The following is a 65289-nucleotide window of genomic DNA, read 5'->3' as shown; positions in this document are numbered from 1 at the left end:
GTGGGTTCCCATGGTCTTGGGAACTCTGTCCTTGTGGCTTTGCAGGGTTAAGCCCCCCTTCCGGCTGCTTCCCTGGGCCGGCTTTGACTGACTGCAGCTTTTCCAGGAGCACAGTGCAAGCTGTCAGTGGATCTACCATTCTGGGGTCTGGAGGACAGTGGCCCTCTTCTCACAGCTCCACTAGGCAGTGCCTCAGTGGGGATGCTGCGTGGGGGCTCCCACCCCACATTTCCCTTCCACACTGCCCTAGCAGTGAGGGCTCCACTCTCGCAGCAAACTTCTACCTCAACATCCAGGCATTTATATACATCCTGTGAAATCTAAATGGAGGTTCCCAAACCTCAATTCTTGACTTTCATGCACCTGCAGGCCTAACATTGCATGTAAGCCACCACGACTTAGGGCTTGCACACTCTGAAGCAACGGCCTGAGCTCTACATCGGCCCCTTTTAGCCACAGCTGGGATGCAGGGAACGAAGTCCTGAGATTGCATAAAACAACAAGGCCCTGGACCGGCCTATGGAAACCATTTTTTCATCCTAGGTCCCCAGTTTGTAATGGGAAAGGCTGCTGTGAAGACCTCTGTACTGCCCTGTGGACATTTTTCCCATTGTCTTGGTGATTAACATTTGGCTCCTTGTTACGTATGAGAATTTCTGCAGCTGGCTTGAATTTCTCGTCAGAACATGAGTATTTGTTTTCTATCACATTGTCAGGCTGCAAATGTTCTGAACTTTTATGCTCTGCTTCTTTTTTCAACATAAGTTTCAATTACGAGCCATATCTTTGTGAATGCATAAAACCAAATGCTTTTAACAGTACTCAAGTCACCTCTTTAACACCTTGCTGCTTAGAAATTTCTTCTACCAGATGGCCTAAATCATTTCTCTCAAGTTCAAAGTTCCACAGATCTCTAGGGCAGGAGCAAATGCCACCAGTCTCTTTGCTAAAACATAGCGAGAGTCACCTTTGCTCCAGTTCCAACAAGTTTCTCATCTCCATCTGAGACCACATCAACCTGGACCTTATTGCCCATATCACTATCACCATTTTGGTCAAAGCCATTTGACAAGTCTCTAGGAGGTTCCAAACTTTCCCACATTTTTGTGTCTTCTTTGGAGTCTTCCAAACTGTTCCAATCCTTTCTTGTTATCCAGTTCCAAAGTCACTTCCACATTTTTGGGTATCTTTACAGCAACACCTCACTACCCTGTGCCAATTTACTGTATCAGTCTATTCTGATGCTGCTAATAAAGACATACCTGAGACTGGTATAAAGGAAATTTATAAAGGAAAGAGGTTTGATGGACTCACAGTTCCACATGATTGGGGAGGCCTCACAAATCATGGCAGAAGATTAAAGAAGAGCAAAGGGACATCTTACATGGTGGCAGGAAAGAAAGCTTGTGCAGGGGTACTTCTACTTATAAAACCATCACATTTCATGAGACTTATTCACTACCAGAAGAACAATATGAGGGAAACTGACCCCATTTTTCAGTTATCTCCACCTGGCTCCACCCTTGACACATGAAAATTATTACATTTCAAGGTAAAATTTGAGTGGGGACACAGCCAAACCAAATCAATTATTGACACATGCAATGCAATAGCCACCCCTATGTTATGGATATAACATATATATTTTTGTCAGTTCATCTTGGTAAACATCTGGCTTTCTAGGCAGTTACCTGAGCTTGTAGTTACGTAAAACTCCTGTTTGTTTGTTTGTTCATTTTACATGGATGGTTGTGATGGAAGATTGACATACTCTCCATTTTGAAATTTCAATGATGAATATTAGTCAAGTCTTAGCTATTACAAGTATCTGCTTAAATTTTCATCTGTTCTACAATAAGACAATTGATCTTTATGGAAATTAATTATATCCAAAGCACAGTGTTCTTGACACCATGGGGAACAGACAGGAAAATGGTTCTGAGTCAAATCCTGCCCAGAACAAGCTCACAGTCTAATAAAGAAAGTGCATCAGGGACAGAAAGTAAATAGCTGTAATACACAGTAGAATATGGTAATTTCATAATAAACTTATCATTGCATTTTTTTTTTTTTTTTTGCATGAAGTGAATGGAGAAAGTAACACACACTGGAAAAAAATTAGAGAACAATTTTGAGGCAGAAACTATGTTGACGTTAAAAGATAAAGTGAATCAGGCATAGTGGCTCATGCCTGTTCAGTATTTCACGAAGCTTGGTGAGAATAGGTTGAGGATAGGAGTTTGAGACTAGCCTGAGCAAGATACTGAGATCCCATTTCTCCAAACAAACAAACAACCAACCAACCAAAAACACAACAACAACAAAAAATTAGCCAGGCATCCTGGCATGTGTCTATGGTCTCAGCTATTCAAGGAGGATGAGGTGGGAAGATTTCTTAAGCCCAGAAGTCAGGGCTGCAATAAGCTGTAATCACACAACTGCCCTCCAGCATGGGTGACAGAGTGAGACCCTGCCTCAAAAATAAAAACAAAAACTAAATATGAAGAGTATTTGGACCAGTAGAAAAATAGAAAAAAAAATGTACTAAGGGAGATGGAAAAGCATAAATGAATGCAGGGAAATCAGAGTGCCTCAAGCATAGTTAAATTTGAATAAAGTTAGTCAGGCTGAGATTTAAAATTAAGATGTCATTCTTTTTGCTTCAGAATTAAATTTGAAAGGTGTTATACTGATATTTCAACTTTTTAACCTTGAGGTTTCACTGCCTCCCTCTCTTGTAGGCTAATACATGTGCAGGTTTGTTTTTGTTTTCTTGTTTTTGTAATTGTACATAAATGTGTGAAGGGCAGGAATTAAAATCTGCATCCTGTGTGGTGATTTTTGATAATTCCTCAGCCCTCACAGCTGTTCAATTTGCAGTTTGAATAACTGAAACATTCCATCTTGCAAAGAGATTTACATTTTGGTATTCTCTGGAAGATACAACCAGGCATAAACACAGTGAGTGATGTGCCTATATAAATGTCTGTTGCAGTCATAAATGCACATGGTGGACCCTATTTTATGAGAACAAAGGGATAGAATTACAACTTGAATATCAAGAGTTGAAATATGTTTTACCTCCCACAATGAGAAAGAATCATAAGTCATAGCAAAGACTTTACTTTAAGGGTCAGTCACTGTAAATCATTTTATAATTATTGAATACATGTTTTTAAAAATCCATTCTACTTTACTTATAATATTTATTTTTGCAAAATCTATGTTATTTATAATACAAAGCAATACAATAATGTTTCCGTACATTCAATCTCATGGAAAAGGTGAATAGTTCACTCATAGTGGTTATTAAAGACTGTGGGTAAGAAGGAGATAACATTAATTTCCTGTAGCTGAAAATGTTTTATAATATATATATGACAGAATTTTATATTTGCTTCAGAAAAGTAATACTAATATCTAAGAAAACAACTAACAGTTTGTCAATTACTTGTGACAGTTTGTGAATCACTCATGTGGATTATACATTTACAATTTTCCTTTTCTTTCTTTTATAGTATTATGAAATAAAGCAAAAAATTAAGATTCTGTTTTATTTTCTTTTAATAATACACAAATCTGGCTCCTAATTCTTGTGCCAAAGTGCAGAGTGACTGGTGCATTTATTAAGCATATGTAAGCAAAACAGTCAGCAACTGATTATACATTTGTTTATGTGAAATCTACATGTTTTGATTACTTTTTCTTGTTTTGGTTAGTGATGTCTTTATTGCTGATACTTACCTTTATTTGAGAATGAAAAGACATAATATTTATAATTTGTAGATTATGCTTCTTACCAACACTTATGTTAAAATATTTCCTGGAAAGGGAGTGAAAACTCTTAATTCAAATAGAAAATAAAAATTTTCTTTGGATTATACTAAATCATAGCTGTTCCAGGAACATAGTAATATGTTTATATTGCATGTGTAATTTACATTTCCTTTTATTTATTTTTCAGACCCTTTTTTTCTTCCTTAATGGATGTATTAATTCTTCAAATTCCTCAAAATACAGTAAAACTTTGTTTTTAAAGTTTTTTTATGTTTTTTGATTTACATTTGTTTCTTCATTGGTCAGCTATGTTTTGGTTATCTTGGTTTTCTATGCTTCATATATGTAGTGGTTCTTAGTTCACTTATATTTAAGAATGGAAGACTGGTGACTCTTGTTATTTTTCTCCGTTGTATATACTGTTGTCCATTTTTCTACTAGATCTCTCCCACTAGTAGGACTAGGATTGGGAACCAAGGTAGAGACTGTGCTTATCGCAACTAGGGTGAGCAGATGAGGAAATCACTCTTTGGATGCTAAAATGAGGAGAACTTCTTCCTTTGGCGTGGGAAGCCATTCCAGAAACTTCAAAATCTTGGTTCTCCCTGTGCAATTAATTAAGATTCAATAAGAGTACTAATTTGTATTCCTGAAAGTATAATGCTGGGCTGCTTAGGCTTAGCGTTCATTGAGACAAGGAAGAGGCTAGCAGTGAGGTTGGTGTGGGACACCTGACTAGCGTATTTCATTAGACAGACTTTCAATTAACTCTGTTTTTAGTTGTTCTTCGTACTCCCACCTTGCATGGTATTGCTGTCTTTGAGCCAGGTAGCTCCCTGGGATAAGGACTTTTCTCCATCATAAACTGTTCGCATGTACACATTTAATCTGACTGATAGGTTCACATATTCCTCGATCCATCAGTGTTCCAATATGACTTGGAATTTCAGCCTAGAATTTATGAGTATCTTTTAAAAAATATCCTGTGCTTGCTTTGGCAGCACATATACCAAAATTGGAACGATACAGAGAAGATTAGCATGGCCCCTGCACAAGGATGACACACAAATTTGTGATGCAAATTTGAGAGGTTGTTTTGTCTATCATCATTTGCATTTGCTATAATTGTATTGGGGACTTAGGAGAGAGGAGAGACAAGTTATTTTCATTGCGCCATTTTGAACTTTAAAAGGCACTTTCAGACACTTAGTTTTAAAAGATCAGTCTACACCAGGTGTGGTGGCTAGTGCCTGTAATTCCAGCACTTTGGGAAGCTGAGGAGGGCGGGTCACCAGGTCAGGAGATCGAGACCATCCTGGCCAACATGGTGAAACCCCATCTCTACTAAAATACCGAAAAAAACAAAAACAAAACAAAACAAAAATCCCAACAACAACAAAAAAACAAAACTGTAGTCCCAGCAACTCGGGAGGCTGAGGCAGGAGAATCACTTGAACCCGGGAGGTAGAGGTGGCAATGAGCCGAGATCACGCCACTGCACTCCCGCCTGGAGACAGAGGAGACTCCATCTCAAAAAAAAAAAAAGAAAAAAAAAAAAAGATTAATCTAGCAATTATATGGAGAATGGATTGTAGGATAGACTGGATGGTGTCAGGGAGAATAAGCAGGTTTAGGAATAAGATAATGACAGTTGTGAATACACAAGAAGAAATAATTTCTTCCCTTAGAATAACAGATACAATTTTAAGGTAAATACAATATGTGAATATCCAGACTACATTCTGCTCTAAATTATTTTCTAATTCTATAATTAGGTTCTACTGCTAACTTTAATTGATAAATTATATTTTCTAAAATCTAATATGGAACCATGACATCTGGGTTTGCATGCAACCCATACAGAGGAATTTATTCAAAGTTAGAAGCTCTAATTCTTTATCTAATTCTTTATTTTTCTTTGTGTTTTTTCTATAACCCCAGAAAAATTATATCTGAGCTTAATCTTTTAACTCATGATTAACAGAATGTGCAGGCTTTTGATTCTGGAATAAGTACCTCACTCTTACTAGAATAACAGGTTTATTGAGCTGATTTTATATTATTATTCTCTGGACTTTGTTTATATTTCTGGTAATTCCTCTGCAGCAAAATAAAATAGTCCCGGCTTCATTACGACCTGGCAGTGTTACCCTCTCCCAGATCATCGTGATTGTTATTAACTTTTTATGTTAATTCTAAGTTATTTTTCTTGTATTTTTAAAAGTCACCTAGTTTATCTGCTTTCTTGCTTTTCATTTTGCCCAGATGCATTAAATTAGGACCCTCAACAAAATAAATTTAAACTGCCTTCTCCAAGGCCGAAAAATATTCTAAGATCTAAATCCAAAGGAAATAACTAAATCCTATCTTTTTTGTTAACTTGCTGTAGCATTTAGCCTGGTTAATCACCGCCCACTTTATAGAAATCTCTCCTCTCTTAATTTCTAAAGCATCAGACTTTTGTTTTTCCTGCTATTCTCTAGGCAGTTTTGCTCTGTCCCTTGTGGACTCTTCTATTCTTGAAAGTATGGTGTCCTAGGGCTTTCTTCCACTTTTGACACTTATCTTTTCCTGCTATATAGCTTCAAGGTTTTACGTCATGCACTCACGGTTTAAATTTCTAAGTTCAAAACTTTAAGCTAGAGCATTCTCCTGGCAGGTACTTGCAAATTTTCTGGACTTTGATGTTCCATAAGCACCTCAAGACCAGTACATTAAGAAATGAATTCCACCTTCTCAACTTCTCTTCTTACTGCACTTACGTGCTGTAAAATAAACTAGTAATGAAAGTATTACAGTATGCATTGATGGTAAATTAGATACCAACTAATTTCAGAGTATATATTTTGTCCTATTTATTATTTTGATGAAAGGACACATACATCCTCATAAATTATACACCTACAATGCACCCATAAATATAACAATTTAAAACACTTTTTAAAAAGGGTGAATATATCTTTCCCACCTTGAGTTCTCATGTTGGATTGATGCCATATCAAATCAAATAACCACTGAATTTTGTGAAATAAAATACTAACAGCTGAGATTCTAATATGTTGGGTAGTATGATAAATCCCAGGAAAACTTATCCATCTTTATGAGTTAGACATTCTGACAAATAAATCAATGAAAAAATGAAATAGATATGTACCAAAGATGGATTTAGTTAGAAACAACTGAAAAGAAAGGTTGACAGTAGTCATATAGAAAAGAAACATTATTTTTAAAAATTTTATTCTTAACTTTTTTTCCTATGAATTCAAATGTCACAAGGTTTTCCTTATGAGGCAAATCTGAATAATTATTTTGAAAAATAGTTGTACTTTAACGATTGTGTGTGTATGAGCCATGTGTGTGCTTATATGTATTTTTATATCTATATATTAAATGGGTTTATTGTTCAAAAATTTAAAAACACAGAATTATTTAAGGTAGTATTTAATTTCCCCCATTATGCCTGACCCTACATTGAAATATTTACTGTCAAAATTTTGGTATGTATTCTAGATTTTTGAATTTTAGAATGCTCTATTTAGTGTACATGTAATTATTTTTGTTTATTAACATTTTAAATGTATTATTTCATCTCATTCAATTTCATTTCAGTATTCACATGCTCTGAGAAGGGCTTGGTTTTCCTTTACCAACAATATTACAGATACTTTTCATCCCTGCTTCCTTCCCTTCCACTCCCATCTACTTGGCTACCAATCTATTTCATTGTTAAGAGGAGATGATTCCATTATATGTTTGAACAATAATTTATTAACTAAGTCACCATTGGTGAACATTAGTATGTCTTCATTTATTTTACTGAGAATATTAAAACAATGTTGCAGCAAGCACCCTGACACATCTTTGAAAGCTTTTGTGATTACTTAGCAAATCTACAGGCAAAATTGCTTACTCGACTAAAATATACATTTAGAATGAATGCACTTGAAGCAAATTTTCTCTCCTGATTAGTTGTATCAATTTACCTTACTGCCAAGTATATATACTTTCTTGAATCTTTGATAACAATGGATAATTCAGATTTTTGAATCTTCTATTCTGATTCATTTCTTTAATAGATACTTTGAACATAATTTTATTTTTACTGGCCATTAATACTGTCTTTTAGTGATTTTTATGTTCCTGTGCTTTTCCTATTTTCTTTCAGTATATTTGTCTCATATATTTGCAGAAGCTCTTTCCTCATTATGGATAAGCACTGTGTCGTCTTTTATATTGCAAGCTTTTTTTTCAATTGTCTTAGTTTTCATTTGCCGTAGTTGTTTTTTAATTTATTGCATAAAAGGAACGTTAATGTTGAATTCTACTTCTCTATTTTTATATCTAGATTTATATTTGTATGTGGCCTAAAATCATATTTTAATTTTTCTAAATGGTCGTATTAGATAACAATCTTTTCAGCTTCATGTTACAGTGTACCTGAACACTTGTGACTTAAGCAATAACACCTTAATGGTCTCAGCTAAGAATTTTGGAGGTAGGTAGTCCAGGACAGGGAAAACAATTTCATCGTATCATCAAAGACCTGTGTTCCTTCTGTGGTTTTTAGTTTACACCTTTAGAGTATTGGCTTGTTGACTTGTTCACACAAGATCAATGCTCTGTTTTCAGGTATCACATTGTGTTCCCTGGAGGAAGAAGTAATCAGAAAAATAGAACCGGCAACATCTTCCCCTTTTTACAGAAAAGTAAATGCTTTACTAAAAGTCCTAATACAGTTATGGTTATGTTTCATTGACAATACCTGACTACATGGGGCCCCTAGATACAAGGAAGCTGAGAAAGTAATAGACGTAGGGCTGTAGAGTAGAACTATAATCTAGCTATCATGCTTTTAAACATATATCAAAAACATCTTACATGGCTTTTAGATGATTGTGTACCTGTTCTTCTGCTGTAGCAAGTAAGGAACATAACATTTTCATATTCCTTTTTCTCTTTCTTTCTCTCTCTATCACACACACAGACCACACATTTAGCCTCTGAGATTGATATGGACAAAAGGGAGTCTGGAAATGCACTAGCTAAACAAAAGTGGCTCCATGTTGGCTAAGGTTTTCCTTACCAGAGTTTATTGAATGATTATTCAATGAAAAATAGTCATTTATTTATTGACTTATTCCTTTGAAAACATCCTTTTATCATAAATTAACTTTCCATATAGAGTAAGCATCATTATATTTCTGGACTATGTATGGCTTTTTTTTTTTTTTTTTAAATTTCTACTAAGAACCAAACTGTCTTAGTTCCTGTAATTCTTCTTATTTGTACTGAGAGGCTGTGAGAGCCAGTAACTGTGTTTCTGGAACTTGGCTGCCAAGAATCAGGAAGACACATTCCTATTTATGATTGCATGTCTATTTCTCCCAGCTGTGTTTTGTGGGCCAGAATAACCTCACTCATTAAGATTGTCTGACTAAGTTAAATTTACGAACAACCCTCAGGAAGAACTTACTTTCCACAAAAAAATATGTGTTGTTCTGAATTTGATCACAATCATACGGGTTCCCCAGAGTTAGATCTAGGAGCTTAATACTTCTCTCAAATCTTCACAATATTTCCGTTGATCAAAAAAGTTATCTCATGGTTTTGAAAGCTGAGCCACTAATTTGAAATACCTTAGAGCAGATCTATGTCCGGGCTGGCATTCTTTTAAATGTATATCTTAAATAAATCAATATAGCTTTTACGTGATTTGCATACCTGTGCTTCTGCTGTAGCAATTAAGAAATTTAACCTTTTCCACTTCTCTCTCTCTCTCTCTCTCTCATACACACACACACACACACATTATATGTAATTATTTTTTAATTTTACAAGAATTGAATCATAGTTCTGCACACATGCAAAGTAAATGCTTTTCCTTTACCACCTATATTATAATTTCCATCCTGTCTATCTCTTTATGTATTTTATCATCTAAAAATCTCATTTTTAGAGAACTCCATTCTATGTATGAACCATAATTTATTAAACAATTTACCATGGTGAGCATTTTATATATTTATGTATAGTCTTTTTATACATACTCTTATATAGCAGAAAGACTTGTGGGCACAAAGTAAAACAAAGTAATTTAGTTTTTATATTTCTCATTTTCTAAGTCTTCAGTGTACAGAGGTTGTACCTGGTCATCTCTGATGGTATGTACAACTGAAACCCTCTGTTTTCTTGTGAGGTCCAATGCAGGCCAGTCATATGTGTGGAAGTGCTTTGAAATATTCTAAAGAATTCTAAAAAATAAGATGATATCATTGTTATTATTGCTTAAAGATAATAGGGTAGAGATCTATAATGGGATTCCAGAGGGGCATTATAGTACTATAATATAAAGTCTCAGGCTAAAAGAAAGTCTATGTAAGTAAGCCAGACACTGATTACTAAAGCATTTGAAAGCCAAATTTTGGATCTGGACTTAAAAATAGAAGTTATACTATTTTGTCAGCATTAGAAAAGAAGGTGTTTATGACACTGGTTGTATGTTAGAATTACTAGTCATTTAAAAAAAAAGAATTAAGTGCCTTAAAAGATACTCTTGGAGATTTTGACTTAATTGATACAGAATGAGGTCTGGGTATGGATATTTTTTAAAAATAGCTATGCTATTTAAACGTTTAACCTGGGTTAAAAGTCAACATAGAATAAGTTGACTTTTCTACATTTATATTGCTTTTCCTTGCTTCTGACCCAGACCCTAACTCTAGATAGAATATTTATTATGGTTTTGTGTTCGTATCACCTTGCTATCTTAAAAGCCTATTTAAAATGGTGGGGCATTCGTATCCATTGTTAGACCTACTCACACTTGCTCGATGACCTTGAGTCCCCAAACTGGGACTTGACTCTATGGATGTGTCTTGGCTTGGCCTACAAATTTCCTCTGAAGGTGATCAAGATGCAACATACAAATGATCAAAAATGAGTAGATTTTCTGCATAACTTTAAATAATTTTAGATTTTGTATACTGATGATTTAACTCTTAAGTGACAAATAGAAAATCAGAGTTGGGACTCTACTTTCAATTACATGCTTGATTTTATGGTGCTTTTATTTAACTATGATAAGCCAATGTCACTCAGTTTCCTTAGAAAAATAGGAATATATGCATTCACTAAATTGATGGAAATTGTCCATCAATTCAGTCTGCTCATTAAAAATAATAATTACTAAACTCTCATCATGTGCATAATCCATCAACAAATACAGTGTTTCTCAGTTTATTAAAAACATAACATCAAATTTCACCCTTCTACATACAAAATTGATGTGTTTTATTTCCCAGATTACAGAAAGAACAAAATGAATGCTCAATAGAAATTTGTATTTTCAAGATTCTGCTGGTGTAGCTAAGCAATGTCATCACAATGTGAAGTGTTGCTGCCATCTGCAGCATGAAAGACTTATTAAACGTGTATATTACCTAGGCATATGTAACTGGATTTAAAAAGTAAGAACTGTTTAATTTCAATTTCTCTATTAATCTTTCTGTGTATTTTCTACAGCTAGCCTTCAACGTAATTAAAAATATGGTATAGTTTAAAACATTCGATGTACTTAAGTATATAATACAGGTGCAAAAATGAATACTGACATTTTATTTTCTTTTATTATTTGGTTAAGCTACAATTAATACTGAAGAGGCAATGAAATGGTAGACCAAAACCACATTTATGATTTATTGATATTGGAAAATATTTTCCAAATCTTTTATGTTTAATAAAGTTTTTTAAATTAAATAATCCAATATAATGTAAACTTTTTCTCAAAGGTATTTTTTCAGGCTTACACATTAGCTACTTCATCAATTATATGGAATAATAACCAAAAAGATATCCACAGAATAACACCACAGATATACGATCAGTGGATGAAAGATTTAAAGTTGTTTATATGTTACCTTTCTAAATAGAGACAGCACATAATATTGATGAGAATATTATTAATTCAGGTCTTAAAGGAATAAAAGCACCTCTCCCCTAGTTTTTTGGATTCTCATTTTATTTTATTTTAGCAGTTATTTCATCATGCCATTTCCTGCCCACTCATATTCTTCATTCTGGAAGGTCGACAAAAAGCTAACAGTTTTGTAAAATCTGGCAAGTTACTTAATCTTCCTGAGCATTGATTTTTTTCATCTATACCTTTGGGCTTATAATGTGTGGCACTGGAATCAGATGAGAAATGTATGTAAGAAGTCTAGCCCAGTGTCTCATAATGCTCATTAATGCTAGGCTTTATGTATTTGTGAAACAAATAGTCTTATTGCATTTTAATTTTGTTTCAGGCAAAATATCAGATTTTAATATTTGAAATCTCTTATAGTTCTATTGTAATTGTTTTTAAAAATACAATATATTTATAATTAAATCAAAAATGCCTTGAAATGCATTTTCAATAATGCTGATAATAATATTTGGCAGGCAGTCATAAAATAGAGGCTCAGTTAGTTAAAACTAGTTAGTTTTTTCTATTTCTTTAACAAGATTTTTAATGAAAATTTTTTTCTTTTTAAGATATATTATAGATCACTTAAATTATTCAATTCAAATTATTTAAATAAGTGATGCCTAAGTTTAACACCTAGACAGTTGGAATGAACCACAATACATGTCACTAAGTACAATTTCCACCTATTTTTAATGGCAAAAATTTCACAGCATAAGAAATAGACAAAATCCATTTACATTTATTTAGAGAAATTTTATTAAAAAGAAAAAAAGAAATTTTTCTTCTAAGATGAGCAAAACACAATGTAAGGAGAAATGATAAAAATCAAAGTGTAGAGCAAGGAAAAAATGCTTAATTTGAAAAGTCAAAATATGATAAACAATAATTTCATTTCACCTTATTTTAGCAATTAAAGAAACAATAATATAAAACTTACAAAACAGGAATGAGAGTAAATTATGAAGTAGTAAATGTTTATGCTATTTCTTCAGTTCGTTTTCGTTTTGAAAATAAAATATAACAAATCTAAAAATAATAGGTCTGTAAACCTCTAATTAAGGCTCAAATGAATTAGAATTTCAGTGTGCAACCTGTCTAGGCTATAACCTGAATTCTTCAGATCATCTATCCAAATCTCTCTTTTGTAGGGAAGTCTAATTTATTTAACAAGTTTTATCTTCCTTCCTTCAAGATATTATGGCTTCGGAAAAATACTGTTTTGTTCCCCCTTAATTGTTGTCTATTCGCTCAGATTCAGTTTCTGAGTTTCACTACCGTTTCTAAACAATTGCCAAAGCCCCTAGAGGATGCTTTGGCCAAATACAGACAAAGTACATAAATTCAGAAGAAAATATTATTTGAATCATGATCTAGCACCATTACTTGGAGGATACCTGGGGCACAGCTGAGTGGGAAGATGTGGCCTAGCCCAAGAGTGTCTGACCTCATTAAGCACATTCTGATCTTATGCATCCTCTTCATTCTTCATTTTGACTACTATATTTCTATCTCTTCTGTGCCTTTGTTTGTGCTGCGCTCTTGGCTTGGAATGTTCTCCCAGCCAAACACTTCCTAGCTTTGACCCCACCTAGCATGGAAGACACATATTCAACTCATGGGTTATTTGTTAGCTACTCTCTAGGGGTACTAACCTTCCACCTTAAATGATATTGGATGCTTCCTTTTTTTGTGCCTTTGTGGTAAATTCTCTTTATTGTAGCACCTGTAACACTGAATTGAACCTGTTCTTATGAGTGTCATGGCCATACCTTCAGTTTCTAATGACAAAAATTGGAATGAACTGATTTTTTATACTAGAATTCTTAAAATCCTTTACATTCCATATCTAACGAAATGCCAAGTTTTGTCATTTCCTCTTCCTAACCTTGCCTTGCAAGACTGTATGTGATTTAACCCCTGGCTACTTTTCCTACAGCTGTTCATTTCTCTCTCTCTCGTTTACTGTACTCCATACCGGCTTCCTGTGCTTCTCACACTTGCCCAGTTGCTCTCGACTCAGAGCGTTTGAATTTGCCTTTTTTTTTTTTTTTTCTTTTTTTCTTTTTTAATTGAGACGGAGTCTTGCTCTGTCACCCAGGCTGGAGTGCAGTGGCGCGATCTCAGCTTACTGCAATCTCGGCCTCCCAGGTTCAAGAAATTGTTCTACCTCAGCCTCCTGAGTAGCTGGGACTACAGGCGCACGCTGCCACGCCCAGTTAATTTTTTGTATTTTAGTGGAGATGGAGTTTCACCATGTTGCCCAGGCTGGTTGAGAACCCCAGAGCTCAGGCAAGCCACTCACCTTGGCCTGCCAAAGTGCTGGGATTACAGGCGTGAACCACTGCACCTGCCCTGCATTTGCTTTTATATCTGTCTGATACACTCTTTTCCTAAATATTCTTAAGTCTTGCTTTCTTCTTTCTCGTCTATGCTAAAATGTAACAGCAGTTCTATTTCTATTTTGTTACTCTGAATTACTTTTTTTCACGGGTTTGAGGGTGTAAAATTCTCATCCTCCTAGGAAAGAATTGATTGTTCACTCCTTGCATTAACAATCAAACGAGTAACAATCAAAACTAGTATTAAACCTGTTTAATCAATCAATGATTGATTACAAAAGTACACACGCTTCTGAAAGATAATCGGAAACATCTTCTTCACATAATTTCTGAAAATCAGATAATCAGTAATAACTTTAGTCCAGTGAACAGATTCCTAAGGGTCAGCCAGTCAGCAATTAGTATAGTGAACATATTTACATAGCTAAAATCATACTCCATCATTTAAACTCCACACTTTCCCAAAACCCTATATAATTTACCTTCTTTGCTTATAAATTGTGTCTTGCAAAACCAGTTCTCCCTTGCCTGAATACATAATAAGTTTAGCTTTTTGTTTTAGATATTGAGTGGTAGATTCCTTGTCAATATTTGTGATTATCTATGGTAACCTTATCATGTTGGTTTACTATCAACTCTATTCTACGTAAGCTCCACAAAGGCAGGCACCTTGTTGCTTTTGTTTACTGCTATAACTTAATGCTGGCATTGATGCCTAGTACAGTGTATGCATTCCAAAAATATTTGTTGAAGAGAGTTTACAGCAGGGACAATGTACCATTGAGTATAACATCCCCATTGCCTAATATGGAGCCTAGTACATAGAAGTGGTTTCAAAAACATTAGCTAAATAAGTGAATGAATAAGAAAAAGTTCAGGAGTGACTCTAGAATACAATGTTTTGTATTCTTGAAAATTGCTAAGAGCAGATTTTAAGTGTTCCCAGCACAAAAAAAAAAGTGAGATAATGCCTATGTTAATTAGCTCAACTTAGCCATTCTGCAATGTATAGATATATTTCAATACATCATGTTGTACATGATAAATATTATATTTTTATTGGTCAATTATAAAATAAATAAAAATGAAAAAAAAGATTGTGTATTATTTAAAACATTTTTAGGAACATCCTTGAAGTAAACCAGAAAGTATTCAGATCTTAATGGGTCCATATAGTTCTCATAAACTCACTTCTCTTTTTAGAAATATTCTAGTTGAAAAGATACCCACTTTCCTTTTTGACATCTCTTTTTGAAAGACTTAAAGGCATTGCAATTTCCATGACTAAAACTGAACGCATGCTCTTTGCACTAAACCAGATCCTCTTTTAATATTTCCTCTGTCAGTAAACGGCAAAGGCCTGAAATCCTTTCTTGCTCACAGAGAGTAGGTAGGGAGAAACTGGTCAGGCAGTCAGTTAGTGTGGGTCCTTGGTTGAGTTCTTTCAACCAAAGAACAGTCTGCAAGCATAAATAAGGGAACTTGCACAGGAGAGCTTGTCTAAGACATGGCCACACTACATAAATAAGACAGGCCACACGACTGACTTGCCCAGACATGTCTGCAATGGAAAATTCCATCCCCTGACACATGTGCAGTAAGGGGAACAAAGCAATATGGAGTAACTCAAGGTAAGGGCCTGCATGCACACTAGGAGGACAGGGTGGAGCTACCAGAAATTTGCACTTTATGCAAATTAGATGCCCGGCCCTCATTGGTTTCTTATAAAAGCCTCTGTATTCAACTGTAAAATGACAACCCTTTTCTGGGACCCCTCTCTGAGGCAGAGAGCTTTCTCTCTTTCTTTTGCTTATTAAACTGTTGTTCTAACCTCACCCTTGGCATGTCGCATTCTTGATTTTCTTGGCTATGGGACAAAGAACTTTGGAAAAATTTAGTTTGTAGTTTAAAAGAGAATAGCCCTTCCCAGAACAAAACTGCCTCTATAAATCTAATGAAAGGCCACCAGGTTAAAAGGATGAGAGGGGCCTGAATTCTGCTAAGATGCAGGTGTAATTAAAAGATTACCAGCCATTATACTGCAGGTCACAAGATTTACAACTTTCCCAGTTACTCCTGTAAGTACCATTACTATCACAGAAACTAAGTTTGGCTTTTTGAAATGTCTTGTCAGGCTTTTGCATTTCAAATAACCAAATGGTCCTGCCTACACCAGCAATTCCTCTGTGGCTTCCACCGAGAAGTGGACTCAGTGCACGGAGACCATTTTCCACACGCCTATGTTTGTATCCCCAGCCAATCAGCAGCACCCATTCCCTAGCCACTTGCTTGACAAATGATTCTTGAAAAACCCTAGCCTTCAAATTTTCAGGGAGACTGATTTGAGTAATAATTAAATCCAGCATCACTCCCTCCTTCTCTGACCATGTCAAATTGCCATACCTTAGCATCTTGTCCATCTCCATTAAACACTTCTCATATCTGAAATGTAATATGTATTCTTGTCATTATTGGATTAAAAGCTATCTCTTCAACTAAACTGTTACCACTATAAGAGAAGGGTCTAGATATTTGGCATGTAAGAGCAAGTAAATAAATATTTATTTCAATGAATGAATGAATGAGAGGTGTGTGGATCTGGTCAAGTCTTTCCCAGTAAACACAGTAAACAGAGTTGGAGTAAACAGAGTTGGAGCCTGTGTTCTGGGGTTGTTCTGGGGACAAGAAGCAGTAGTGCACTAGGAAACACTGTTGTACAAGTATCAGTCCTGTTCTAGACCTGCATGCTTTTCACTAAAAATCATAAGGTCTTGCTAGTCTCTCATGGACTTACGTTTGGTGGAAAAGGGAAAAGTAGAGCATAGAAGAGATAAGAAGATCAATTTTACCTTTAATAAGAAAGGAGAGACAGGATGGGTCTCAGTTTATTGTACTATGCCAACTTGGAATCAAAGCAGTACATCAGGTTTTTATTTAAATGCAGCCAATTTAAAAATGAGTGATATATTCTAAGAAGGATTTTAATCTTTAGTGAGTCTTCCTTAGGTGTAAGTGTTGAATCTCTGTCCAATAGTTTTAGGGTTCATTTAATATTAAAAAAACCTCCAAAGCAGTTTATCATGGTAAAATGCAGCACTTACAAATGATATTTTCTTTTTCCCATTTTTGCCCCATGGTGAAAATCTCAGCTGTTGCTGTTGTGACATCAGTTATAAAAATCTTATATTTTAGAAATCAAAAGTAAACGACAAGAGAAGATAGGAAAACAAGATTATCTTTAGGAAGAAAATTTGGGACATGAAGCAGGGGTGCTGGGTGGGAAGGGGGGAAGACGATTTCCCAGGCAGTCATCCTCATACTGTCTGATTTTCCTTTGCTGTCATTTTATTTTGTTACCCTACCAGAAATTTATATAAAGCAAGGTGCCTGGCATATTATTTGTCCTCCATTTTATTAGTTAATAAGCATCAGTTTTAAAAGTGTAATTTACTTTAGCTGATTATAAGAAAGCCATAAATCCCATATACTTGAGCTGCAATAGATTAAGAGGAAAGGGAAGGAATGCTGAGCTCTCCTTCATCATCACCAGAGTTCTTCAAGGTAATACAAGAGTCTCAAGGAGATCCCCAAAGATCAGAGTTTAACTTTGCAGCACTGGCAAAGAGCGAAACTAGATTCCAGGTTATGTCTATTGCACACAAGACCTTTGTTCCCTTCTATGACTGCATTGCTTCCAGCATGTAGGTGATACCAGTTACACTGAAAAAATGAATGGTATGACTGGGAGAAAGCTTGCATGTGATTTTAAAATACAGTTATTTTTTGGTAGTTAATACCTAAACCACTCTGCCTCAGGTACAAGATATGTTATGGTCGATTGAGGCAATATATAGTCTTTACATGCCAAAGGTCGGAGGAGGGGGTTGTCAGAAAAGGTTCAGGTGTAAATAAGGACAAATTAACTGAAGAATACTGAACCAGAATATGGGGGAAAGAAGTTTTTCATTTTTATGTTATACAGCATGAAGCCCTTACTCCAGAATCTAGAACTGAATTGCTATTTGTGCGCTCTTTGGGGAATTTAACTACCACCCATAATGTTATTTCTAGGAAATGATCATCTCCTAATTTCAAATGACTCTAACTTGACTAACTTAGTAACAGATGTTCAGCATGCATTCCCTTTTTCTAAGTGAAGAATTGCCTGGAGTTTCTCAAAACACCATTATATGTACATAAATCTGTAGGTAGTATTTGTGTAAGTCTAAAACAGAGCCTACATGGCTACATGGTGCCTTGCTTAAAAGAAATCTGTTCCATTTGGAAAAGGGAGAGAATAATTATTGTCGTTCATAACAAATTTTCCTTTTGTGTAGGTTTTGGAAATATGTTGATAACTCGTGGATAATAATCAGGAAAACTCCATAAATGTTGAAGTGAAAGATACTAATTTAATTGAATGTACTGTACTCTTTTACTTCTGCATTTGACTCATGGATTAAGATTTTATTTATTTGGTTTCCATTGCTTGTTTTTAAGTCCTTGAGTTGTCTATTTTTCAGAGCCTTAGATCCCTTAACTGACTGAATTTTCTCTGCAAATAGATAAAATTCCTGCTAGACAACACTGTAGAACTTAGAGGTCTGTTTATATGCTTATTTAAATCTCTGGCATGAGTAGGTATATAAAGCATTCTTTGGTTTGTAAATACTAGTTTCTTTATGGAATGTAACTGTGCCTCTTACCACTAGAATGAATTGATACCATCTATCTTCCTCTTCATCTTTAGATGTATTATTTACCCAGCTTTTAACTTTTCCAGTGTAAAGTAGTAATATCTCACTACAATAAGAAAATTAATAAACAAAGTATAAAGGGACTACTTTTGAAAAAATGTTTTAGAAACTCAGTCCTTTTGATTAGTAACCAGCCTTAGTACCAGAAAAACTTCAAAGTGTTCTCTAAACATTGAATTTTCATCAGTGATGCTGCAAGCCTTAGTTCTCATCTTTCATGCTTACCATTGCAATAACTTCAAAAGGATAAAAAGAAAGAATGGTAATCTCTCAAAGCAACCTTGTGCTCAGGCCAGTAATCACATATTTAGCTATCATGCATTCACAACTAGATAATTGCCTCATTAAACTGTTTTAATACATATAGTAATTAACTTTTTTTTTTTACAGAAAAGCAAACACTCAAATCATTCAGAAATGAAATCCAGAGCCCAAGGGATTTCTAGAAGAAAATGAAAAAGAATTAGATAGCGTCAAATATAGACATCTTCAAAGGGAAAGAGATCATTTAAACTTGCTTTTTACTTACTGAAATACGCTCTGCATATTTTATTGTTTTCATTATCTTGGTTATTATAATCCAGCCAGTGAATGTTCAAAGAACATAAAATCCTACAAATAAATAAACTGAATATAAGTGAATTTACAAAAAGAAAACAAGATCAAAAGTTTGACATGCAAGCTTTGATTCTGTAAAGCAATTATATTTCCAACGGTGTTCCAGTATTATGATTTATCAGAAGAAGAAAACTTTAAAAGGTTTAAGCTTTACAACATTTTATTTTCATGCTGAATTTTCAGAGTATAAGTAACTTGCAAACCTTATCTGAATCTTCATAGTATTGTCAAAGTGTTCCAGTATTATATGATTTATCAGGAGATAAAAATTTAAAAGTTTTAAGCTTCATGACATTTTATTTTCATGTTGAATTTTCAGAGTATAGGTAACTTGGAAACTTTATCTAACTCTGCATAGTGTTGTCAAAGTTTTGGGTGATAAATCCTTTCCAGAATTAGACAGTAGGCATTCTGGGTCAGTGTAGGAAGTTATAATGGATACCAATATTTGAACAAAAATTAGATTTATTATCACAGATAATGTGGTCAGCAAATAGGTGGTTGAGGGAGTACTAAAAACTATACCAGAGAGAACTTAAACAGTGATTGGTGAGTTGGAGGAGTGGTGGGTTGTGAAGTGGTAGCCTGGAACTAGAGGAGACCAAAAATTAGATTTCATATGTGAATTTAGATTTGTATTTAAATCAGGAAATACCCTTATACCAGCAGCTTTCTAAAGCTTTCACCTGAATAAAATAGAAACAGCATTTAAAAAATAACAACATAATTCTTTCTATAAAATTATATATAGAACAAAGTAATTTACCTAGGTAATACACGTAAGAAATAGTTTTAAAAGCTATATTGGCTGGCAAGAAAAGGCAAGTATTTTACAATACGATGGTAAAAAGAAATAAAGAGAAATGAATGGGAGTCATTAACTATTCTCAGTGAACATATTTCTCCCTTAAATGCTGGAGTTTAAAAGTTATCCTTTTAGATGATTAGGGTATTATCTAGATCAGTGCTTCTTAAATTTATAGTGCGTAGAGGAAGCACCTGGGCATCTTTTTCAAGTGCAAGTCCTGATGCATCTGGCGTGGGATCTGAGATTCTTTGCTTTGAGCAAGCTTCTAGGTAGTGCAGATGCTTACACTTTGTACCACACTTTGAGTATGACCTAGATCAACCTTTATGGAACCTACATCTCATCAATCTCTCAAAGCATATGGACTAAGAAATACGTGCTTTTTCAAGAAGAACGTATGTTTAGAGGGTTCTGAAACAATAAGAAAAACTGGTAAGGTTTAAAATACAGAGAATTGTAGTTCCAATTTCGGCAGTACATTTTAACCATCAGCTTGTTATGTAAAATAGATGAATAGGGCAGATTAAAAATGATTGGTTTCTAAATATCAATGTTAAGTGAGGGGCTTAATCAGAAAGGCCTAATGAAGATCTTGGGGAAAGGGTGTGTGTGTGTGGATGGGTTGGTGTTGAAGTCAGAATGATCAAAGATGGGAAAACAAGCAAAGGAAGGGTGACAAGTTAAAAGCACTGTCCAGTGGATAGAGGAGAATACGGAAGAGATGACATTAGGCGACAGGCAAGATAGACTGAACTGGTTAGATTTGCAGATGAAAATGGGAGTTGAGAGTGACAACTTAGTCAGTTTAAAAACCTAGCACTATATAGATGTTAGTTCCACCTTCTACCAATAATAGGAGACAGGTAAGTTAAAACAATTCCTCCGAAATCCTGGAGAAATAATCATAATATACATACATGTATATGTATGTGTATATGTATATGTATATATGCATATGTATATGTATATATGCATATGTATATCTACGTATGTATTAAATTCTGAGTTTCCATCAGTGAAGTCATTGGGAATAATTTTTAGTTCATATATTTTTCAAATATCATTAGAAGAGACTCAGTAAGTAGGGCATTAATGTAAATAATCAGATTTAGCATTCTGAAACCCCAGAAAACAATAAAACATGAGAAAGACTTTAAGCTTTATAAAAATTTCTTGCTTACCTAAAGTGCATAACCTGAATCTAAACATGACACAAACTGAAATTAGACCACAGTTTACAAAATAATTGGCTTATGCACTTAAAAAATGCCAATGTCGGCTGGACAAGGTGGCTTACACCTGTAATCCCAGCACTTTGGGAGGCCAAGGCAGGCAGATCACGAGGCCAGAAGATCAAGACCATCCTGGCTAACACAGTGAAACCCCACCCGTACTAAAAATACAAAAAAAATTAACTGGGTGTGGTGGCACATGCCTGTAATCCCAGCTACTCGGGAGGCTGAGGCAGGAGAATCACTTGAACCTGGGAAGCGGAGGTTGCAGTGAGCCAAGATTGCGCCACTGCACTCCAGCCTGGGCGACAGAGCGAGACTCTATCTCCAAAAATAAAACAAAAACAAAAATGCCAGTGTCATGAGACTCAGGAAAATGCACACGAGTGTGCACATGTTCATGCACACACACACCCCCCTTAAGAACTGTTCCAGGTGAAAGGAAGCTAATGAGATGTGACAAAATGGACATACTTCATGATCTTGGATTTTCTATTGTTAGAAAGGACATCATTATGGGAAATCGGTGCAACCCGAATAAAGTCTGTAGATTAGATAATAGCACTGAATCAGTGTTTAGTGCCTGATTTTGACAATAGTACTGTGATGTGTAAAAAAATTCCTTGTTTTTAGCAAATGCACATTAATATAATTAGGGGAAAAGGCATAATGTCTGCAACCTACTCTCAACTCTTATGCTGTTTTAATCACTTATGTGTGTGCCTGTGTATACACATATTTTTCATGTATTTATAAAAAATACATGTCAAAAATACATGTCATTTATATATCAAAAAATAAAAACTCCATAAGTCTTTATGGCTGCATTGAAAGCAGTAGGAAATTAGATAAATATTAGAGGGAAAACTAAGAACAGGATATAGGTCAAGTATTTTGACACAGTTATTAGTTGACTTCTTTTCTTCTATCATCAATCTCCATACACCAAAGAAGAAAAGGTTTTCAATATAATTGTAAGTTGGAAAGTAATAACAGGAACATAATATCTTAGAAATAATGACAACTGGTACCTATTAACTCATCAAATCATTTCATGTATCTATGTTCATATTGAGAAGGCAACATCCTTAATATCATCTAGCTCACTATCATTTAATGAACCAGTCTGGAACTTCACCCAAGATAAATCATGTGATATTTATGTTTGCATATTTTTTAGTTAAAGTGAAAATAAGCCAAAAATCTAAATTGAACATAAAAGCAAGGGGAAACTCGGTTTTTAGGGAAATGATGAAGAGGATGGGATAGCGTATCAGTTTTTGAGAAAGGGGATATGAGATCACTGGAGAGGGGCTGCCTAACAGAAATGCAGGGTTCTAAATTCAAATTCTGAAGAACATTGGTCCTAAGCTATCCTTCTATGAATAAAATATACTCTTTGGGGGTAAAAACTGTGTAAATGGAATAGGCTATATTGTAATTAACAAGCAAGAAGGAGAATAACAAATCACTCATGCTCTCGAAGCCTATACTTACAAAGAGAAAACAGGCACCGATCATGGCTGCTTTGACTGTTACATCTAGATCTGCAGGAACATGAATTCCAAAATTGTCAGCATTTGTGAAGACATCATTTACAAATCCTGACCAGTACTTTGAAATCTTCCCAATTGTAAGCTTTTCATTAATGGTTTTCACCTTTAGAAAGAAAATAAGGAGTATTAAATTTGAAAGTGAAAAAAGTTGGTTTTGTACTTCCGAGGGTGTTTACTTCATGAGAGATTTGAATTATTTTATTTGTCATCTCCAAATGACACTTCCATGTTAGTCATTCCATCATATAAGCATAGGTTTGTAAATTTAGCTTTTCAGTTTACTTTTTAGAAACTTTGCTTTTCTGACAGTTTTCTAGTCCATCATAATTCTTTTTCTTTTTTTGTATGCAGGATAAATAATTAAGGCTCAGCCACCACAAGATGGCAGCAGGTACATAGTTCAATTGTATTATCTAAGCATGAAGGCAATTTCTTTACCTGAGGTCCAGATTTTAAACCTGAATTCTGTATCTTAAAAATATAAAAGAAGATATGTTTGAAAAATATTTCAGAAGGAATTAAATTAATTTCTAGGCATAATTTGTAAACTTTCAAATTTCAGTTGCTAAAATTTTATAATTATTAAAACATTTAAATATTATTGGCCATTGGTAAATCACATTTTTATATTATACTCAGACATTTATTAGGTCAATCCTTTGTAACAAATCCTAAATCCAATTTTACATTAAAAAAGTCCTCCTGGCTAATGTGCCACATAGGAAGTTAAGACCAACTGGACATCAAAGTCTACCAGTCCTTCTCAGCTAGAAGGAGTTCACAAATCAACTTTATCAGTTATTCGTTTGTTTACTCTGCTTGCCATCCTGATGCTGAAAATAATTCAAGAGAAACTATCACTTTTTTCAGGGTAGTGAAAGATAGAGAATAGAGAGAGTTACTTAGGACATTTCTATAGCATGAATGCTAAAACTCATGTTTAATATCTTTCTCAATCATATTACTCTTAGGAAAGTCATGCCAAATCCTTTGGGAACAGGGTGAAGTTAGAACAGCTCAGTTTGCAAAATTTGCATGGTATTTTATGTGCATAGTGTTTCCTGAAATCCTGAGAACTGAATGCCCTTGCTGAGATATTTATGTATGAATGCATGAAAAATAAATATACACTTTCAATTAAGCTGTCTCCTCTACCTAAGATGTATGTCCAGGACAACCTGTTAAGATAGTTTATATGGCTGCAGATCAAATTTGCAACTTTCTGTTTTTTAAATATTCAATTCATACACATATAAGAATAAGGTTTTTTTGTTTTGTTTTGTTTGTTTGGTTGGTTGGTTGGTTTTTTTTTACAAAACTAACTTAGCAGGTCTTGGGAACACAACTTTTGAGTTACTGCTGTTTTAATGCAACATGCTGCCGAAATGAGACCTAAACTGGGATATGTGATCACAAGGGCCATAGGAAAGAAGATACATAATTTAGGTGATTCTAAACTATATTTATTGGCTTTATGCCATGTGTCCTGTGATTCTACATAAATAAAATATACTGAAAAGAGAATGAAGTGCTAATTTTCAAAATCACAAAATATTGGTTATCTTAAAAAAGCAAAGCTATATGTCCAAAAATTTTTGAGGTTCAAAGTCTTGGACACATTAAAATAGCAACACATTTACTATTCTAATCAAAGAGATACAGTAGCTTTTTTCATAAAACACATAGAATTATATTTAGCTAAATATGCTTTTGTTATATTAAATTTATTAAAATTATTTTGAATAATACTTACACTGGTCTATGACATATGATACGATGGCCAAGGTGATAAATTTTGTATTATTATTTTTTTAAAATCCTTCGACTTTATATCTCTGGATTTACATATTCCTATTCTTAGCATGTACAATATGGGCTGATTACATTATATAACAAATATGTTATTTTTCTGAACTTATCTGAGATGAAATTAATTTGAACATATAAAAAATTGAATTATATTGCAAAAAAAAAAAAATCAGGACCTAAATGAAAACTTCTTTCATTTTGTCAATTGTACCTCAAAATTCACATCGCCAAAACAGCCACATGTCGCACAAGGACCAACAATTTTCAAAATGTCTTCTTTGTTTGCATTTTGGATTGTGAATTTAGGCAGAAAGGGGTCCCACTTCTGTGCAACGTAACCAACTGTAGTACCAGGAGGGACTTGGATTTCTAACTGCAAGAAGAGATAATGACAAAATAAGATTTTCTTAGGTTATCATATTTTAATTTTACTATAATGTCAATTTACCTGTAAACAACATATTGTTATAAAATTATTTTGATATCCTATAAATCATTCTAAATATCTGCTTTTAAGGATACAGATTTTATAAAATATTTTACAGAGAACAAAGAAATTCACTGTATAAACATATGTTTAGCACAGTGCACTATAAGTCTTTGTCTTATTTCCCTAAAGAGAATCTACCCAACGACTATCTTCTGACCCTGGGACAGTGGCTTCTTTGTCATTTTATCCCAAGTACAACAGTTGTTCAACCACTGAAGCTGTTCCTATGCGGTAACTCACATCTACTCCTTCTAATTGTAGCCACAACACTCATCTCTTTTATCAGTTATTGAGTATTCATACTTTTTTCAGTCAGATTATAAACTCCCAGATTATCTGCATTTAATTGAAAACAAAGGCTTCTTGCAGAGTTGTAGTCATTAAGCACCAGTTTGATTGCTGGTTCGTGGCTTCCACAGTGTTGGAGACTAGTAGTTGGATTTTTGCATTATCAGGCGTTACTTTAGTATTTGACTCCATTACCGTTACGTATTTATGTAATCAAATCAAATATTTTGTAAAATAAATTGGGGGCGGGTACAAATTTTTAAAATGTTTGCATTTAAACCAAGCCATCTCTCCATCATCTGATCTCATTTTGACTTTTCTTATTAAGTTCATAGTCTTATGCATCTGTCTGTAACATTCTTGGATAGATAAAAGTGATTTCAACTAGACTGCTCAGAATTAATATAGATTTGTTCTGGGGTCACTTTTAAAGTTATTAATTTGCTATTGACCAAATTTTTTAAAAAGTTACTAATAGGTATCAAGATATATATTATGTTTAATTTATGACCCTGGACTACCATTAAATAAAACATTAATTATCAAAAATTTTTAAATGAGCATAATTCTGTGATCATAATGACGACGCTCTCTTGGGGCATATTAATATTAAATATCCTCAGTAGACGGATGGAAATTCTTGGGCTCCATGCATGAGCACTTCAGTCATCTTATCACTTAGTCAGATGCTTGCCTAAAGATAGTTGGAGAATTAGCTTTGATATATGTTATTAGAAACTTCCCTAAATAACCATCTTTCATATTAATATTTTCCCATCATCCTAAGGCCAGTACTTATCCACAGGTTCTAACAGAGAAGATTGGGCCTAAGTTAGGACACCTGGATCAAATCCCATCTATGATATTTCCTGATTTCTTGAATGTATAGTCATAGGTTAGCGGCCTCCACTCTCCTTCCTTGACTGCAAAATGTAGAGAGTAATTATTTCTAGCTCCTAGAGATTTCATGACTCTATTCTTGCTCATGAGTAGAATATCCTGGTATCAAAGCCAGCAAAGTAAGTAAAGTTCTGTATCAATTGAACTGCGTATGTCAATGAAAGTTATTATTATAGGTCTACTAAATAATAATGTAAATCTATTATATATTAAAATAAAATAATTGAATTATTTCCTGTAGAACAATAACGTTGTCTTGCCAAACCTTGGGTTTTGTCATAAACGGGTAAATGCATTGTGAGATTCCATAATAAATAATAATAGCTATCCAAGAGGACACCTTAGAGGAGTTTAGTATCACTTAGCACTTTCTGGACTTTGCTCCAGTTGGAGAAGACACAGGGCATATATGCCCAATGGTGGAACCTGTAGACATTACAATTACATGACTACTATAGAGATTCCAGAGGTCTATCTCATTTACATGATGCATGAGCTGTCCTCAACAGTTTACATCACAAAAGCCACCATAGTTTTTGGTTGGAAAGGAAAAAAATTTTAGTGAATCACCAAATCCTCAAGCTGATCTGATCCTAAAGGAACAACATACTATTAATAACTGAAACAACTGACAGGTTAATTGCCTCATTGCTCCAGATGAATTCCTTTTAAAGAAACAAATGCTAATTTTAAAAATCAAAAAAGGCAACCATAGCCAGTAACTAACCTCTTGGAGGTAGCAAGGACACCAGCAGCTGTTACATCTCAAGGGCCTATTCACTGTAATGACCTCTCGACCCGAGTTATCTGTGATCCTCAGGGTGCAAGATCGCAGAGTGGAACAGAAAGTACGATTGAAGCAGATGCTTTCCTCCACTGCAAAGTAAATTCTTTGTCCCAAGCTGTTTTTAATCTCATATTTGTTGGAGGTCTCAGTACCAAGTATCACTGATGGAGCAAAATAAACCATTTTTTATAAAAACATTTTTTTTCCTTAGTATTGATAACTGTAAATAAAGAGGAGATGTCATTAAAAGAATACAGTGTCTGATCATTTATTAAGTATATGGTATCTTCTTCACACAAATTTATTTCTGTGCTCTAAATCTGTAAGACTTAGCCATAGAAATAAAAGTAAATGATGAGAATAAAGCTATATAATTAATTAATATTTATTCTAGATATATGACCTACTTGAGAACATATAGTGTACCTTTTCACTAAAGGACAAATGCTTTAAAGAGTAATTTATAACTCAAAAAATAATTATATTACTGTTATAGAACTATTGGCACCATATGGTGATAATAGTGATTTTGTCTAAAATATTTGCTGGTAATATCTCTAAAGTTGTATGCTATCTGGCTATTTCAATTTTCACATATATTTAGGAATAATATAGAGCACTAAAACCAGAAAATACTCAAGTAATTTGAATCCAGTTAGTCATGCTTGTAAATTTGTAGATTCTTAAATAATTTTCCTATTTGGTAAATCACTGATAAAATGATAAAACAGTAACATTTTGTTTTGATAACTTTTTGTTATTTAGTTAAAACCGCAGTTTCCATTTTTGAAATTATTAAGAAATTTAAATGATTAACATCCATGGAAATAATCAAATACATTTTACTATTTTAAAGTAGATGTAATGTCAGAATTTGAATGGCAATATCACCAAAGATTCAGAGTTTTATGCTTCTATTTTATCTAAATAAGACTAATAATTTTACTTTTAGCTTTTAATTAAAAAGAGACCTAGTACTCTTTTTGATCTAATTCTGTTTTACACATTTAACTTTCTCGTTTATAATATCTTTAGATGTAAAGAAACTTGTGAAAACTAAAATATTTTCAATAGTTTTAATAAATGCATAATATATATAATGCACTTACTTCCAAGCAGCTCCACCTGCTGGTGTATAATTATCAGGTCTAACTGTAAAGGATGACATAAAGGAAATAAAAAGTATTGCATCACATCGAAAACCTTTGGAGATACTACTATTACCCTATTTACTACGTTGCATAAAATTAGGTGATTTTCATGCTTTCTATTAGGAAAACGGTTGAAAATATCTCACATTTTATAATGAAAAAGAATGTAAATTTTTTTTATTATTATTATTTAAGTAAAAATTTAGAAGAACCCTGAAAATTCCAAGGCAGCATTGAGCAAGAATAAGAATAGGAACGGAGCTAGGCGCAGTTCCTATATTTACTCCAGAAGTAAATCCAGTACTTCTGGAGGTCAAGGTAGGCAGATTGCTTGAGCCCAGGAGTTCGAGACCATCCTGCGCAAAATGGCAAACCCCTGTCTTTACAAAAAATACAAAAATTAGCTGACTGTGGTGGTATGTGCCTCTAGTCCCAGCTACACTGGAGAGAGGCGGAGATGGGAAGATCGTTTGATCCTGGGAGGTTGCGGTTGCGGTTGCGGGGAACCATGAGCCCAGTACACTCCAGCCTGGTCCCCAGAGGGAAACTCTGTCTCAATTAAAAAAAAAAAAAAAAAAAAAAAAAAAAAGGAGGCGGAGACAGAACTACATGTTAACTCTGCGATAATGAGAAAATTAGAGTTGATCTTGAAAACAAGAGTTTGTGAAGATTTTTAAACAATCTCTGAATTATAATGTTTAAGATGTTTTACAATTCAATTTTTTTTTAAATATAGGAAACAACACAATAATGATTTGAATACCTGGCCTCTCCTCTTAACCTCTGCCTACCTCTACTATCACTCTGTCAAACTACAACTCATTTCTTTCAGTGATGGAATATACTTGTTAAACCTGAAAAGATATTGTATATATTTTTCTCTCATTCACACTTTCCTATGGACTAAAAATAAAAATGAGTTCCTGCGGATGCCAACAAAATACCAATCTAAGTCAAATAAATGTTATGGCACTAAATACATTACAAAATTTGACTTATGTAATTAAAAATAAAGTTAATTTACAGAGATAAAGTATCCACAGATAATTGAGAAATGACTATTAAATTAAAAAGTCTGCAATGCAAATTGTTTTTTAAAGGAAATATGAAAGTTCTGTTCTTATAAAGAAATTTATTTGTGCTTCTTTTATTTTTATTTTTACTTTTTGAACAGAGTTCAGCTTTGTGGCCCAGGCTGGAGTGCAGTGGCACAATCTTGGCTTACTGCAACCTCCACCTCCTGGGTTCAAGCAATTCTCGTGCCTCAGCCACCTGAGCAGTTGGGATTACAGGTGCTCACCACCATGCTTGGGTAATTTTCGTACTTTTAGTAGAGACACAGGGTTTCGCCATGTTGGCCAGACTGGTCTCAAACTCCTGACCTCAAGTGATCCACCCACCTCAGCCTCTCAAAGTGCTGGCATTACAGGTATGAGTCACTGTGCCTGGCCTATTTGTGTTTATTTTCAATCTGATATTCAGTACTTGAAGATCCATAATGCAAAAGCATGAACACTGAATATGCTGCTGATCATTGTATTTTCTAATGCTTCATTTTTCATTCCACCTTAAAATTTTCTTCCCCATATTCTCCCTTCTCATTAATAAACTCACCAGTAACTTTTAAACTAACCAGTCATTACTAAAATTTGGTATTGAGTGGACATTACAATCTCAGAACATTTGAAGCTACGTGATTTCCCTCATTGTCCTTGTATGTCCTAAGGTGGAGGTAAAACTAATATCATTTTCTCTATTTAAATCTTCTTATTGATAAAATAATATGTGTGGCCACTTTTTTAAGGTTCACAAAAAATATTTTTCCAAAAATAATTTATGATCGAATATATTCTAAAACCTAAATTAACAATGACAAAGCTTTTTATTAGAAAAAAAATACTTGACCAAGTCTTTAGTAATGTACTGCATTAGTTCTGTTATCTTCTGAGGAAAATGGAGTGGTAAGCCTCAACAAGGATGTACATTATTATTTAGCAGTTGATCTATGCACAAGTAACTTAGAAATGGAGATCTGTGTGGTCAAAAATAAAGTGGGAGTTTAGGTACTCTGAATACTGATGTCGTGAATCAAGTTTTAGTGTTGAAATTTAGAAACTATTAATTGAAATCCACCTGACAATGAAAAAGAAGTAGTACCTCTCTAATATCCAACAACAACAGCTTTTTAAATTGAATAACTACCATAAGGTAGTCACTGTGCTAGATGTTTAGACAGTGTCTGATTTAAACCTCACAAAAACTTGGAGAGATAAATATCATTAATTTTAAATGTGAGGAAACAAGCCCACAGAGATTAAGTAATTTGCCCACGATCACAGAACTTGTAAATGGCCATCAATTCTGCCATGCATTCTACTCTGGTTCTTTACTGACATCACTACGCTAAATTTAAGGGAAATAAATCTCAAGTGACAATATGAAACTTGAATACCTTTTATATTTTCTTACTTTTATACCCTCCCCACCCTCTGTAATAACATTTGATTTGCTCTCTCTGTGAAAAAATCTCCTGGATTTGAGGGAGTTGTTTTTGGTCGTTCTTGTAGTTTTCTTTAAATAGCACATAGCCACTTATAAACCATGGCCCAAAGGGGCATTTTTCATTCTTTTTCTATTGATTGATAGACTAGGAATTTTGAAAACTTTAAACAGATTGAATTATACATTTAGGTGTCATGGCAAGTAAAACTTAACTCCTTAAGTATGAAAGCTGTAGAAATGAAAATATAATGAGAGGGTTAGATGTATGGCTTAAGAATTAATTTTCTTAAAAAATCACGTTGACAGGTATCAATTATTCCATTTGATATACGTATTTCAAAATAAATTGGATATTTATATGTTTTGTAGACTTTACCTCATTACTCTTACATACAGGTGACTAAATTATAATAATTATTCTTTGATACTTTGACACTATACAATAAAATGTTATTGACTGTATGAACATGTAAATCTAATCTGTAATGAATCTATCAATTTTATTCTTAGATTTAATATACTTTATATAGCTAAACACTCATATACGTATATTTTCAAATTGTTAATGGAAACAAGATTCTCAATAGTAATTGGATGGACTTGATTAAAAGAGAATAATATTAAAATATTTTATTTAAATTTTTTAATTTAGAAAGATATTTATTGTATATTTCCTGTTTATTCATTGATTAATGTACTATTTCCAAATGTTCATTATTTTGATTTTTGTGACTTTCAGAGAAAACGTAGCATCTAAAAATTCATTTTGTATTGTGCCTCTTCCAGGCTCATGGCATAACACTTTTGAAATGCTCATTCATGGTTTTATATGTGCACTGCTTTAAAGTAAATAAAATAAATGTTCTTTTAGTATAAAGTGAGGAAATTATCTTTCTCTTTAGAAGTAGAATATTCAACAATTGGTGGCATATTTTTTTTTCTTGGAACGATTAACAAAGGTATATTTTTGGAAAATTTATTCTATTTTAGAACCAAAGCCAATGGGTTCATATCTCTACTTATTGAACGTAACAAAAATGTATTCATGTCAAGCCTCTGGCTCCGGGTGTGTCATCATTCATGAATGGAAGAAGAATATGTGATGACCATATGTGATCATCAAACCTCAGCCCTCTGGCACTGGTATATCACTTTTATACTTGGCAAAACCTTGTCTGACAACATTCCCAAACAGCTTGCAGCAGTTAATCAACTCTAGTCAGCTATTACAGCTGATCCTTTCTGCAGATGGAAGATGGTAGGTTCACGTTTCCAGCTCTTTTACATATCTCCCTGAGCTCTCCAGTCTCTAAAGTACATTTGTCTGCCAGTGGGTTTCTGGAGAAGGCATCTGCAATTATAAACATTTTACCAGGAACATATGCTGCATGCAGCTTAAACCCTATCAGGCATAACAGAAATCTCTTGTACCTTAAGGGAATTAACACAGAGATTTGATTTTGATAAAGGAGATAGACTTTATAGTTTGAAAGAATGCCAAACAAGCTGAAAATTGCAGCAGATGTGCTGACATCTCAATATTAGTGTAATTGTACTTCTAATCTTTTTTTAGGATAAAATACAAAAGCAACAATAATATACATACACGAATAGCAATAGCTATTTATATGCCATAAAATTCAGATAGTGATATTTTGATTGATTTATTGTAAGGTTTGAATCCTGCCTACTCTACAATGACTGGAACAGTGACTATATCCAATAACAATATGCTCTTTTAAGCAAATTGGCCTGGAGATGCAGTGGTATCAGCAGACAATGTTCACTTTATAACTGCTTTCTCTTGGATTTGTGTCCTCCTTTTGAGATTCAGTTGAAGACATTGGGCTCTCAGCTCATTGCTGAAGTCTCTTTCAAGTACTTTGATCCTTAAGAACCTCTCTCTCCTCTATACACCTGAACAAATTACAATAGTGTGCTTATCAATCATTCGTATATAGGCATGCACTTTGCATTAACTTTTTTTTTGTCTTGCCATTTAGGTTGCAGAACTTTTAGGTGACAGGGGCTAGGTTTCATGCTTTTTACGTGTCTCGAGTATAGCAAGCACTCGACAAATATTCTTTAATTAAATAGTTGTAGGTGACAAGATACATTAGAAAATTTCTTTTCTTTTTTTTTTTTGTTTTTTGTTTTTTTGTTTTTTTTTCCAAGTCAGAGTCTCACTCTATCACCCAATCTGGTGTGATCACAGCTTACTGCAGCCTTGACCTTCCTGGGCTCAGGTGATCCTCCCACCTCAGCATCCTGAGTAGCTGGGACCACATGCAAATGTCACCATGCTCTGCTAATTTTTGTAGAGATGGGGTTTTTATCATGTTGCCCAGCCTGGTCTGGAACTCCTGGCTTATCCACCCGCCTTGGGCTCCCAAAATGCTGGGATTACAGGCATGAACCACCATGCCTGGCATATTAGACAATTTCTTGAGGAAAAATTCGCTGACACCTTGATCAATGAACAAGTGGCTAAACATGCTAAACAGCTCCATCAAAAATATTTAGCCTCATCATTCTGTCAAATAAATAAGGAAGATGAAAGTAGTAATAAGACACACTTTTAAAACTAGTATAAATAAATAAAATTAATATTTTACAATTGTATGATTTATAATGCTTTTTTCACTTCAGTAAATTATTGGTTAAAGTATTTCAACCTTGATTGAAAAGTCAGAAAGAAAGTTTGTATTAATTTTAAGGGTAGAATATATCTGTAGGAATAGAAAGATAAAAACACCTGGCTTAAATATTCTAGACCCGGAGGGAGACTGACTGTTGGCAGGAAACTTCTTGGCAAAGGGCGACTCAGCTGCCATGCTTGGTTCCCTGGATTGGAAGATGAGGCAGGAAGGTTTTGGTCTGGGTCTGGAGCTCCAGGAAGAAAACTAGGCAGACCTCTTCTTTGGTTCTGGGCATCTGCAAGAGAATGGAAATCCCAATCCATATTTAAATTTAGGCCATTTTATTTAGTCCTTCTTAAAATATTTGTTACTTCTTGATTGATAGGATAGTTTATCTCCTGCCTCTCATTTTAATGTCCTTTTCCTTATTTTCACTACTTACTGCCATTACCACTTGTCCCCTAAGTTAGAAAAAAAGAAGTGCAGAAGAATTCCGGTAGTAGTTGTGAGAAAAAGTTGAATTTAGCCAAAATAAATGACTTTAGAAAAAATATGCGTATGTGTATATGTGTGTGTGTATATATAATTACTTGCATATATATATACACTTACTGCATATATATTTATATGCATATGTAAATTATATATTATATAAATATACAAAGCAAAATGTGGAGAGTAATTATTGGTTACTTTATACATATATAAATTATATATTATATAATCATATATAAGTATATACATAGAAATTGATGTTACTTCAATATATATGCAGTAATATATGTCTATATATACTTATTTTTATATATTTATATTTATATAAGTCTATATATAACCAATAATAGTTTGAAGCTATGCATCCTTTTGTAGCTCACCCAATATTACAAAATATAAAAGATATCAGAACCAAATAATTATATAAAGTTTGACTAAAATTTTTAGAGAAGATACCTGTTTTCTAAATTATTGCCAGGTAAATATGTTACAATTTAATCATCTTTTACTTTGAAATTTGGGGGTTTATTATTTACTTCGCATTGCTCTGTGTAATTTTATGTATAACCCCTAATAAGGTGGTATATGCAAAGGCCTTTTTGTTTAAAAATATAAATGATAACTTTTCTATGATTTTTTTCTTCTCACATAACTACCATTTGAATATCTCTCTCATTAGATATCATTTTTTTTAAAGAATATCAGTATATTTATTTCTCATGTTTAGTAATCAATACAGTGTTAGAGCTTTCACAAGTGCATTCAGTTAGTTTATCCACATTATGCTGTTTTAGATTGGGTATAGATGTGAAGCAAGGTTTGTGACAGGTATTTTCAAATATAAGAAGGGCCATTACAAAGACAAGCAATTCAGATTGTCCTAAAGACATATAAAAGAGAAGGGCAAGGAAATTGCTTCTGCATTGACAACAAGTAGGAAATTTATAACAGCTACACAAAGATTTGAATAAGTATTCTCATTACTCACATACCAAAATTGAAGTGGAATCTATATAATTAGCAGCAAATTACAATGTTCGCACTTCAGCAATGACTCTCAGACTCATGAAGGTTTGTATGTGTGTGGGGGGGGGGGGCGGTGGGGAAGAAATATCTTTATCTTTTAAATCTGTGAAAAATAAATTCTAAAAATGAATTTGGGTTTCCTTTGGTGGTAGTAAATTTCTCATCACTAAGAAAACTCAAGCATATTCTGAATTCATTCATTCATTCATTCATTCATTTATTCATGAAGTAAGTTCATTCATTTATTTATTTAACCTTAAGGTTATTAGAATAAACTGAGTTTATTATTATTAGTGTAGGGCCATTCGGTTTGTACTGGTCTGTGATATGTAGAATGTAGACATGCTTTATGGTTAGGATCGAATGGAATAACTTGTCAAATGGCCCCGCTAAAATACAGCCTAATACTGATAATACTATAGCAGTTTGGTTTCCAAAAGGACCCCCATGCTGAACTTCTCATACATCTGGGGCAGATACAAAGGATATAGGTTTTAGACTTCCCCTTGCTCTTGAGAACATCTCCTCAATGGGATCCTAAGAAGTAAACCCAGAGAAAGACTATGTAACACTATGTCAGATTTGGGAGAAGAGCTAATAGCCATTAATATAGCAATAATGACTCAAAAATATTAAAAGGTAATAAACAATAAACATTTTTTCTTTAGCATTAGTGCAAAATGTACCATTATCACTTTCAGAAAAACATAGAGGCAAAATTATGATCTAGGGAAAACTAGTTCACAATGATAAAATCCAGAATAGTGGTTCATCTTGGGAAAGGGAGGATGCATGCTATTGGCTAGAAAGAGAACTTAATAGAATCTAGAAATGTCTATATCTTGATCTTGGTGGTGGTCACGAGTGTGTCCTTATTTTAAAAATCATGGAGCCTAGGTTTTGTGCTCTTTATGTCCTTCACTGCACATATTATCTCTCAATTAAAAACCATGTGTAGGGATCAATTTCTAACAATAGCTGGTATAAGATTATTATTTTGTCTCTCACTGCAAACTTAATTGTTAAAGGGACTCACAGATTACCCCAATTTTATCCTGTAAATTATGTTTGCTGTAACAAAATGCCGTAGGTTATGGAGGATTTGGCAAGTCACTGTACATTCCCACCCAGGCCTGGAGGGCCTTAGACTTCACAGCAGGTCTAGAGGCATTAATGCACTTGAGGCTCAGAGGATATTATGTCCAAAGTCTTTATTTAGGAGTAGAGTTGGGTGAGTCTCTGCCTGAGACTGTTGAGAGACATCAGTATTCTGCGCTCACCTGCTGCTTCTTCTGGGATTTTAGTTCACATTGAAGCAACCTTGGAGACAGCTCTTGCTCAGTTCAGATCACCCTGTTTGAGAGCAACTTGCTCTTAAATTGTGTTAATTTCTACTGAGTCAGGGGGTTCCAGATCAGACAAATGTCTCTTCAGTTCTAATGGCACCCGGCATTTAGACTGTCTTTTGGTTTAGTAGTGCTGATTGATCTGCCTATGAAATGTGTGAAATGTACACTTAGTCTGCGTTCCCTGGGAAAATGGGAATTGCCAATATAGTTACTGGGCAAGAAAACATTATGTTATAAATTATGTCTTTATATACAGTTGAAGAAAACTATCCGCAAAAGTGTTTTACTTAGATAATGGTGATAATTTGACTTGTCCTCTTAAACAAGGTATCTAATTCACAAGAAAGCTTCGTTGTCACTTATATTCTCCTAGGTAGTATGAATTCTCTGATAGGTGTTTTATCCACTTCCATGTATTAAATATTTTGAGCCGGTTGCAGAAGGAGGGTCAGTTTTCCACCTGAAGTTTTGCTTCTAAGTTTAGACTTGGGTCTTTATCATTATGGAACATCACTGCTTCCTGGTAGATTAATCATATTTTGACATAATATTACTTTCCAGTCACAAGTTTCTTCAAAGACTCAGACCACCAGATGAAGAAGGAACTCCTTTGAATTTCTTACTGGCTTTGAATTTCTATCTACTCCTTTAAAAATGTATAACTAGCTTATAAATATTTTATACACTCTGCAACTCTTTACCTTTCAGGCTACAGTATTGCTGTAACTCTTATTTTATAAAGTGACAAAGTATTTTGGACTAAATGTTAGTGTCAGTCTTAAATGAAAGGAAATTTTGTCAAGGTTTTTTGTTTGTCTTCAGACAGAAAAAATGATGACACATATATCAAATTCATGATTTTGCTATTTCACATCTATATTTTACAATTTGTGTGAGCTTTCCCAGTGATTCTGAGGGACCGAGGGACTGGTCTATATTAAAGATTGATAAAAATGGAAAGATTATCTCATTTGTTTCATATTAAACAGTGTCCAAAAGTATGTTTTGATAAAGGAAGAAAGTAAGCATACACATTTGCTTGAATGGATCACTAATTGAGGATACCACAAATTGATGGGCCCTATTATCCTATTTGTAATTAATTTTAAAGGTCTTCACCAATTATACTAATCATCATTCTTCATGCTAAAACTTTTAATTAGAGCCTAGGCTTTAATGGTTCATTCTGACAATGAAAGGAGAGCACATTATAATTTTATTTTTTATACAGTCTCACAAGTGTTTTTAGTGAGATTGCAGCTTACTTTAAAAACAACTATATCTCTTGTCTTTTGAGAATTTCTTTAAAGTAAGATAACAGTTATGATATTTTTGCAGTTTTAGGAATTTGAGAAAAAACTCATCAGTCCTACTCCCAAAGTCTGCTAAGTGATCTGCATGCTTAAAGTAGATATTTTCTGTTTGTTTTCTATCTTTAATTTACCATAAGGAAATTTCAAGATATTTTTGCTTTATAATTCAGAAATACTTATTTCTAGCCAATCAAATTTGAGAATCAATAATAACACCTGTCAGATTCTTTATAATAAATGGTTATATCACATAATTTGAATAACAAATGGGAAATTAAAACTTAGAGAGTGTAACTGGATTGTTTGTAACTCAAAGGATAAATGGGATGGATTTATGGGATGGATATCCCATTCCCCTTTATGTCCTATTTCACATTGCCTGCTTGTATCAAAACATCTCATGTATCCCATAGGTATATATACCTACCATGTACACACATACATTTTTAAAATTTTAATTTTTTAAAAATTATTAAATTGCACTTTAACACTTTCTGACTTATATATGAAAAGTTTTCTTCAAATCCTTTTAAACTTAAAATACCACCCTGTCCTTGTGTTTAACATTAAAGATTCCCATTCTAAACTTTGCTATGCAGCTTTTCTTATTAATTCACTATGTTTGTGTTCATGATAACTAAAACATCGTTTACATCTGAACTTTTACAGTCTGTCACATAGAGTGTTTTTAAATTTAACTCAACATGCTCCTGGGAGTTAGAATTTTAAAATCACAATGCTCAAAAGTGACAAATGACAGCTTTTAAGATACCAATCTAACTGGTTGTAACACATCCACAATTGTTCATTTTTAGTCATAATATAAGAAAAAAATTATTAGTTGGTTATATTTACTCTTACCTTTAGAGGCCATGAAGATGTCTGAGTCACTTCTTCAAAGGCTGCCAGGTTGGAAAACAAAGGCTTTTCTTGTTGCAGCAAGGAGAGAAAACGCAGCATGCATAAAACTTCAGAAGGTGTTTGTCTACCTCTTGTCAGCTTACATATAACAGAGGAAGGGAGTCCCTTGCTGTTTCTAGACTTCCGGATTTTATCAGTTTGGACAACAGAGTGAGATGAAACTGTCACAAAAGTAAACACTGTTCAGAAACCATCATATAACTTTGGTGGCTGAAGGAACAATTTAAAAATAATAAAAATCAGAAAGGAAAACACACAACACTCATTTTAAGTGTATTTTTTTTTTACCAAGTTGTTTTTGTATTTCTTAGAATATACATGCTTTCATTCAGTCTTATATCAGAAATATCCTGTATTTCTTAATTTCTAGAAGTCTCCATTCCAGATTCTGTGATAAAACCTCCTATTGTGTAAATTTTTGACAGTTCTAAATACAATTCTTTACATGTTGAAAATGTTTGAACATTATTATTCTTATTTTTCTTTTGGCTTTATCTCCATCCCTTCAACTCAAAACAAACAAGAAGAGGATATATTCCCTACAAGTATAAAAATACTTCTTTATTTTCATTTTTTAATTGAATTTGATTAATCAGAGGCATTGGAATATACAAACCTTCAATAGCCTTGCAAAGCGAATCAAAATTTAGATGATATTTAACTGCATTGAATTCTAAGGAAAGAAAACAAATGCTGTAACCTTGACTAGACAGCTCGTATTTCTAAATGCAGCTGCCCAGGTGACCATGCAGATTTTGCTCACCAAGTCAATTGCCCTAGATGGTATGATTCACAAAGGTTGAACATGCAGGATATATTGCGTTCTCAGCAATAGTGTCTATTTCTAAAAATAGTTAAGAGACTTCAGAGACTTAAAATGGGTGTTGTGAGACTTCAGAAGGTATACCTGGTGATGAAAAATTATAAAGTCAATCTCACAGTTTGCAGACTGCCAAAAGTTTGAATTTTCCTTATTTGACAAAGAGGAGTGGTTTTGTTGTTGTTCTCTTAGTGTTTGGAGTTGAAAAAAGCTACCATTATTTAAGTTGTCGTTTGGCAGAAAAGATGTGTAAATATGATTAGTATTTTTAAATTAAACTGTATGTTTCCTAAGTTTTTTTAATGTTTGTCATGAGCATTTGGAAAAACGCTAATGCAAAAAATTAAGTTATTAACACTATCAAATAAGATGTTTTGAAATGTGGTCATAATTCACCAGTTAACTTTGACTGCTCTACACAGCACAAATTTTGGAATAAAGTGCTCAGTGTTCTTCTCCAAACACCTGTTGCCTTCCCAGAAGAACCAGGGCAACCATTTTTTACTCAAGATGGTCACACCATCCTTTTGGCTCTGTGCCATGAAGCCCTTGACCTTTTCAAGAAGCATCAGTTTCACTTTGCCACCAGCCTGCAGTTTTTCTGGCCCCCTCACTTGATTGCAACCCAAGGTGGCATGTCTAACAGACAGTACTCAAGGTTTGAGATCACATCGAGGGCATTGCTGTAAGAAACAGGAAACTTGAACAAGAATATCAGAAATCACAGGGTCAATGGGCTTTGCCTCTCGCCAGGAAACTCCCTATTGGCCACCACTGTCTCCTGAGCCACTGGCCTGCTGCTCTGCTGTATGGGCTTGCTCATTTACTCAGGATGATCTGCCTTTCTGGTCCTGTCCCTCCTGAAACAAGAGGAGCCTCTGATATCCCCCCTTCTCTTCGGTTCCAGCCAAAAGGAAATGGAAACAAACTGCACCATAATTCTTGCACAATTACCTTCTGCCCATAGACTATTTTCAGGACATATCACAGCTGTTTCTAAACAGCTGTCCATTCAATATTCCAGTGATGTTCATAACTTTACTCTTTATTTAGTGGTTAGTATTTGACTTACATTTTAATGTCTGAAAGATGCATCAAAATGCTTTCTCTCAGCACAAGGTGAGAGAAATGTCAATTAAATCTATATAGTGACAGAAAAGAAATGTTGCCTGTTATGAATCAAAACAAAGACTAATATTCTCTAGAATGGAAAATGGAGAAACATATAATCTTACAGGTCTGGGGCAAAACCAAGGGCAGGGATGAACTGGCTTTAAAAATACTTTACTGGACTTATGGTTACTATGCCTTTGACTTTACTACAAAATGTATGTATCTTAAAAATTATATACATACATACATCTACAAACATATACATACATATATATGCAAATATATGGAATGAGAGATAATTATTTGTTTTTTGAGTTATATAAATATTATTTTAGGTATAATTCTAAAACAAATTTTATTCACTTAAGATTATATTTTTTAAAAATTCACATTAATACATAAAATTACATTTATTTTAAACCACTGCATGTTATTTCATTTTATAAATATAATGAATATAATTTTTGTCCATTGCCTTTTTAATGGACATTTAAATTGTTTTCATTATGTAAAACAATTATTCTTATGCACATTTGTAGCAGTCTGTTGAAGGCATATATTCAGAAATAAAATTTCTGGTTTATGGGGTAGGAAGAGCTTCACTTTTACCAGATAGCACTGAATTGATCTTAAAGTACTTGTGCCAGTTTACATTCCTAACATTAGTGGGTAAGAGTTCCTACTGCCATATGTCAGTTCCAATACTGGCTTGGTCAGTGTAGTAGAGGATTAAGTAGGGGTCTTTCATTTATGAGAAAGCAGCATTCAGAGGTCTTGATTACATTATAATCTGGGTAACATAAGCACTTTGTGTTTTTTTCATCTTTTCTTATACTGCATCATAGAAGAATAATAGCACATTTTATGAATAATTTGTTATAAAAGTGACTGTAGAGGTGGGGAATGGTGTGTAAATGAACTATACTTCAGTGATAAATAGCTCATTTCATTCAGTGATGCTACTGGCATGATCTGCTAAAATATGAATCCACATAAGAATTCAACCAGGCAGCACCTAAGGCATGCATTTCTATGCTTAAGTCTTATCATTCCTGTATTTATAATTTTCTGTAGTAAAATTCTTTGTGGAGCAAGACAGAGTATGTGTAAATAAAAAATAATAGAAATAAAACAAATATGGTAGTATATATTATAAATAGTTTTTCCACAGTCATGTGATTTATAACTACCATATTAAATATGAAACACCAGTTTCTTAATGTAAATTGGATATTTCTGTTCTGGGAATGTGCTTTTCTATTAGCCAGTTATTCACCCTTTGTAAACCTCCTATCAATGTGCATTTTTTAGTATCTGATTTAAACCTGCCCTTTTCATTCAGTGCCTTATTCATTTATTCATTCAGCAAACATTTACTAACTTTTTACCATGTACATGACATTGGGGAGCATACTGATGTTTAATGATGTGAACTCCACTCTGGGGAATATGTACTCTAATGAAGTATTATAATACAAGGATGCACTATTGCAATATTTTTTATTTTTTTAAATTGAAGTTAGTTACTACCTACAGAAAATAAAATGATATAACTCATCCTCCCTAAAAAGCAAATGAAATTAGAATGAGTAATGTATCATTCAAATGAGAAATTCATTGTTTCATACATATGTGTCAGATTTCTCCTTAATCGGTTACTTTAAAACAGGAAAGTGATAACTATTAAGATATTCTTTCTTACATAATGAGGATAATAAACTGTATCACCCTTCTTAGCTTCTGATAAGAGATAATGTTTTAATTCTCTCTTTTTCTGCCTACCTAAAATTATATTGACTCAATATCCATTCTTTAGAATACAAGAAAAAGAATCATGGATACATGGTAGAATCTGTCTGAAACTAAGAAAAAGATAATTCTGGAGCAGATATATCTAGGTCTCCATGTACCAAGGTGACATGGAAAAAACTTCTAATTTGGAGTCCGGTGCACAGACACAACATGGGACAAATGATATTTCATTATCAGTAGATTATAAAGTCCAAGGCAGAAGCAAAAGTTTCGTCTATAGAAGTCTTTTTTAAATGTTCAACCTTATATATTTTCTTGGAGCAAGACTAGTGCCTTTTTCTTACGGCATTTGCATGATGTGTTACCCACAATATGAACTTTTAATAGTTCATAATGGTACTTTCCTCTAAAGAGTCTAGAAAGAAGAGCAAATATTCTGAGAGGTTCTTGCATGTAAACATTCTAGGCTATGTTACAAGAAAACGAGATGGAAATTGCAAGCAGAAAACTGCCCTCTACAGAGTCGTGAAATAGCAGCGACTATTTTTCTAGATATTCTTCAGAGTATATGTTTATGTATGTGTCTGAGAGAGAGAGATGAAGGGACGGAGGAAGGAGAGAAGAGAATTTGGAGCTACTAAGTAGATGAAGGGAAGAATGAAGAAGACATTAACAATTTTCAGAAACCCCAATTCTTCCCACCAATAATTGCTTTACTGTTTTTAAAATCTCTTTATTTTACCGTTATTTAAATTATATTTACCTTTGCCTTCGTTCTTGTGTTTTGCTCAACGTAGTCACTTTGTCTTCCCAACATCTGTCTGCATCTTCAGATATCACCGAAATCCTGCAATGTGTCCTTTGGTAGCTGCAGCCGACAGCCCAGCAGTGCTCTGCATACAACTGCCTTCATTGACAGCAGCCATATCATGCACAGCCAGTGGAGCTGCAATTCAGTGCCAGCAAGTGTGTATAAACTGTTTCTGCAGCACATTTTCTTTGCATTTCCAGCAATGAAAATAAGTTTCTCTGAGGTTGGATCCCCCAAGAGCAAAGTTTGCAAGAAATTGAGATAATTATTATATTAAATATACAGTAAATATATAGGCAAAACACATTAGAGTTAATTTATGCTTAATAGTTCATGTTTAGTGTTTACTTCTGGTGCTATTTATAGGCTAAATCACTGAGAAAATGTTACTGCATTTGAAGGCATGCTTTGCTAAGCAGTGGCTAAAAGTGTGGGATGTGTCCTATATACCATGTAGAATCCTGCTTCCCTGAATGAAAGGTTAAAGTTTGGTGGAAAAATGTCTGTTTGTGCTGTTTGTGAATTTTTTTTCCTTGTTGTTGCCTAATGGAGAGAAGCTGCTAATGCAGGTCCTGGCCCATTATCTGCTTTCCTGAAATGTTCATTGAAAGAATGATGGAATAGATGTCACTCTAAGCATTATTTCTGGATTGAGTCTTCCTTCTTAACAATTTTGATACAAGAATATATATATATATAAATTTTTTTTTTTTTTTGAGACAGGATCTCACTCTGTCACCTAGGCTTGAGTGCAGTGGCGTGATCAAAGCTCACTGCAGCCTCAACTTCCTGGGCACAAGTAACTCTCCCACCTCAGCCTTCTGAGTAGTTGGAACTGCAAGTGCACACCACCACTCCCAGCTAATTTTTTTTTAAGAGATGGGATTTCACTATGTTTCTCAGGCTGGTCTGAAACTCTTGGGCTCAAGTAATCCTCCAGCCTCAGCCTCCCAATGTGCTGGGATTACTACATGAGTCACCATGCCTGGACTTTGAACTTTGAAAAATAGATAAAAACTATGGTCTGGCTCCTGAATTCAAATTATGGTCATATATATATAACTGCATTTTTGGTATGACTAGAAATATAGACTGCTATAATTTTTGGAAAATGTGTTATTAAGATATTCTTTGCAGAACTAAATAATGATCAAATGGACATGGCAAAAATTTAGGCTTTGAGATTTTTAGCTTACCTCAGATTCGTATTCCTACTGTACCTTATTTACACATACAATTTATATGAAATTTTTGACTGGGCATTTTGACCCATAGCTCTTAAGAGGTATCCATCAAATGTCAATTCAAAAGTATTTATTGAGTCTTTTGGAATTACCATGTACTGTACTATATTTTGAGGCTAAAAGATCAAATAAAAAATGCAATGAGTAGTCCAGTGAGAAGCAGCTAAATAAACAAATGATCATGATGCAAAGCATAACATGTACAAAGTCCTGTAATTAAAGTATGTATAATATAAAGAAAAGGATAACACTCTCTCTGGTGTTGGGGTTTTCGAGACTTCTTATGGGATGAGATATCTTACCTTGATTCTGAATAGTACAAGTATTGTGCCAAGTAGAGTAATAAAACACAAGCACTCTAGGCTGAATGAATGGCATCGATAATAAATATAGACATGAAACTACAGTGGGGTTATTGTAAAAAGATGCATGTAAAGAGATGCATGTAAATCAATTTAAAATATATTAAATACTCAACTAAATTATCTTTGCCTACCTTATTTATAAAATAATTCATAAATTCATATTTCACTTTCTGTGAACACTGTTCAAATTCTGTTTTGTTTCAAGTGAAGTACATTTTTGTATAGTTTTTTTTAACTGCCTTAGTCATTCCTTTCTCAATTTACTAAATAGATTCCAGTGCAATGCTGTCCGTAGAAATACATTGTAAGCAATGTAGGCAATTTAATATTTTCTAGAAATCACATTGAAAATAAAAAGAAATAGGTTAAATTAATTTCAATAATATATTTTATTTAATCAACTATTTAAAAAATACTATTATTTCATCATGTGGCCATCTGCACATTTAAAGTGTTCAGTAGCCACATGTGACTATTGACTACTGCATTGAACATGAAAATCCTGGTGTATTGATCTAGCAAAAGACTTGGCTGGTGACAGATTACATGTTGTTTATTAACTTTATGTGTTTGTTTAAATATAAGTGTTTGAAAATAATTTTGAACTTCAATTTTTAATTTATATTTTAAAAATAAAAGTAGCACATTAATATGAAAAACTAACTTTAATTACACTGTAAAATAAAAATTAAAAATATTATCTCCCCCCTGCCATCAGTTCTTTTCCCTGGAAATAATTGTTTTAATTATTGTGTATCTATTTTGGGTCAAAAATGTGCTTATAATTATATATGAAATATATATATTATAATTTCTATACATATGAAATCTTATACAATTTTGTGTGTACACTGCCCAATTCAATAGTAAATATAGATAAATTAGATAAGCTACTATTAAATACTAGATGGAGAGGCAAAAATTAAGAGGACTGACAATATCAAGTGTTAGAAGAATGTAAAGCAATATCAGCTCTTACATACTCCTGGCAACTGACTGTATGTCTACAATATTGTTGAAACAGTTTGGCAGTATTTAGTATATTGGAAGAGATACATACTCTATGTCATAGCAATTCCACTTCTAGGTGTATATGCTTAAACCTTGCATAGTTTTACCATGAACACTATGTAAAATTATTTGTAGAAGTATTGGTCATTATTACCTCAAACAGAAAACAACCAAAATGTCCATTTACTAAACATGAGACAGTTGCATACCTATATAATGAAATATTATTCATCAATGAAAATAAATGACCTATGGCTACATGCATATAACATGGGTATTATAGTCATGGTGTCAAATGTAAAAAGCAACTCAGAGACAACTGTTTATAAGTATGATTCAATTTTTACATAATTTGAAATGGCTTAAACCAATGGCATGCCTATATACTAAAACTAGACTTTAAAAAATAAAACAGGCATATGACTAATACAAACATCAGACTGATATTTAGTTACCTTAGTTGGGGAGAGAATGATATATGAACAGGGTAGGGACCTACAATTAGATTCTTAGTTCCTGGAATATTCTAATTCTTACTGGTGTGGTTTGTAGATTGGTGTTGCCACTTTGGAGTGTAATCTGGCAGTATTTGTGAGTATACAGAGGGTGCATACTTCCCTCTGTATATGTGAAAGTCTTCCATGGGCTCATAGAGGACACTCATGATAGCTAGAGATAGTGAGAAGTTGTAGGCAAGTCAGGTCTTCATAACAAAAAACGGATAAAAGTAAAATGTGATGGAGGCCCACTGTAGAATAGCATACAAATAGTAGAAATAATGAAGTAGATGTCCATACAGTTACCTAAGTAGATACTGACAAAAGTGTTCAGTAAAAAAGTAAGAATACAACAAAGTTCATTCTGTTGCTGGTATCTGACATTCCTTTTTTACTTCTTAATGATTTTAGATCCTGACTTTCTGTCACCATTTGCAATACAAGAATACCTTGTTTTACTGTTGTTCGTAGATACATGTTTTTTTGTTTGTTTGTTTTTGTTTTTTTGCTTTTCACAAATTAAGGGTTTGTAACCCTGCATTGAGCAAGCTCATCAGTGCTATTTTTCTAACAGCATGTGTTCACTTTGTATCCCTTTTTGGAAATCTTGACAACATTGCAAACATTTTCATTGCTATTGTATCTGTTTTGATAATATGTGATCAGTGATCTTTGATGTGACTACTGTAATTGTTTTTGTTGAAATACATGAACCATCAACTTACAAAATGGCAAACAATAAATGTGTGTATTCTGACTGCTCCACCTATTGAGTGTTCTCCCATCTCTCTCCTCATCCTCAGGCCTTCCTATTCTCAGGGACACAAGCTGAACAGGCCAATTAATAACTCTATAATGGCCTCTAAGTGTTCAAGTGAAAGTAAGAGTCACATATCTCTCACATTTAACCAAAGCTAGGGATGATTAAGCTTACTGAGCAAGGCATGTCAAAAGCCATTATAGGTTGAATGCTAGCACTGGTTAGCCGAGTTGTGAATGCAAAGAAACATTCTTGAAGAAAATTCAGTGAAACAGCATTACTGCTGACATGGAGAAAGTTTTAGTGGTCTGAATAGATCAAATCAGCCACATTATTTCTTTAAATCCAAGCCTAATCTAGTACAAGGTCCTAACTCTTCAATCCTGTGAGAGTTGAGAGATAAGGAAGCTGTAAAGAAAAAGTTTGAAGCTAGCAGAAGTTGACAGACGATATTAAAGAAAATAGCCATCTCCATAACATAAGAATGCAAGGTGAAGCACCAAGTGCTGCTGTAGAAGCTGCAGCAAGTTTTCCCAAAGATGTAGTTCAAATAATAGATGAAGGTGGCTACATCAAAAAATAGATTTTCATTGTATATGAAACAGCTTTTGACTGGAAGAAGATACTAGATAGAACTTTCATACTTAAAGAGGAGAAGTCAATTCTTAGCTTCTGATCTGGGCAAAGTAAATTGAAAGCCTTTTGGAAAAGGTTCACCATTCTACAATAGATGCCATTGAGATCATGATTTATGGGAGAATGTCAAAATATCAACATTAGCAGTTGAAATAAAGAACTCTCATGGATAACTTTGAGGGGTTCAACACTTTGGTGGAGGAAATGATTACTAATTCTCTTGTGGTGGAAATAACAAGTGAACTAGAATTAGAAGTGAAGCCAGAAGATGGGACTGAATTGCTCCAATCTCACAATAAAATCTAATGAATGAGGAGTTGCTTCTTACAGATAAGCAAAGGAAGAGGTTTCTTGAGATGCAATTTACTCCTGGTGAAGATGCTGTGAACATTGTGGAAAGACATAAATATGTAGAATATTACATAAAAGTTGGTTGATAAAGCAGCTGGGATTGAGAAGATTGACTTCACTTTTGAAAATTCTATCATGGGTAAAATGCTACCAAACAACATTGTATGCTACAGATAAATCTTTTGAAAAAGGAAGAGTCAATTGATGTGGCAACATTTATTGTTGTATCGTTTTAAGAAATTACCATAGCCACCCCAGCCTTCAGCAACTAGCACCCTGACCAGTTAGCAGCTATCAACATCAAGGCAAGACCCTCCACCAGCAAAAAGGTTTTGACTGGCCAAATGCTCAGATGATTGTTAGTATTATTTAACAATAAAATATTTTTAAATTATGTACATTGTTTTCTAGACATAATGCTATGCATACTTAATATACTGCAGTATAGTATAAATATGACTTTTGTATGCATTGAGAAACCAAAATTATTTGTGTAACTTGCTTTATTGCAGTGGTCTAGAACTGAACCAGTGATACCTCTAAGGTAGGCCTATATTACCCTTACCTTAACTGTTAGAAAACTCCATGTACATAAAAATGATCCCAACATTTGCATGTCCTCTTAACTTTTCTCCAGTGATCTTGTCTCTTCTTCTACCTTGGCCTGATTTAAATAAACATAATTTTATTGCTATAACTTAGATTTGTTGTAACTTGTAAATGCAGTACTACTACAATATCAAATTCAGGTATCCTATTGCCCTATTTTCTTCCTCTATTTCTGGCCCACTCCCTCTGGTGGTCCCACTGAAATGAGCTTTTGATGCACCAAGGCCTTTGATCTCACTTATTTTTTGCCTCCTTGATGTCCTCATTCTCTTAGTCACCCAGCCTAAATTCCAGAAAGAATTTTTATAATTTCACTCCCGAATATAAGCATATCTTGTTAGATAGTACTTACTTGATCAAAGGAAAAAAAGAACAATCCTGGTTTATTCTGACTTTTCTCCTTTTCCAAGTCTGTGCCTAAACACATGTAAAGCAAACAAAATAATACTTACTGTTCTCACTTTCATATTCAGAAGCCTGAAAATCAAGTGGGCCCTCAATACTCAAGATGTCCATGTCACCCAGTCTCCTAGATGACTATTTCAAACTTCTTTCACAAGAACACAACACCTCCTATCCTATGCTTGTTCTCAACCAATGACTTTACATAAACTGATAAATGGAAGCTATCAGAAGATGACTTTTAAAAACTCCCCCCACCATGTCTCCCCACCAGTGTCCAAGTCCACCTACATGTAGTCTGCTTTCCCCCATGTTTCCCAGGATGGTACAGCCAGCCTTCTCCCTCCATGGGTGCACTAGGTCTCATCCTCTCTTCTTATACTCCAGGACAGTGCACCAGCAGTTCTCTCTTCTCTCCTACTTCATCAAGTTTTCACTTTCCACATGATCATGTCCATAGTAGGTGTACATATTTATGGGGTACATGAGATGTTTGGATACTGGCATGAAATGTGAAATAAGCACATCATGGAGAATGGGGTGTCTATCCCCTGAAGCATTTACCCTTTGAGTTACAATCCAATTACACTCTTTAAGCTATTTAAAAATGTACAATTACCTTATTATTGACTATAGTCACCCTGCTGTGCTATCAAATAGCAGGTATTACTCATTTTTTTCTATTTTTTGTACCCATTAGCCACATCCACCTCCCTCCCTTCTTAAATGTTTTTTTCTTGCCCGACTGACTCCCCCTACTTGTTGCTATCCCGTTCTTTGCTCCACTTTGTAAGCAAAACTCTTCAGAAGAGTTTTGTACTTGCAGTCCCTGAATTTTTTACTCCCATACTCCCTCAACCCACTCCACTCAAGCTTCTGCCTTCACTATTCCACAAATTGCATTTGTTAAAGTTAATAATAATTTCCCTGTCCTTGAGTCTAATGATTAATTTTTGTGTCTCCTCTGGTTTGACCCACTGACACCAAGACACAGTTGGTCACGTCCTCCTTCTTGACACACTTTACTCAATAGGCTTTTAGCATTCCACATTTTGTTGGTTTTATGATCATTCTTTCTCAGTCTGTTTTGCTGGCAACACCTCTTCTTTCAGACATCTATTTTGTAGTGCCTCAGTCTTCTTCCTTAATCCCTTATCTATATATTTACTTCCTGGGATATCTCGTCTAGTCTCAAGGCTTTAAATAAAATATACATCATGACTGTTCCAATTTATTTCTCTAGCTCAGGCTTCTGTTTTGTATTCTTTACTTGTATAATAACACTTCAAACTCAGCAGGATGAAAACTGAACTCCTAATATGCTTTAACCACTCAGTCCATGCCAACTGTCTCTCTCCAGTTAGGCCAAATCTTGTGGCCATTAGTGACTCCCCTCTTTATCTCATACCTTATATTTTTACTTCTCTGAAGAGTTCACAGAAAAAAAAAAAACATGTACCTTATATTTTACATAGAGAATCCCTTGGCTCTTCCTTCAAAATACATAAAGACTCCAACCAGTTCTCAGCACTCTACGACTTCTATCCTAGTCCAGTCATAATATTTTGTTGCCTGTGTTATTGCAGGCATCTCATAAACAAGCTTCTCATTTCTGACCCGTTCCCTACAGTTAATTCTCAAAATGACAACAGAATTGTTGAAACATACAACATCAACCAATCTTACAGGTATTTCAAGGTACACACCAATACGTGCATCAAGTACATTAGTGTTAAACAATACCTAAATAACGGATGGTTCTGATAATGTTGAATTAAACAGGTTTGTGATTAACTCAATTTCTAGATCATATGCCCCCCAAAATTTTAAATGTGAAATATAGCTGATTTTTAAAAAACCATCCTATCTGATAATATACATATTCCAGTATATAAGTACATAATGTGCATATTACTTTTATATTTATTTCAATTTCTGATTTATTTGGGCTTATTTCTACCATGTTACTTCATATGTTACCTATTATTTTCCTGATTCTTTTAAAAAAGTCACTTTGTCTCCTTTTGAATTGATAAAGTTTTATTAATTCTTCCTCCTTATTTTCTTTTTCTTTCTTGGCTTGGAAGTTAAAGGTTTTATTTGCATTCTTTTAGAACCTCAACCTTACAAACTGATCATGCATATTAAATAAAGTCAAAAGTTGTTTTCCACAATCATATTTCTTAACAACATTTAAGTCTAAGTCTTATTATAGAATTTTTAGAGCTTATCATTAGCCTTTCAACCACAACATTACCATATCATTGATGGTTATATTTGTCATAATGTTGTGTTTTCATGAAGGGTTCTTGGGTTCATATTTTCTTAATTCAGGTGTATCTGAAAATTTCTGTTGCCTTTATACTTGCTTGGCATATTGGTTGAGTATAGCATTCTTGGTTTACATTTCATTTCCCTTTACACTGTAGACTGTTCTATGGTCTCTGAATATTCATGTGGATGTCTAAAGGCAATATGCATTCTCCACCTCATAAATGTCTTGCTTTTACTGCTTACATGACTGAAGAAGTCTATCTTTATCCTTGAATCTCAAGAGGTGGGCTACTATATGTTAGATTTCTTTCTTAAGAAATTTTTTTGTCCCATTGATTGTGTTCTCTACTTAGCATACAAGAATTATTCTAGATTTTAAGTTTTACTTTTATTCCCTGCTCTGTGTCTATAGTTTTTTTTTTTTTTTTTCTAGTTACTTTAATCACTTGGTCTTGTTTCTCTGCATTCACTTTATAGCCTCAAGGCTGTGTTATCTGTTCTACTTATGTTATTTAATATTATCTAGGTTACTTATTTTACCTGTTATTTTCCAATTATTCTTTAATTATTTAATACTGCTAATTCCCCTTCAGTTTTGTTCTTAGCTCTGTATTTTCACTTTAGTCTGCTATTTTATTATTGTAAACTTAGTATACTGATACCTTGAATGTGTGTTTTCTTTAAGTTCTTCTCCAAGAAACAGTACAATATTTTTCTTTATTTTTGTAGGTAATATTTTTCTTCCAGAGCTGATTTTTTATTTCGTTTTTGTATGCCATCATTCCTTGCTATCTCCCTGGTCATTCATCTTCCTCTTTCCTTCCTCTCTTTCTTTTATCTGTTTCTTTCTTTCTCTTTTATTCCTTCCTTTTATAATGGTATATTTGCAGTATGACATGCTGCTTTCTTTTTTCCATATCATGGTCTTCTAATTGTTATGATGCAGTGTGGGTAAATTTTTCAACCAAATTTAAAATTCACAGAGCTTCAGTTTAACACTGTTATTTCGCATTGCATTACTTTTATGTTGCCTAAGACCACAAAGTTTTGAGGAGAATTAAACCTAGGTTCTGTGATATTTTATATAAAGGATATGTTTTCTGTGCTCCTTTTTCCATTTTTTTTTTTTTGTGAAATATGTTGTATCAAGTTTCAATACACTGAGTTGGCTGTGCAGCCTGCTTCTGTTCTGTGGTGGGTGCTCTTGCATTCAGAATAAAGTGGACCCTAGAGCCCTTCTTTGCTCCTGAGGTGGTTAGCCTAGGTAATTCTCTCATCACTTCTTCCAGCAGCCATTTCCACACTCTCTCCTCACACTGGAATGAAACACAAGTGGAAACCATTGTTTTTTATCACAAAATTTCAAGAATGACTGATCACTTGACTATGAGGTTAGAGTTTGAGGGTTTAGGGCACTGCAGAGTAGAGGGGACTGAGGTTGGCGTCAAGGTCCCTACTAAATCCATGGCCTTTAGTGCACACATTTCACCTTCTTCCCCCCTCTCAGAGGATTTGTGGTGGTGTTTTTTTTTTCAATGCATTGTCTTCAATTGCTTTGCTTTTCCCACTTAACTCTGGGAAAGATCGTTCAATCTTTCTTTCTTTTTTTTTGAACATTCTTCCTTCTGAGAAAAAGCCCTGAAGAGTGTTGAATATTTTTCCTGAGTCTTCTGAGGCTTGGGGGATGAAGCTATCTAAAGCTTTGTCCACATTTTTTTCCTGGACTGTCTACATATCTCTTCAAGTTTATGTTTCAAGTTGAAAGAAAATGTTTTAAAATCATAGGATTCAACGCATACAAGACATTCTTAAAATCACGTAGAATAGTGTTTCCTAATCAGTAACTTAGGTAGTTTTTCTGTTTCTGTGTTATTTTTGATAGTGTGTACTGTTAGTTACTTGGTGAGAAGAAAAGCAATTTGCAACTAAAATGATGTACCCAAATCATGCAACTAGCTACAGAGATACACTCGACTCTAGTTTTCTAAAGGCCCTCCTTACTATGCTTTCTATTGCAACCTTTTTTTTTTTTTTTGTCTATTAAACTCCATAAAATAATACAGAGATTTAAAAAAATATGCATTTTAGTCTGGGTTCATTCACAAGGTAAGTTAAGTAATAGATTTTTCAGCTAATATTTAAAGTAGATTATAGACATTCTAATATACTTCAGCTAGTTAATCAGGAACAGGAATTGTTGTTTGCAGATTCATATTGTTAAAAATGGAGATATTCTGCCCAATATTCAACGATGAAGCAAAAGTTTCATTAACTTTCAAAGGTCTGTCGTGTGTCCAACCATCAATACGCTATTATTACTTCCAATGCCTAATTTCTTATAAGAAAAATATGTTTTCTTTTTTAATCCTCTGTCACTTTCCAAGTCATCATTTTTGAGAATCCACCAATCAAAGGAAATTGTGATTCTTTGAGCCTTTCGGCTGTACTCTTTGTAACCATGGAAACCAAGCCAAACTGTTACCAAGGTTACCCTTCTGAAGCTGTGATTTCATTCTCATTATCAGCTTTTCCTAGGATTAATAAATTCATTGAAAATTTAACATAAATAATGCTATGTTTGTGTATGGTATATTGATGACCATATAATTATTTTTAATTATCTTCCATTTAAAATTATATATAACTAGTTTTGCAGTTCAAGGTGGAGAAACGAGCACACTCATGATTCTGAGCAATTGATGATCTGAAAACAGAATTAATTTGACCTTAATGCTGAGAATATTTTCCCTATAGTGGTTCATATTTAGTAGCTTAAGGTTACTTGTACTTTTTTCTTTCATGTAACTTTGTTCTGAAGTATTGTATGCCATTATATTATAAATAATATTATTGGTCTTCACTTTTTGTAATCCACCTATGGATAAAACCCAAAGGTCTTGGTTATACATAAATAATAGAAGATAAATTATATAAACCTTGAAAACATAGCAGCAGTTGTGTATGTGTACACACACACGTATATGGAGAAAGTGTAATCTCCTTAGGTAGCTAATCTATATTGAGAATAAATGGATACTGTTAAATTGATAAATCAGGAATCTGAAGCATTATGTTAGGTTAATCTTATAAGTGTTTCTATGTATTTATAATATTTAGAAAGTTGAATATTTTTAGAGCATTTTAAGATTATTTTCTGGCATCTATCCCAAGAGAAAGGAATAAATTGTTAAAAAAGACAATGGAACCAGAGTTTGGAGAATGGAATATAAAACTCATATTTTAAAACTTTTATATGGTTTGATACCATGTTTTGAGCACTAAGCACTTTAAACAAATTTAAAATCAAAATATTTCTTGTTTTGCAATCCGTAGTAGCATTTCTCACAGTAAAAGGAAATGTCTAGGAATTTTTATTTCTCTCCTAATTGAAGATGAACATAAGCATATCTGCTAGATTTTCTACTATACTTTTTTTTTTTTTTTGAGACGGAAATCTCGCTGTGTCGCCCAGGCTGGAGTACAGTGGCGCCATCTCGGCTCACTGCAAGCTCCACCTCCCAGGTTCACGCCATTCTCCTGCCTCAGTCTCCGGAGTAGCTGGGACTACAGGCGCTCGCCACCACGCCTGGCTAATTTTTTGTATCTCTCTCTCTCTCTCTATATATATATATATATATATTTTTTTTTTTAGTAGAGACGGGGTTTCACTGTGTTAACCAGGATAGTCTCGATCTTCTGACCTCGTGATCCACCCGCCTCGGCCTCCCAAAGTGCTGGGATTATAGGCGTGAGCCACCGCGCCCGGTCTCTACACTTCTTTTTAGATCGTCCCCTTGCTTCCTTTTTCCCATTAGGGAGATGCAGAGGCATATATCAGTAGAACTGAGATTCTGAATGTGGAACATGAGCACAAGGAAGGGCTAGACACGAAATGCCTGAGTGTGCATGAAGAAGGGACCTCCCGCAGTCAGGGTACAAATAGAAACTCGATGACACCTTCAAAACAGAAGAAGATCCAGAATGCTCATTTGCAAAGGCATTATTTATAAATCTGTGAGTGTGGGACCAAGGACAAATACCCTTTAGTCTATTAGTCAGTCCTAAAGAGAAATATATGAATTAAAACAGGACTCGAGAAGAATAGAGTCATGGAAGTTGGCTGTCTTGAGAGGGATCGAAACAGGGAAATAGCTACTCTGACCTCACTGTCGTCCCACCTTCCCATCTCCCGGCTCTTCACTGACTAAATGCCAACAAGAAGACAGAGGACGTGAAAATTTTGCTTTTTTAGGAGAAAGAAGTCAGTTTCCCTTGACAGAGAGCAGGGTGGGAATGGGTGGAGATGGACAGAGAGTGGGTGTATGGGGCTAAAATAAAGATCTGTCATAGAATCCCTACGTTGAGACCCTTTTCTGATTTTGTTAGAACTGAGATGTTACTTTCATCTGTCATAAAAATCATTGGAATCAATGATTTTTGCCCTGTGTGCAATTGAATAGCCTTCTCATAGATAATACGACATTGTATACTGCACAACCTGCAAAGCCATGCCTCGTGTGTGAGCAAAAATTTCAGAATTAGGAACTTAGCATAACTCCATGCATTGTGTCTTTTGCTTAAAATGCCCCCACTAACCAGTAAAATGGAGCTACTGTGATTTTAAAATGTATTACATCACCAGGGTCACACTGACAGAATTCAGAAGTGGGAAACCAGTCCCATCAAGGTGTAGCAGGTCCTAAAAGCCATTAATGGGAAATTTCTTCAAATTTATTCCATTTTCTACAGTCCTTGTTTAGAATATGTATACTCATCGTTTGGGAAACACAGCAAAATAATTCTTATTAGAGAATAATGACTTTAAATAACGATTGTTTTCTTAAAATAAGCCTAAGGTGTATCTCTACATCTCTTGTTTCATATGAGAAAGGGAGTACTTGAAGAAGGAAAAGGGAAGGAAGAAAATTCACATGCACTTTTCATCAGATGCTACAATAAGGGATTGCGTGTGTACGCGCACACACACACACACACACAGATTTAATTACAGTGAATTGATATGGTGAGTAATTTTCTCTTAATTTCATAAATGCTGTGTATGTTTTCTACAAAATTTGGTTCCAGCCACGTTGTTGATTGTTTTTCAGTTGAAGGTGATTATGATCCATAAAATAACCCACGTTGGAAAAGGAATGAAAGGTGATAAAGTAACAAACTAGATCAACAGGTTACTATTCACATAAAACTCAGTATTGCCTATTTTGCTCCACAAACAAAGATCCATTAACTAATTGAAAGCCAGATAGTTTATTAAACAAATATGCGATCCCACTGAGCAGTTCCTTCAGAAAGTGAAAGTGAGAAAGGGAGTACCACGTGACCTCTCAGGCTAGAGATTATTTTCATGTTCCTGTTTAAAACCTGGCATTTGTCAATTTTAGGGAGTTCTCCTATTGTCTTCTTACATTTATCAAGATAATAGCTTTAAGGAATTTATTCAATTAATAAGCAAGCATAATTTGTCCATTTACTGTATAAATACTGCATTTTCATGTCTATGCTGAATCTAGAAGTAATCTGTAATTTTGTCCAGGCAAGCGGAGGTGTGATACCTGCCTATCAAGTAACACAGAATGCCTTAAGTGGCTCTGCCACCAAGATATCTTGATAAAAGAGTGAGGGGATTATAGTCATCCTGTTGTGCTATCACACACCAGGTCTTATTCTTTCTTTCTATTTTTTTGTACACACATAACCCTCCATAAAAGAGGATAATTGGATTGTTCGTAACACAAAGGAGGTAATGGATATTGCATTGCATGCATGTATCAAATATCTTATATTACCCATAAATATATAAGCCTACTATGTACCCCAAAAAATTAAAAACAAAAATTTAAAAAGAAAAAGAAATAAGAAATCAAACAATTTTAAAAAAAGAGTGAGAAGAAAATAATTCAAGATAAATTTGTCTTTTATTTATAACTGAAAGAGGATTTCCCAAGGAGGAGACCATAGGGAATCTCACAGAAGCCCACCATCCTCCTCCTCCTTGTTGGCATGCTAGAGGAAAGCGAAGGGTCAGACGATCTTCCAGTTTAAATCAATGAAGAAAAACGAACTATATGTGAGAGTTTTCCATTTTAAAAATTATTATATATAGGAAAAAAGGAATATGTAAATTTTCATCTAATTCATTTGGACTGTTTCAATTTATTTACATTTGGATATATTAGTGTACAAGAGAACTCAAGAAGAAAACCCATTGTTAAGTAAAACAAAACAATGGCAAGGAAGAAATGTGAAAATTGTAGTAGGATCTGGCTAGGATTTGGTTGCAAGTATTTGTAGATAAGGAAATTGAAGCAAAGGCTTATACATCATCTCTATTTAATTTTTTCCGTCATATTTTATCTTCTTTATAACCAAGAAGAATCTGAGAAATGTTACATTAGCTTTGGCAGTTGTTCCACAGAAGACTAATTAAAGCAGAAGAAGTTGATAGTGCTACAGAGTTTTAAGGAAGGTCCAGGGCTTATCTGCTTTATCTCATTAACTTCAGACACATTTTATAAGTAATTTGGGCAGACAAACTTAGAGGAAAGGTGGCTCCATAAACTATTTCTAGTAATTCATTGTAAAGTTTTCTTGACCTCCCATTCCTGGCACGAAGATCATAAATCTGTGTGGAATGCTTTGCTCAGGATTTAAATATCATACGGCAGAAAATGTGAAGAAATATTTTCCTATTTTGCAGCTCTGCCATGTCAAACGCTTTGTCTTTCATCTGAGTAGAAGCTTCCTAAAACATGTGTCAATATTTGCCTTGTCAACTTTCTCTCACCATCCACCACCCACCATTCTCTACTGACATAAGTGCAATCTGCTTCCGCTCGCTATTTCAAAGGTCTATCGCTTCTCTGAAACTGCTGTTTCCAAGGTAACATATGGCCCTCTGGTTGCCAAACCTAAATATGCTTTGAAATCCTTACTCACTTGACCTCTCTTGGCATTGACTGTTAACAACTCCCTTTGTTTCAAAACACTTTCCTTCTCCGGCTTATTTGATAGTGTTTCCTCCTAGTTTTGCTATTATGGCACTGAGGGCTTTCTCATTTTTACCTAACATTTAATTTTGGTGTTATCTATGCTTCACCCTTGATCCCCCTTTATAATTTTCTCATTCTATACCCTCTCCCTGAACAATTGTATCTACATGCTGGCTCTAATCTCTATCAGCTCAAAAATCTATGATATTAGCTCATACATCTCTTCTGGTCTTCAGATGTCTATAAAAATTTTTATAAAATGTAACAGTAATTATCCACATTGATTACTCAAAAAACTCAGATGATCTATAAATTATACACACACATACACACACACACACACACGCACAGCATCAGCACCACCAATTCCATTGTTAATTGGATTTTTAACAACAATACACCTCTGTTATAGCCTTTCTATGGACCTGTCATGGTCCTGGACAAAGTACTTATAATCAAATGAAATACACACATGACCTTTTAGGAGCTCTAAGTCCAGAGACCCTCAGTTCTCTCTTAGATCTATTTCTCAGAGGCTACCGTGCCAACTTGTCCTTCCCCAGCAAAGCTCTTGTTATGCTATGCTATAACCTACTATTTCTTTATGTTCATTTCTGTCAAAAGGACAGAAACTTCCCCTATCCTGTTTCTTTCATTATAACTCGATAAAGGTTTTGAATGAATTTTCCCAAGTGCCATATACCCACTGTCTTAGTGTGTTTGGGCTGCTAAAACAAATGCCATAAACTCAGAAGCTGATAAACAACAAAAATTTATTTCTCAGAGTTCTGGAGACTGAGATGTCCAAGATCAGGGCACTAGAAGATTTGATATCTGGACACTAATCCCATCCATGAGACCTTCATCCTCATGACCTAATCATCTCCCAGAGATCCTTCCTCCAAATACCATCATCTTGGGGCTTAAGATGTTAATATATGAATTTGGAAGAGAGAGGACTCAAACATTCAGATCACAGCACCACCCACATGACTATTATATACATTTGATGTAAAAGGAAAATTATTGCTTTCCCTCAATTAAACGAGTTTTATTTTTATACTTTGGCAACGGTTCTATGAGCAGGCCAAGAACATTCTATATAGCCATTCACAGTATGTGTCTGATATTTATGAACCAAATAGAAGGACTCACGTAATGCAGGTGACTTGATAAACATGTGGCCTATATGACCAAAGACTTTTAAATGTAGCTTTCAATGTTAAAGAACTATTAACTTCGGAAATCATCTGGAATGTGTGTGTGTGTGTGTGTGTGTGTGTGTGTGTGCGTGATTCTAGCTAGGATGTAAAAGAAATGATATAGATTTTCTTGACTTTTATTTAAAAATTCTTACGATGTATTTTTATTGGCCTTAGTATTGCAATGAAAAGCCTTGTTTATTGATATTAGCCTATGCATCATAGTGAAAATATTGATCATATTTTAAGATTTTTAATTATGCTAAAGTAAGGATATTCTGTGAAAACTCTGAAATTATATACAAATATTGGTGTATGTATATCAACATTAATTTTTCAGTGAAGGTTCAGTAGCTTTTATCAAATTCTCAAAGGGGTCTGTGTTTCCCAAATGTTAAGAACCAAAGCCACAATACTCTTTTGCTTTGTGTTGTATTCTACAATTATTACTGAGAAAGAAGAATTTTCAGAGAAAATGCCAAATGAATAAGCCAAAATATCTTTTTTGTTCTTGAAATTTACACTACACAGAAATGCAAGCTCTCTTGATGTTGACCCTACAAGGGCATTTCTATTTGTATCTGAATAGATTTATATCCAAATTTGGAGAGTAGCCCATGTTCCATTACCATGCAGCCCACAACATGGTTGAGATTGCTAATTAGGGTACAAATTGTGGTGGTATTTCTGGTGACCTGGACATGTGTTCAATAGAAAGAGAAATGAGCCCCTCAACTCATTTCACATAGGCCAGAAAACATCTGCCAGATGGTTATAGCTTTCAGTAACTATTAAACAGGATCACATTTGAACAAATGACTTAGATATATAGTGTTTGAGAGCTTACTCTAAAATTTCTAACATATCCATAGAGATTAGTCTTAATGAAAAACTACACTAATCTACCTCATACATTGTAACTAGCCTAAAATGAATAATTCCTTCTCATTTTAGCCAAAATCAAGCTAAAAATGCTCTTTATACACTTTTGTATAATGCTGACAAAACATCTGGGAGATTTATTGATATAAGGGTATCTATTAGGACATCAAAATTAATTTCAATTCCCTGAGATATCTCATCTTAATTAACAAATCCATGATCCTGTTCTATTAATTGGCAAGTTGAAGGAATAAGTTTGAGATGAATTTAATTCTAACAAAGCATTTATCTTCTATAATAATAAAAAGGACATTAACAATCTCAGTCTAATTTGTTTTGTACTTTTAATAACAGTCTTGAAATTTCATTCAGAAGAGCAATATAAGTAATATCTATTATTTTTAATTTAAAGTTTTATTTTGGGTGTGTATATTTTTTAAAACCCTCATTATTAGGGGCACCATATTTCTAATGTTGTACCTTTTAAATATTACTAATGTGAACACAAGTTCACTTAATATGTTATATTATTAAATTGTATATGAACTATATATTTATTTCACTCTGAGATAGTTTTTTTTGTTTGTTTTTTTTTCTTTTTTTTTTTTTTTGATGTGCCACTGAGTATGACAGAAAACAGGTAGAATCCATGAATAATTTCCTGGTCTGACCAAACATAAAATTTCTGCACACTTATATATTTTACCCTAGATTACTGTTACTGGTATGTCCTTGTATTTTGTCTTAAATACAGCTAAAACATTTTAGGCAGAAATTAACAAATTAAATTAATAGTGCATCTGACAGCATAGTGAAAGTTCTGATATAATAGAAAATATTGAACAATTTCAAATAACTTTGTCATATGTCAAGCCACAAACAATGGCTTCAGGTGGTATTAGAGGAACTGGGTTATATATACCTAAATGGCATCATTCTGAAACTACTCATTGAACTTTTCCATTCACATATCTGTTTTGTTGCCTGTATGATGCCTTTAAAGAAAAAGGCATCATAGAATTGCTCTCGAATAAAACTCTGATATTAAATTAATATACAATACAAAAATGGGGATTTTTATGTGGTTTCAATTTTTGACTGTGTCATAGTTATAACCTATACTGTATGTTGTCACAGTTAAAGAGACTGATAATAAATATTTTAGGCTTTGTGGGCCAGCCGAGAGGCAAAATCAAGAATGTTTTACAGGTCTTTTTGTAACAAATGGGAAAATAGGTTTCTAAAAATCTTATTTATGAAATTATAAAATGTAAAAATTGAAGATAATTTTGGGGAATCCAAGCCTACTAATTAAGAGGATGAAATTATCTTTTAGAATTACTATTTCATTTAATTGGGGTTCAAAATTAGTATTTCTATGATCAAATTAAATTGCAAGTGTTCATCTGTTAATGCTGATCTCTAATGACATTTTGTGTATTTAATCTTTGAAAATATCTTTCATACAGACAGGTACTGACAAATACTGATATTAACTCAAGAGCATATGGAAAGCACTTAAAGAGTTCTGATAGATTCTTCTCTAGATACTGCCTTTTAGTATGTCGCTGCATTTCAGAGTATTCACTTAAAATTGAAGGTTAGATAGAACCTCCTTCCATTAAAATATGGAAATATCCTTTGAACTTAAAATGCAAGTCGGGATATTCAGCTTTTATTTCTTATCCAAATTCACCAAATTAATGATGATTGTATCCACGGGAGCCAATGAGGATCACTGTTGACACTATTGGTAGTGGTTTACCTAATACAAAGCCTTTTATTCTCATTGTATTTATTGACAGTAAGTCACTGAGTTAGTTCAGGTCTCCTAAGAAGCAGACACAAAGATAGAATTTGACATGCAAGAAATGTATTGGGGAAAACTTCTGTAAGGGACAAGTGTAAAAGAGCCGGAGGAGATGGGGAATTCTTGGGACTATACATAATGCTGTTCTGACCCACATGAATAAAAGTAGAAATTAGTGTCTGCAGTGTAGTTTGTAGAAAGTTTTGGTCAAGCCAATGGGGAGTGCTTGAGCCAAAGCCACCCATTAGAGGAATATCTCAAGTGTGGCCTCAGCAAAATAATGTTGGCAGATTTTGGGTGCAACAGTTATGGCTGTCAGTCAATTACAATCCCTTTAGCAAGAGGTCTGAGTGGTGCATTTTCATGGCTGCCATAGCCCACCAATTCCTCCAAATAGATTTACTTCTCTACCCAGGTTTGGGAGAAGTTGCATCTTTGTTCCCAGGGGTCTTTCCTCCAATAGCCCCAGTCACTGCAGTGGATCTTGGGCTGTAGTTGGTGCTTACTCGTTTCCATCTACAAAATCCATTCTAAATTCCTGTGCTCAGCTATCACACTGGTAAATATTGATTGATTCCCTGGTGGTGTGAGTCAAACTCTCATTCCTGAGGATCTGAATGCTTGATGAATATATCCTACTCAAGCCTGGGTTGCTGCATGATGAATGGGCAAGGGAGTACCAGGAGGTATTTATGTTAATAATTTGAGTTCCATGTGTTTCTCCTTGTCCCCATTGCAAAACAAACAAACAAACAAACAAACAAACACACCCCTACCTTCACCTGTTGCTCAGTGTCAATTATTCTTGTTAGCATGTTGATTACTTTCTTGTCATTTGGTCCCTGGATATAGGGAGCCTTGGAGGACATGGTGTTCTGGGCAGTTGTAGCTTATAATTTAATGAGACCCTTGCTGTTTTACTAGGTAAGAGGATGCTCTTGTTGGATTTCATGACCTCCATTCCAGTACAGCCCAGAATTGTAGAGATGAGCAGCACAAAATCCCCCAGTGAATAATTGGGAGTGATGATAAGTGGGGTCACTCTTGTGTATATCTTTTAGTTCTTAAATCCATGTATTTTTACTATTGAGGACAAAATACCATACTCAGATCTCTGTTTTAATTCATATAAAACATACCAAAGAATGGCATCCCATCCTTTCAGAGAATTACCTTTGGGCTGATGCTAAATCTCTGCCTTTAAAAAGTTGTTCCAGCCTTTGATAAATCCAGTCACTTCTGGATGTTAGGTATATGATTTAACCTGTAGTTTCTATGGTCATAGGCCCACTCTTATACCTCTGCTCTGTAGAACCTCTGCTCTGTAGAACCCCTGCTCAGATTCTATGCTATGTGAAATTCTTGCTTTTAGATTAGAAACTCCATAAATTCTTACAAAGTGACTGATTGAAACTGTGTAGGTAAAAATGGCAAAATCAAACCTAGAACAGGCATATATCCTCTAAGAGAGATGTACTGATGGCCTTTCCAGTATGGGAGGGGCCAAGTGGTTGATTGCTCTCCCCAACTAATAAGGCCATATTGATGTCAAGAACTGTGAAGGATCTGACATTTTACCTAATTTGTCAGTAATTAATTTGTCTGCCATCGTTTCATCGATTTTGGTAGAAAAGTTGAGACTCTTGGATAAGAGACAATGTGCCATTTAATACTTAAAGCAATAGCATTAGTCAGAGGATTATTTTAAAAAAATTAATATTGTTTTCAATTGACAAATCACAATTGCATTACATTTATGGAGTACCATGTGATGTTTTGATACATGTATAAAATGTGGAATGATTAAATTGAACAAATTAACATATCCATCATCTCATTTAAGATTTCTTGTGTTGACATATTTGAACTTTACTCTCTTAGATATTTTGAAATACACAATATATTACTACTGAGTATAGTTACCCAACTGTGCAATAAATCTCAAAACTTATCCCTCTAGTGTAGCAGAAACATTGCACCTTTTGACCAGCAACTCCCCGTTCCCTTGTTCACCAACTGAACCCCCAGCCTCTGGTAACTCTCTTCTTCTAAAAGTAATCATTATTTTTGTTCTGGTTTCCCCAGCTCCAATTCCCAAAGAGGTTTGTGAGAAGAAACACACATGCAGTAAGCTAAACTACAGCGCAATTTTAGGGAACACAGGTATTTTATGTGACAAGTAACTTGTATTTTTTCCCTAGAGGGAGAAGTAATTATTTTACTAGATAGTGAACAAACCTTTGCTTTCCTCCAATGAAAGACATGATCTGTCTTTCAAGGTTATTTGCTATAAAAACACCCTTGGAGAGATGGTTCTGAACAAAAGAGGAGCCACTGCAGACATGCAGGCATGTGAGAGACACACGGAGAATTGTTTTTCAGCAATCAGGTGCACAGTTGGTCTCTGTTGTTGAACGAGTTACACATTCAGAAAGAGGAATAGCTCTGTAGAACTTGGTAAGTGGACATCCATGCTCATGGATCCCTATGTCGTGTCCATCTTTGCTATTATGACTATTCCTTTAATGCAGCCTCTGTGACAGATCTGGGGTTGTCGATGATGATGTATGCTAATGTCAATTAGTCAAGTAATTTTGACCACTTGTTTTTCCAGTCCCTTTCCATGGTGTATGATGTGTGATGGGCATTGACATTGACACAAAAATATACATACTTTCTGCCCACTCCATATAGCCAGACACGTAACTCTACCCCATAACTTTTTGTCTCGATCCTTTCCTTCTAGTTCCTTGACAAGAAAGCCAGGCCACTGGCTAGTGTCAAGGAATCTGTGTATATTCTCTCCACCAGAAGTGGACTCTGTGCCTCTTCTTCACAAAATAGATGAACAGGTATACTGCTTGCAGCTCAGCGTGTTGGAAATTTTTCCATCTGTAATGGCTTCGAGACTACACATGAATATGACTGCAACGTAGTACATGTTCATTTTAAATTGATATCCTGTGCTAACCCATTAATAAACCAAATCCTGGGATCCTCCTTCAGCTGGTCATATG

The 65289-nt window shown here is 34.2% G+C and overlaps 1 protein-coding gene and 1 non-coding gene across 2 annotated transcripts; one reads left to right on the top strand and one right to left on the bottom strand.

The window, feature by feature from the left end:
- Window positions 1-4762: 4762 nt before the first annotated feature.
- Window positions 4763-4873, top strand: LOC112619806. The gene has a single exon (XR_003118309.1). It is a non-coding gene; the product is annotated as a U6 spliceosomal RNA (small nuclear RNA).
- A 4984-nt stretch (window positions 4874-9857) lies between these two features.
- Window positions 9858-38697, bottom strand: PLSCR5 (phospholipid scramblase family member 5). Its single transcript, XM_025377502.1, has 8 exons — window positions 38664-38697; window positions 33772-33914; window positions 28437-28479; window positions 27268-27488; window positions 25074-25235; window positions 22995-23156; window positions 19369-19451; window positions 9858-10028 (listed from the first exon to the last, which is right to left on the bottom strand). Exons 1-7 carry the CDS (start codon window positions 38674-38676, stop codon window positions 19413-19415), a joined length of 783 nt encoding a protein of 260 aa, XP_025233287.1. The 5' UTR covers window positions 38677-38697; the 3' UTR covers window positions 9858-10028; window positions 19369-19412.
- Between the last annotated feature and the right edge of the window lie 26592 nt (window positions 38698-65289).

This window comes from Theropithecus gelada, chromosome 2, assembly GCF_003255815.1.
Source record: "Theropithecus gelada isolate Dixy chromosome 2, Tgel_1.0, whole genome shotgun sequence".
In the NCBI taxonomy this organism is placed as follows: domain Eukaryota; kingdom Metazoa; phylum Chordata; class Mammalia; order Primates; family Cercopithecidae; genus Theropithecus; species Theropithecus gelada.
This window is presented reverse-complemented; position numbering and strand designations above follow the sequence as displayed.

Excerpts from the sequence above, each read along its gene's own strand:
- PLSCR5 (XM_025377502.1), bottom strand. Across the intron at positions 25,236-27,267 it reads GTCCTTGCTACCTCCAAGAG|TTAGAAATCCAAGTCCCTCC; the intron begins GTTAGTTACTGG and ends CTCTTCTTGCAG. Across the intron at positions 23,157-25,073 it reads TTGGCGATGTGAATTTTGAG|GTGAAAACCATTAATGAAAA; the intron begins GTACAATTGACA and ends TTCTTTCTAAAG.